General features: G+C 41.7%; 1 protein-coding gene across 1 annotated transcript; it reads left to right on the top strand.

The window, feature by feature from the left end:
• The first annotated feature begins 25,647 nt into the window (after positions 1–25,647).
• Positions 25,648–67,301, top strand: UNC93B1 (unc-93 homolog B1, TLR signaling regulator). The gene is made up of 12 exons (XM_063434904.1): positions 25,648–25,751; positions 26,002–26,120; positions 34,489–34,630; positions 36,257–36,410; positions 36,558–36,719; positions 37,235–37,364; positions 37,551–37,644; positions 37,732–37,859; positions 63,293–63,475; positions 64,511–64,784; positions 64,947–65,065; positions 65,149–67,301. The coding sequence occupies exons 2-12, from the start codon at positions 26,010–26,012 to the stop codon at positions 65,443–65,445; spliced, it is 1,794 nt and encodes a 597-aa protein (XP_063290974.1). The 5' UTR covers positions 25,648–25,751; positions 26,002–26,009; the 3' UTR covers positions 65,446–67,301.
• Positions 67,302–72,089: the final 4,788 nt, after the last annotated feature.

Genomic DNA, 72,089 nt, shown 5'->3' with positions numbered 1-72,089 from the left:
GTACTATTGAGGTGAACAGATCAGTCATGGCTTGTGGTTTCTCAGTATACGAGGAATTATGGGTCTTCCAGTTTAAAAGGTCGGTAGTGGTAAATGGGACATATACGAAGACAGGGTCAGCGTGTGCCATTTGACCTGCGGCATCGATATAAGCTGACCCGGGATTTAAGCGAAGAGGCATCTGATAGTGCTTTAATTGTTGGGCACCAGTCAACTGTCGGGTTTGGATGGGGCTACGTAGGGAAACGTCAGTCATGGGTTCCGGTCGGGGAGAGATAGGGTATAGGGATGTGGGAGGTTGGTTTTGGGAAAAGGTAGTGAATAGAACACTTCGGGCCGAGCTAGATGAAGCTTGACCGGAAGTCTGAAGTGGCGCCAAATCAGGATATTCGTTTCTAATGGGGGTGGGTTCTGGTTCCGGAAGGGGAGATTTAGTACGAGGGGGGGTGGATCCTGTACTGGAGGAGGAAGCGGAAGTGGATGAGGGTAATGAGGGGAGGGGTGCAGGACTTCCTGCGTTTGCGTCACTTCTTCTTAACGGAAAGTAAGGGGGCGGCAAAGGGATCTCGGACTCAGGGGGCGTGTCCAAAATGGGCCTAACACCAGTCCTAGTGGACGAACAAGTCCTAGCTACCATGAGGCGACACTGCTCCTCGTGGCATGTCTGGAGCCATTTTGGCGAGTCATTTACGGCCTGTCTCCAACAGTCAATATAAGGAAACTGGCCGTAAAGTTCAGGCCTACCTGATACAGCCACGTGTAAGCGCTGTACCAGAGTTGGATCCAAACTGCCACGTGGCGGCCATGCCGCAACCAAAGTAGGCCACTCCCTAGTACACAAAGTGACCAAACGTACAGGAGACATCTTTACCCCAAAATCACAAACTTTAAATCCCTTTTTAAAATTCTTAACCATACATCCTAAGGGATCCGGAATCGTTGACTGCGACGCACCCATACTTAACAATGGAACGTCGTCGACAACGAATACTATACACGCGTACTATTCAACAGTCACACCCGTTTCCTCTGGCAACAGCACCACGTGGTACGGTTACCAAGTGAAACGTACACAATAACACAATAAACACTCAGGGAATTCCCGTACACACACAGCTGTTACACCAATCACTATATAATCAATATTATGCCCTTTGGCGTAACTGTACAGTCACCCACGCTATAATTCTCTATATATGAATTACCCGTCTATAACACACCCCAGTAACATCGTCTTTTACAAATAGCGGTTACAGTACGGTTAGCATAGGTCAAAGCACAAGTTAAGGTCACAATACAATTATTAGTGGTTATGGTGTTAAACATGCAATGGACGACAATGATTAGTACTTATTATACAATGTCAGTAAATATACAGGGTTATGGTACCGTGCACTATAATACAGCAACACACTATTAACACTCTCGCTAGACGGCTGAGCTCGCGCTATCTAACAAGATATACACTTTACTAAAACAATCGTTAACACATTTACAATTCCCAACTAAACTATTGGCCAGTACCTTGAATGGACTACCTAAAAACAATCTACATACGTTTTGGTTAGCCACACTGCCCAATCACCACATATATAGCGAGCTAGAGAACCGAATTTACACAGACGCCTCTTAGTCGCACTATACAACGAGCTAGAGGACCGAATTTACACAGACGCCTCTTAGTCGTACTATCAAAAGTCTAGTGGGTTCCAAATTTACACGCCTTCCCACTTAGCCCAGATAGGATGAGAACTAGCGAACCGGATTTACACAGACGCCGCTTAGTCTCCCGGTCCCTCCGACCTAGCGAACAAAATATACACCCTAGAACGCTAGTCTAGACAAGACACCGGTGTCCGGCTAGGGCTTATTTTACACCAGAGCGCCCTGCCTGACTAACCAAATCAAACGGTCTGACTAAAGAGCGTTCGATCGAGCGGTGCGCCTTCGCTCCTTCCCTCCGACAGAGGGGGCAGATACAGATTCAAAAACCCCTTTGGGCCTACCGCACAATCGGTATACCCCTAGCGGGTCCTGCCGTCTAAAACAGCAGTTGTCTTACCTCCTCGTTCCTGAACCTGAGTTCACACTCATCGACGGGGACACCCCAGCACTTCTCACGTAGAGGCCGATGATCTCCTGGACAACAGACCAGTGGCGCCGAGACGAAGGGAGGTCCACGCAGAAGTTCAGGGGTGCAGCCGTAGAGAACGTGGGCAAAGATAGACCGTCTCACGCCTCTGCCTCTCAGCTACCGTTGAACGATGAGCTTCCCGGCCAATGCACCAAATGATACCGGAGAAACTGACGGAAGCCAAGCACAGAGAGATGGACACAGGTTTCTTCAGGAAGGAAGAGATTCTTTATTGGATCACCGATCGGGACTCAGAGGGACTAGCGTCACCAAAATACAGCAAAGTCTGAGCCCCGGACAATAGTGCAGGCTCCTTATATAGGCATATAACTCCTCCCATATTAAGCTCCACCCGCACATTCCCTTGACCAATCAACACAAATAAGAATTAACTTCCTGTTTGACCGCATGGCTTGTCCAGCACAATGGAGGAGGGGGAATACTATATCCTGTATTCTTGCACATGCTCCGTACACTACTGATCGTATCTTGCCTCGTGCAACCAACTGATCGATACGTCAGCATATGCACGTACACATGCCACGTGGTAATCTCGGCCTACTAAATTTATTTTTACCGAGATTCCACCACAGTATGGAATGGCCACACATTCTAGTGTTTTGTTGCCTCTATTGTAAATCTCTTTAGAAAAAAAAACAACAAAACTTTTTACTGCAAAAAATAATATTTTTTTTGCCCCTTATTCATGTCTACCAATTGCCACATTTTTTACTCTCCAAACACCCCTCTCTTTCCATTTCACTCCTCCTGCTCTGTCACCCCACTGAGCTCTCTCACTCTATATCCCACTTGTTTTGTCTTCCTCAGTGTATAGCTTTGCATTATACCCGTGCTGTGCATGGAAACTCAAAACGCACTAACCTAGCTTAACAAAATCATTGCAGCATTTGAGCAAAGCTTGTCATTGGTTTATAAACTTGAACAGTAACATGGATAAAGTGAAAGTTCTGCATGCTGTTGCGAGCTGCATATAGGCTGAGCTTTATAACGCAGGGAGTGTTCTGTATTTTGACAAATTATTTGAATCCCCTGAGAAATAAAATGGAGACTGCTCTTACAGTGCACCATCAACACTTCAGTAAATTGTAACGAATTGGAGCATGGATGGTCTTATGTACTGTACAATAATAATACATAGCATAATATCCGGTATATGTTTTTTTTATTTTTTTTATTTTAATAGAAAATGATACTTTGATAAAATATGTGAGTAATTTTTACAAGTACCGTATTTATCGGCGTATAACACGCACCGGCGTATAACACGCACCTCATTTTCAGAAGGAAATTCCAGGAAATTTCCACCCCTCCCATAGTATTCCCCCCCCCTCATCCCATAGTGTTCCCCCCCTTTCCATAGTATTATCCACCCCCTCCCATAGTATTCTCCCCCCCTCCCATAGTATTCTCCCCCCCTCCCATAGTGTTCCCCCCTCATCCCATAGTGTTCCCCCCCTTTCCATAGTATTCTCCCCCCCCCTCCCATAGTGTCCCCCCAATTTCCATAGTATTATTCCCCCCCATAGTATTCTTCCTCCCCTCCCATAGTGTTCCCCCCCATTTCCATAGTATTCTCCCCCCCCCCCCCTCCCATGGTGCCCCCCCCCCCTCCCATAGTGTCCCCTAGTGCACTTTCCCTCTTGTCCCATAATTACTTACCTGTCTTGAAGCGTGGGCCGGCTTCACAGCGCGCACCGCGGTACTGGAACTTAAATTTCAGGTTCCGGTTTCCGGCGGGACTGAAAGGAAGTGTGCACACAATAGTGTGCACACTTCCTTTCAGTCCCGCCGGAAACCGGAACCTGAAATTTAAGTTACAGTACCGGCGGGACTGAAAGGAAGTGTGCACACAATAGTGTGCACACTTCCTTTCAGTCCCACCGGAAACCGGAACCTGAAATTTAAGTTCCAGTACCGCGGTGCGCGCTGAACACCGGCCCACGCTTCAAGATAGGTAAGTAAATATGGGATATCGGCGTATAACACGCACCCATGATTTTCCCCCTATTTTCAGGGAGAAAAAGTGCGTGTTATACGCCGATAAATACGGTAATACAATGTTAATATACATCATTTTCTCCTGTAACGTATCTTGTTTTGCCGCTGTTGCATGATGTAACTGTGCACATGGGATAGATCCTAAAAGAAACAAGAAATCAATAAATTAAATGAGAATAAAAACACAATATGTTAACAGGGTACTCCAACCAAAAAACACTGTTTAAGAACTAACGGCTAAACTATCCTTTCTACCTGCTGCAGAGAACAAGTTCTCTCTCGATGACGTCAATCCCCCTTATTGTAGGAGGAGGAATGTCTGTGAGAAGAGGCAGCAGGGAGGACTTAGGTGGCACAGTTGTGTCAGACATATTACGATAGAAAATATTAATATTATTGTATTACACACACACACATTTTGTAGCTGTCTGAAATCAAATAGTAGACAATGTTTTTTTGACATTGAGAAATGTTGAGAAAGCAATTTGTTTTGTTAACACCTGAATGTCTTATTAGAGAATTTTGGTAAAGTTTGGTAAATGTTAATTAATCAATGACAGATTCTTAATTGACATATGCTAGTAGAAATGCGTTCTAGTCTGAGACTTTAGTTATTAAAGGACCACTGTAGTCACCCAGACCACTTCAGCTCAATGAAGTGGTCTTCGTGCCATGTCCCCCAGGTTTTAACCCTGCAGCAGAAAACATAGCAATTTCAGAGAAACTGCTGTGTTTACATTGCAGGGTTAATCCAGCCTCTACTGACTGTCTTCCTAAAAAAACGCTAGAGGTGCTTCTGCGGCGCTTAATGAGAAAATCGCATTGAGTACGCAGAACGTCCATAGGAAAGCATTGAGAAATGGTTTCCTATGGAAGGTTTGAATGCGTGCATTCGGCTACACTCGGGTGCTGACGTCATAGGGGGAGGAGAGGTCACCAGCGACGAGGTAACCCGGCGCTGGAAGAAGGTAAGTGGCTGAAGGGTGGGGGAGACCTAAGGGTTATATAGTGTAAGGAAAACGAGTTTCTTTTCCTGACACTATAGTGGCCCTTTTATTCTGAAATTATATCTCTCTCCCACCCACGCCCCTGTCTCTCCTTTAGGATATAGTATAATTCTAGAGGTACATACCTTTATTGCAGCTTGAGATCCATAATTATTCCAGCTCTGCGGTTGGGATAGATGGAACTCTCCTGCAGCCATGAGAATAAAATCTAATGGAATATTTAATTAAATTATTATTTGAATAAACTAAACTTACTGGACAGACATTATAGCTTTCTAATTCAACCTGAATTATTATATACAAGTGACATTTTCTGATTGCTTTGTGTATGGGGGAATTTATGTGCTTATCGGTTGTGGGAATAACTCGTCCTAGTCCGAGAATATAGTTACCAGTTATAAAATTATATCTCTCTCCCACCTACGCCCGTCTCTCCTTTAGGGTATAGTATAATTCTAGAGGTACATACCTTTATTGCAGCTTGAAATCCAGAATTATTTCAGCTCTGGAGTTGGGATAGATGGAACTCTCCTGCAGCCACAAGAATAAAATGGAATGAAATATTTAATTAAATTATTATTTGAATAAACTAATCTGAGTGGACAGACATTATAGCTTTCTAATTTAACCTGAATCATATTTTTATATAAAAGTAACATTTTATTATTGCTTTGTGTATGGGGGAATTTATGTTCTTATCAGTTTTGAGAATAACGCGTCCTAGTCCGAGACTCTAGTTATTAATTATGAAATTATATCTCTCCCACCCCCCCGTCTCTCCTTTAGGATATAGTATAATTCTAGAGGTACATAGCTTTATTGCAGCTTGAGATCCATAATTATTCCAGCTCTGCGGTTGGGATTTATGGAACTCTCCTGCAGCCACGAGAATGAAATGGAATGCAATATTTATTTAAATGATTATTTGAATAAACTAAACTGAGTGGACAGACATTATGGCTTTCTAATTTAATCTGAATCCTATAATTATATAAAAGTTAAATTTTCTGATTGCTTTGAGATGGGGAAATTAATGTTCTTTTCGGTTTTAGTAATAATGCGTTCTAGTCTGAGACTTTAGTTATTAAAGGACCACTATAGTCACCCAGACCACTTCAACTCAATGAAGTGGTCTGGGTGCCAGGTTCCCCAGGTTTTAACCCCTTAAGACCGCAGGACGTACTATGCCGTCCTTATTTTGGTGGCTCTAAAAGCCGCAGGACGGCATAGTACGTCCTGCGATCTTATGTACTTACCCGGTTGCCGGCGAGCCCACGCCGGCGATCGCGGTATGGGGGACTTACCTGGGAGCCCAGGGAGTCCCCCTGTGTCCTCTTCAGCCGTCCAGGGCCATGTGATCGCGAGGTCCTTGCGAGGACCCCGCGATCACATGGACGGCATAGCCGTCCAAGGCATTGCCAGCAGGGGGAGTGCCTGTAATGACAGGTACTCCCCCTGCTGTCTGAAAAAAAAAAAAAAAAATGTTAAAGCAGTGTAAAAATAAATTATATATACTTAGATCATATATATATTTATTATATATATGATCTAAGTATATATATACACACATATACACACATACACATAAATATGCATACACTGTCTACGTGTATTTTAATATTAATATATACATAATTATATATATATTAATATCAAAATACACGTACAATGATATTGATTAAATATATATATAATTTTCATTATATATATATTTATATATAATAAAAAATAAATATATAAATATGTTAAAAAAATAAATAAAAAAATAATAAAAAAATAATAAAAAAAAAATAGATAAAAAATATATAAACATGCGTAATTTCGTTCTAACTGTATTTTAAAATTAATATATATATATTGATATCAAAATACATGTAGAACGAAATAATATATATATCTATATACATAAGTATATACGTATATATCACTATGTATATACCTATATATAAATAAAAATAATTAAAAAAAATTATGTACATATATATATACACACATATATATATATATATATATATACACATATATATATAATAATTCTACGCATATATTTATGTAATAATTTTACATAATTAGGTCATTTTATTAATTACAATTTGCAGGACCTGCCTGCCAACCCAGGCCAAAAGTTCAGGGAATTACATTGTCTAGCACTATATTTAACTCTGTAACTTTCCAAGACACCATGAAACCTGTACATGGGGGGTACTGTTTTACTCGGAAGACTTCGCTGAACACAAATATTAGTGTTTCAAAACAGTAAAATATATTACAACGACGATATCGTCAGTGACAGTGACATTTTTTGCATTTTTCACACACAAATGGCACTTACACTGACGATATAATTGTTGTGATACGTTTTACTGTTTTGAAACACTAATATTTGTGTTCAGCGAAGTCTCCTGAGTATAACAGTACCCCTCATGTACAGGTTTTATGGTGTTTTCAAAAGTTACAGAGTCAAATATAAGGCTTGCGTTTCAGTTTTTTCACATTAAAATTCGCCAGGTTGCCTTTGAGACCGTATGGTAGCCCAGGAATGAAAATTATCCACATGATGGCATACCATTTGCAACAGTAGACAACCCAGGGTATTGCAAATAGGGTATGTTCAGTTTTTTTAGTAGCCACTTAGTCACAAACACTGGCCAAAATTTGCGTTCAAATTAGTTTTTTGCATTTTCAAATATTAACACTAACTTTGGCCAGTGTTTGTGACCAAGTGGCTACTAAAAAAGACTGGACATACTCAATTTGCAATACCTTAGGTTGTCTACTTTTGCAAATGGTATGCCATCATGGGGGTAATTCTTATTTCTGGGCTACCATATGGTCTCAAAGGCAACGTAACCAATCTGGCGAATTTCAATGTAAAAAAACTGAAATATGTAACACGCTATATTTGACCCTGTAACTTCCCAAAACACCATAAAACCTGTACATAGGGGGTACTGTTTTACACGCGAGACATCGCTGAATACAAATGTGTATTGTATTGCAGTAAAAGCAAACAGTATTATGACATTCACAGTTAGAATGTCACGTAGAACTAAAAAAATGTAAAAAATTCTTATTTTCTCCCATTTTTTAAATATTTTTTTCATATTAAATTATGTTCCATACCTAAATATTTGATGTTAAACGAAAGCCCCGTTTCCCCTGAATAAAATGATATATAATAATGGGGGGTGCATTTAATATGAAAGAGGTGAATTATGGTTGGACAGACATATAGCGCAAATGCCAGGTTTTGTTTATGTTTTTTTGGATCACAACTTGTACATTTGGCTGCGGTCTTAAGGGGTTAACCCTGCAGCTGTAAACATAGCAGTTTCAGAGAAACTGCTATGTTTACATTGCAGGGTTAATCCAGCCTCTAGTGACTGTCTTCCTGACAGCTGCTAAGGCGCTTCTGCAACGCTTAATGCTAAAATCGCATTGAGCACGCAGAACGTCCAAAGGAAAGCATTGAGAAATGCTTTCCTATGGGTGGTTTGAATGCGTGCGCGGCTCAGCCCGCGCATGCGCATTCGGCTCCACTCGGGAGCTGACGTCGTAGGCAGGGACGTATTAGCCGCGAGGCAAACAAGGCATTTTCCTTGGGTGGCAAATTCAAGGGGGCGGCAAAAAACTCCACCCCCAAATGCCCAGGCAAATACCTTGTTAGCCTGACGGCTAACAAACAATCCAGGCAGGCGGGTGGCTAACTCAGAATCCTTGCGGGCGCGATGGCGATGGAGCACTGATTAGTGAGCTCTCTGCTCAGTTCCCTCGCGCGCCGCAGAGTGATGCCGGGAGCTGCAATATGATGTCATATGTGTGTCTGGCTGTCTGTGTATCTGAGTGATGTATGTCTGTCAGTGTGTATCTGAGTGTGTATGTATGTCTGTCAGTGTGTATCTGAGTGATTGTGTGTGTCTGGCTGTCAGTGTGTATCTGAGTGATTGTGTTTGTCTGGCTGTCAGTGTGTGTATGTAAGTGTGTATGTCTGTCAGTGTGTATGTGAGTGATTGTGTATGTATGTCTGTCAGTGTGTATCTGAGTGATTGTGTTTGTCTGGCTGTCAGTGTGTGTATGTCTGTCAGTGTGTATCTGAGTGATTGTGTGTCTGGCTGTCAGTGTGTGTATGTCAGTGTGTATGTCTGGCTGTCAGTGTGTGTCTGTGAGTGAATGTGTTTGTGTGGGTCAGTGAGTGAGTATGTGTCAGTCAGTGAGTGCGTGCGTCTGTCAGTGTGTGTCCAAGTAATAGTGTGTGTGTGTATATCATTCTATGTCAGTTTATATGAGAGCGTGTGTCTGTCAATGAGTGTATGTGTCTGTCAGTGAGTGTGCATCTTTCAGTGAGTGAGCGTCTGTCAAAGTGCGGCCTTGACAGGAAGGGGTGGGGAAATTTAAATTGGGGGGGGGGGTGCCCAAGCACCGTCCTGCCTAGGGCAGCCCAAATCCTAAATACACCATTGGTCGAAGGGGGAGGAGAGGTCACCAGCGCCGAGGGAGCCCGGCGCTGGATAAAGGTAAGTGGCTGAATGGATTTTAACCCCTTCAGCCCAGCGGGAGGGGGGCCCTGAGACTGACACTATAGTGGTGCTTTAATTATGAAATTATATCTCTCTCCAACCCATGCCCCTGTCTCTCCTTTAGGGTATAGTATAATTCTAGAGGTACATACCTTTATTGCAACTTGAAATCCATACTAATTTCCACTCTGCAGTTGAAATAGGTGAAAATCTCCTCCAGCCATATCGGTATGAACTGCGAATGGAACACAATCTGATATTTAATGGTTAGGATTATTTGAATAAACTAAACTAAGTGGACAAACACTATACCTTTTAACCTGTAATATAGTAACCTATATAAAATCATGATGTATTTATTTATTTCAATAACTCTCTCTATTTCTTCTCTAAGGTAAATAGTGTATAGGAATAATTCTAGAAGGTCCATACCTTTTTTGCTGGTTGACGTCAGATCCAGCAGCCATTTTGCTGAACTTCATTTACATTATAACTACTGCCCTGCACATGGGACAGGTGCAATGTCCCTGCAGCCACATCTGGATGCACTCAATATGAAATTTGTGACCACAGTGCAACAGCATGATTTCCTCTCCAGGGTCAAACGCACTCAAGCAAATGCTGCATTCATCCTGGTCATCATCTCCCTGGGCTTCCTGTGGAATATGTTGAGGAGGTTCCTCATTTTGTGGAATACGTTGGGGAGGGTCCTCATTTTGTGCAAGAGGAGGCTCATTGTTATCCACATCTTGAGCATTAGCAGGTTGAGAAGGTTCTTGAACAGGCACTGGCTGGCGATTTCCTTCATTATTCTCAGCCGGCTGGTTTCCTACATTGTCCTGTACACCAGCAATATAAGCGATAGGAGGAGGTGGCACATCATCACGATTTAAGGGAGATCTGCTTCTCCCTGGTCTTTGCCTATCTTCTCCTCCTTCACTTTCCGATCTGTCTCTGCGCCTGCGAGTCCTTAAATTCCATCTTCTTGCTCTGTCTGTTACTCTTTCAGTTCCCCGTGTTGGGGAATTTTCTTGCCTTTCTCTGCGTTCCCGTCCTATTCCCTGACTTTGTCTGTTATTTCTGGTGGGGCGTCTTTCCGGGACATGAGGACTCCGGCTTCTCCGACCCCTCCTTGTTTCTTGCCTTGCCAATGGCGTTCGAGATCTGTTTGTTCTGTGATTAGCATGCCTTCTCCGAGACCCTAATGAAAAAAGTATAATCAAAGAGTTACTGCCAAACCATGCCCCCCCCCCCCCCACCACCACCAAGTGTTTTGAAGTGTTCATGGTGCAAGGAGTATGTATGTGCAGTGTTTCAGTGTGAAATGTCGCTCATATTGAGATACTTGATAACATTTACAGAGGTATAAGTCCACCTGCACCAGCAACATTAGCCAGCAAGAACAGGTGGTTGCTAATATTAAAACTGTGCTTAAATAATGTTTGTTGCCAGCATGCTGGAGAAGGATGTCCAAGGGATACACGGTTTGTGTAAGAATAGTGCAAATGTGTAGATATCACTTACTTGATCGGGAAGATGCTTCTTCCTGTCTATTACGGACTCTTTGGCTTCTCCTCCTTTGCCCACCGTCCATAATCAGTCAATAAATCAATAAATGTTCACTTCAGTTAGGTGCAGTGACAAGCACAGGTCACTATTACAAGCCTATCTGAGCTCTGTGCAGATGGTAACATGCATGGGGTTTGTATAGGTAACAATGATGATGTCACTGTCTGACATCACAGTGAGATATGTCAGGCTATTACACTGTGTGTCTGAATATGGCAGGCAGCTCTTGAAAATGGAAATAAGAAGTATAATTTTATAATATCTTCAACAGTTGGACAATATTATTAAAAAAATGATTACTTCTTTTCTCAATTATAGAGTTTTATTTCACAAAACTGTGAATTTGTGCAATATTACACATTAGACCACAATAGCCAAATTGGAGAAAATCTCAAATTCATGGTTTCATGTTGGCTAATTTGGCTTAGCATTTTTTCATGCTAAACTGTCCTTTAGTCTAGAGAATAACCCTGGATGCTTACATTTTTAGACTACTATCTGACATTACCTGTGATAATAGCAAGATACGTTTACTAAAATGTATGGACATGGTTCACTGAGTGCTTTGTGATATCCTTCGACCTGCTTTGAAATGTCTCAGATCTGGATTGAAGGGGATACATTTTAAAAGGGAAGGGATGTGTCAGCAAGGGTTACTCCAAATATTAAAATATGTTATAGGTGGTGGTAAATAATAAGACATACAAAATATAACTGAAATTCTCAATGGTTAACTTAAAATTAACCCTTAAAAGGACACTCCACTGCCCAAATGTAAAATAAAACACATGAGACGTTTTAGCAAGGTAAGTGATTTAGGGGTCTAGAGTGTCCCATAAATGCAGTGGTTTCCAAACCAGTCCTCATGGCATGTCTACCAGTCCGAGATTTAGGCGTTACCCAGTTGTGTCTAAGGTGTTTTAGAAAAAAAATAAAAACCACCTTGACACAACTGGATAATCCCTAAATCTTGGACTGGTAGGCGTGCCTTGAAGACTGTTTTGGAAACCACTGCTTTAACGCCTACTGGCCATTTTTCACTCTTTTCTGTGAGTAAAAGATTCTATGGCTCAAAACAGTCAATCCTATGGACCTACAATGTGCTGATGACTTGAAAACAGGACATGTTATGACATTTGATCTTAAAGCCTCAGATTTTGGTTATAGCACAGCACAATGTTGGATTTTTAATGAATTTAAGATTGTGCTGTGGTTAAAAGGGGACAAGATTGTTTTGGAGTTATGTCAGTTGTTTCTTTTCTTAACTTTCAAGAGAATATTCTATTTATTGGTATTTTATGACATTTTGTGAGGGGAGAAAACAAGTGTGGATGTACTTCACAGAGTTTAACATCAGTCTGAAACACATTCTCCTGAAATATTGTTCAAAGGTTTTGCATGTCTTCTTCGTAGTGCTCTTAAGAATGTTCTCTATAGGAGAGAGTTATAGCACCTGTGTTCCTTTTACATGAAATGTGTCTGGTGATTATGATACCGTGTGGTGTGTTCAAGCAAGCCTGGTATGCTTTGTTTGTAGTGTATTTGGTGTCTGTGTAAGAATAGTATGCTTTGTTTGTAGTGTATTTGGTGTCTGTGTAAGAATAGTGCAAATGTGGAGCTATCACTTACTTGATCGGGAAGCTGCTTCTTCCTGTCTATTACGGACTCTTTGGCTTCTTCTCCTTTGCCCACCGTCCATAATCAGTCAATAAATCAATAAATGGTCACTTCAGTTAGGAACAGTGCCAAGCACAGGTCACTATTACAAGCCTTTCTGAGCTCTGTGCAGATGGTAACATGCATGGGGTTTGTACAGGTAATAATGATGTCACTGGCTGACATCACAGTGAGATATGTCAGGTGATTACACTGTGTGTCTGAATATGGCAGGCAGCTCTTGAAAATGAAAAATAAGCAGTCATCATTTTATAATATTGGCCAACTGTCCTATTTCCATTATTGCATTTTTTTTCCATAAAACTGTGGATTGTGGAATATCACAAGTTATACCAAAATAGTAAAATTGGAAAAATTCTCAAATTCATGGTTTCATCTTGGTTTATTTGGCTTGGCATTTTAACTTCCTTGATGCAATAATGTATCCTTTAGACCAGAGAATAACCCTGTTTTTTTTTTATTTTTTAGGCTGACATAACCTGTATAGCCTCACTGATTAGTGGTTTTCTTAAAGCTACATAGCTGTTCAGTCCCAATCCCTTGAGTTCCCTTCGCATTGTGCGTGTGGAAATGCACTTTCACTAATAAACATGGCCCTGTAGCCCCAAGGAGCCAAAGCGCAGCTTAGCAGAGGAGGGCCTTGACAGGGGTTAGGAGGCGGGCTTAGGAGGAGCCGGCCAGGACTGGGGGGTTGTGGGAAATAGGGGCTGGTCTACTTAAATAGGCAGCCATTTTAGTCAGAGCACATTTAATTTCTTACCTAGCCGAGTTTGTCCCACCCACCCTCCCTGGGGTTTTTCAGATCACTAATGGTTTCCCGTTTTGTCACAGCAGCGGGTTAGGGAGCCGAGGAGGAGGAAATAGGCTCCCATGAGGAACGTCACGGACATGGAAATTGTGGTCACTGGTGGTTGGTAGGTTTTGAGTCCTGGAGGTGGCTCAGAACCTGGTGGGGTAGGGGTATCCGGGTATACCCCTACCGTGGTTATTTATGGTTGGCACTTAAATTGTTATGTTGGAGTAAGGTTGAAAATTGTTAAAGATATATATGTGTTAGTATGTTGGGAGTCATTGCCCATTATATTAAAAGAAGGATGCGGTTGCGAGGGCGGAGTATGGGGGCAATGACCCATATTTATATGTTAAATTATTATTATATTGTTATGATTGTTATTATTAATGATAACTTATTAAATTAATGGTTATAATGGTTAATAAAAGCTGTGGACAATTTTACCCATATACCCTAGTGTCAGCGTATTATTGGGTTAGGGATGTGGGGTTTTGTCCTAGGTTCCGACTGCCCATATGGCGACTATACACCTGTCATGAGTTCTACTGTTGTTTTTCTACGATTTGATTTCACCAAACGTTTAAGGGATTGCCGATCACAATCAATCAGGATTTTTTTTCCGACTACATTTCTTCCTCGAAGACGATGGTTCCCCACTATCCTTCCCGTTTTTAATAATGCGTTGGACAGTTCTTAACCCAATTTTAGTAGTTTCGGCAATCTCCTTAGATGTTTTCTCTGCTTGATGCATGCCAATGATTTGACTCTTCTCAAACAGACTAACATCTTTTCCATGACCACGGGATGTGACTTTCGACATGGTTGTTTAAGAAATGAGAAGCTACTCATTGAATCAGTTGGGGTTAAATAACTTGTTGCCAGCTGAACGATAATCGTCCATGCAGTAACTATCCAATAGGAGGCTCTTACCTATTTGCTTAGTTAAATCCAGGTAGCGACTTCTTTTTTGGCCAGGCAGTGTATAATCATACACCAGACCATTCGAACACTAATGATAGGTATAAAATGGTTTATCTAGTTTGTTTGGATTTTTTTACTTCCATCTATTCCTCCACCACCCCGCAACCTGCCGCCGAGACCAGCTCTAGATTCTGAGAAGTGGAGAAGAGCTTCACTGAGTTTGAGTGTGAAGTGAGGACTGAAGAACAGAGATGGAGATTGAACAGTTTTATGAAGGTATTTACAGCCAGGAGATGCATAGCAAAGAGGGAGACAGGGGGGCGGGGGGAAGACTCGTCATGTGTTGAATATGATTGGAAAATTTAGCAACCAAATTCTATCACCCAAAATATTAATAACTGTACATGAAATATTGGTCAGAAACATTAAATTATACAATGGAGATTGAACAGTTATATGAAGGTATTTACAGCTAGGAGAAGCATAGCAAAGAGGGAGACTTTGCTATGCTCCTCCTAGCTGTAGACTAGCCATGTGTTGAATACAGTGGCGTCGCTAGGGGTGGCCAGAGGGGGCCATGGCCCCCCATACATCATGTTGTGCCCCCCCTTGGGCCCCTTCAAATGCTAGCAACCTGCTGGCCATGTGTTTAGATTATATTCCCTCGGGCTGTAACAGTGTGTGACAGCCTGAGGGAATGCAGGACAGTGCAGCTCAGCACATAAGCACATAAGCCCCACCCCCACCGTTAAGCAGCAGCCCATGCTGCTGCTGCTGCAAAGGCCAGAAGATGGCTGACCCCCAGCAACAGGTAGGATTGATGTGTGTGTGTGGACTCAGCAGTCTGTGTGTGTGTGTGTGTGTGTCTGGACTCAGCAGTCTGTGTGTGTGTGTGTCGGGACTCAGCTGTGTGTGTGTGTGTCTGGACGTCTGGACTCAGCAGTCTGCATGTGTGTGTGTGTGTATGGACTCAGCAGTCTGTGTGTGTGTGTGTATGGACTCAGCAGTCTGTGTGTGTGTGTCTGGACTCAGCAGTCTGTGTGTGTGTGTCTGGACTCAGCAGTCTATGTGTGTGTGTATAGACTCAGCAGCAGGGCCGCCATCAGGGCATGACAACCATAACAGTTGTCATGGGCCCGGCGGTCCTGGGGGGCCCCGAGCCTCTAGCGATTTTCGCTATATATATGTGCACAGAGGGCCCCCTGCTACCTGTACAATGAAGAGGGGACCCAGCAGCACACTCTGTCCTGCTTTCCAGCTGCTCTCTGTCTAACTTTCCTGCACCCTGCGGCCGCCAGAGCGTTGCCACGGGTTACTATGGCAACACTCCGCACAGCACACAGGCCTGTCTCGTGAGAGTTAGTCAGAGAGGAGCTGGAAAGGAAGACAATGGCTCCCTCCACCATGCCACTGGATCAACCGGAAATGCGATCTCCCCCCTCCCTGGCATGGTAAGAACCAGGGAGGGGGGAATAAAATTGAAATATACACAAATAAATAAAAAAGAATACTCCCCTCCCTCCTATTTTACACACACACTGAATCCTTACAAGCACACTCTGCACTACACACACACACTACATTCACTAAACATACTCTGCACTACACACACACTACATTCACTAAACACACTCTGCACTACATTCACTAAACACACTCTGCACTACACACACACTACATTCACTACACACACGCTGCACTACACACACACACTACATTCACTAAACACACTCTGCACTACATTCACTAAACACACTGCACTACACATACACTACATTCACTAAACACACTCTGCACTCACTATAAACACTACATTTAATAAACACACTCTGCACTACACACACACACACTACATTCACTAAACACACTTTACTCTACACACACACTACATTCACTATACACAATTTGCTCTACACACACACACTACATTCACTATACACATTTTGCACTACACACACACACACACACTACATTCACTGAATACACTCTGCACTACACATACAATACATTCACTATACACTCACTGCACTCACTACAAACACTACATTCACTAAACACACTTTGCACTACACACACACCCACACACACTACCTTCACTATACACACGTTTCACTCACTACACACTACATTTACTAAACATGCACGGCACTACATACACACACACTACATTCACTAAACACACTTTGCACTCACTACAAACACACTACATTCACTACAAACACACTACAATCACTATACACACTACAAAAACACACACTCTGCATTCACTATACACACACCTACATTCACTACACACACTCTGCATCTAATGCATGCATACAAACATAACATACATTACACAAAACGTACCATCTGCATCCACTATACACACTGCATCCATGACACACATACCGCATCCACTATACACACTGCATCCATGACACACATACCGCATCCACTATACACATTCTACATCCACTATACACACTGCATCCATGACACACATTCTACATCCACTATACACACACACACACACTTCATCCTTGTGGGCGGACTCGGGGCTGGCCCCGGGGGCCCAGATCTTGAGCTGTGTCAGGGGCCCTAAAATTTCTGATGGCAGCCCTGCTCAGCAGTCTGTGTGTGTGTAAGGACTCAGCAGTCTGTGTGTGTGTATGTGTGTGTGTATGGACTCAGCAGTCTGTGTGTGTGTGTGTATGGACTCAGCAGCCTGTGTGTGTGTATGGACTCAGCAGTCTGTGGGTGTATGGACTCAGCAGTCTGTGTATGTGTGTGTGTGTGTGTGGGTGTGGGTGTATGGACTCAGCAGTGTGTATGTGTGTGTGGACTCAGCAGTCTATGTGTGTGTGTGTGGACTCAGCAGTATGTGTGTGTGTGTGTATGGACTCAGCAGTCTGTGTGTGTGTATGGATTCAGCAGTCTGTGTGTGTGTATGGATTCAGCAGTCTGCGTGTGTATATGGACTCAGCAGTCTGTGTGTGTGTGTGTGTGTGTGGACTCAGCAGTCTGTGTGTGTGTGTGGACTCAGCAGTCTGTATGTTTGTGTGTGTGTGTGTGTGTGTGTGTATGGACTCAGCAGTCTGTGTGTACGTGTATAAATCAGCCTGTGTGCATTCAGTAGTCTGTGTGCATTCAGAAATCTGTGTGTGTGTGTGTATGTATTCAGTGTACTGTGTGTATGTACTCAGCAGTCTATCAATAATTAGAATTTGTATTCCTGTGAGTTGTTGTGTAGGAAGGGCCCCAGTGCACTGCTTTTCCCGGGGGCCCTTAACGCTGTTAAGATGGTACTGCTTGTGTGTGTCAGTAAGCTTCTATTTAGTGAGCATGTGTGTGTCAGTGAGCTTGTCTTTAGTGAGCTTGTGTGTGTCCCTGAACTTCTTTGTAGTGAGCCTTGTGTTTATACAAGTGAGTTTGTCTGTAGTAAGCTTGTGTGTAAGTCAGAGAGTTTTGTCTGTCAGTAAGCCTATTTGCGCATGTCAGTGAGCTTGTGTGCTTACTGTACAATATATATATATTGACTTGTAGAAATGGCATACATTTTTTTCCAGGGCTGCTTTGGATTCTCAGTTTGGCTCTGCCAGCGAGTGTGCTTTACAGCTGAATAATCTGTGTGAGCTGCCGCACACTTTAGCCCTGTTACACACGTCTGGGAGCTGCTGTTGACAGGTACTAGTAGTCTAGAGATTGGGACATGGGGTATATGCTCAGCTATCTGTATAATACTATAGTGCTGTTCTCTGTATAATACAGATCTGTGTATGTATAATATCCCGGGATAGTCAGTGTTCCTGTATAGTGCTGCTCTCTGTCTTGGGATATTATACACAAATAGACCTGTATTATACAGAGAGCAGCACTATACAGGGAGCACTGACTGTCCTGGGATATTATACACACAGCCATGTATTATACAGAGAGCAGCACTATACAGGGAGCACTGACTGTCCCAATTTATTATACACAAAACCCTGTATTATACAGAGAGCAGCACTATACAGGGAGCACTGACTGTCCCAATTTATTATACACACAACCCTGTATTATACAGAGAGCACTGACTGTCCAGGGATGTTATACACAGACAGTAATTGATAGCTGTGCTGCAAAATGATCTTGGAATTTTTTTTCAAATGTTGGAAACTATGGCACTGAATCAAAGGAAATGTGTTTGTTTTTTTAATAATCCCTGCTGGAAAATAATGAATCCTCCACCAGGGATTATAAAAAAAAAAAACAACACAACACATTTTGTCAGGGGCGGGGCTTAACATGCAGCAGGGGCGGGGTCAAACTGCGGTGAGGGCGGGGTTGAATGTGCCCCGCTACTTTTGTCCCTGGCCCACCATGTGCCCCCCCTAAAAATGAATCCTAGAGACGCCACTGTTTATAAACATTGTTAATACAGCTAACACAGCTAACAAAACTAACAAAAAAAACAAATTTTTTTTGGTTTTTATTCCCTAATTCCCACTAAATTCCACCCACCAAAATAACTAAATCACAAATTAATAAAATCAAATAATAAAATTTAACCCCTTAGGGTTACAAAAAAATTAAAAAATTAACCCTTGAAAGTAAAAAAAAAAAAAAAAAAAAAGATCACAGTAAAGTACTGTGGCCTGTATATTGATAACTGCTAGCAGTGATCAAGCAGCAGGGAAAGTGTTCTTTTTTTTTAAATAAAGGGGAAAGGGATTAGGGACTTTTTATCAACTTAGCTATTCTTCTGGGACACAATGTAGCACCGATCCGTCTCTCTCCACTTCACAAACCCACACGAGGTGGAGGGAGGCGGATCAGATATCCCAGCAGCATTGTGACCGCTGTGACTGGTCACAGCGATCACCTGGGCTGGGATGTCGGGATTTGCTGTTGCTCGTCTGCCCCTGACTCGGAGGCACCCAGCAACAGCGTTAACCCCGTGATCGCCGGTATTGCGGCGATCGGGGGTTAATATTAACGCGTGACGGACGAGGTCCATCACTCGTCATTAACGCTTTCCCCTGAGTGACGGACCTTGTCCGTCACTCGTCGTTAAGGGGTTAAGCTGTAGTTGTTCGGTTGACTATAGTGTCCCTTTACTAGGGAACACATGGAGTGGACTGCAGCACTGTTACATGGCTGTGTAAAACAAACTCAAATACGAACATAAGCTCAAATTCCCACTACTCCTGGGCGGCAAAAATTACTATAGTACACATCAGCCTCAATACATAGAATAGAAACAAAAAAAAAGTTGTCCGCGCACCATCACTAAATACCGAAGCACATTTAAATAACTGGAAGTATTCAGTATCACTACAATGTCCATTAAGGTCCGTTCGCAGGGCTGATGTGTACTATAATTATTGCTGCCACCCAGGAGTAGTGGGAGTTTGAGTGCAGGGCTTACATTTGGATATTTATATTTGTTGTTGTATTACACAGCCATGTTACAGTGCTGCCACCTACCCTATATATGCCCTGTTACGGGTTAATAAGTGTACAGGTTAATAAGTGTTACACCAAACCACCGGGGAAGCTTTAATGGAACACTAAAGGTATTCTGACACTATATCCCCAGTACCCGTGGTTAAAAAGGTGATTCTACTACCCTTTTTCCAGCAGCACGCGAGTCTCCTAGCGACTGTCTCCACTCATTAAACTCCCATAGAAAAGCATTGGGAGGCTATCGCTCATGCGTGGAAAACGCTGTACTGTGCCAATCAGCATCTCCTCATAGATTACCTCTAGTGGCTGTCTCTGGGATTTCCACTAGAGGTGTCCCTAGGGACATTAAAAAGCCTGCAGGGCAGGCTATAGACACCAGAACTACATAAAGTTGGTGACTATAGTGTCCCTTTAATTTTAGTGTAGCTACCAGCCTACCAACAATAAGGATTTTCCCCGCTGTAGCCCAGGGTAAGCCACAGGGAGAATTCTAAATTAACCCCTTAAGACCGCAGGACGTTCTATGCCGTCCTTATTTTGGTGGCTCTAAACGCCGCAGGACGGCATAGAACGTCCTGCGATCTTTTGTACTTACCCGGTCGCCGGCGATCGCGGTATGGGGGACTTACCTGGGAGCCCAAGGAGTCCCCCTCTGTCCTCTTCAGCCCCCCAGGGCCATGTGATCGCGAGGTCCTTGCCAATGCCAGCAGGGGGAGGTCCATGTCAATGCCAGCAGGGGGAGTGCCTGTAATGACAGGTACTCCCCCTGCTGTCTGAAAAATAAAAATAAAATGTTAAAACAGTGTAAAAATAAGATTATATATACTTAGATCATATATATATTTATTATATATATGATCTAAGTATATATATATATACACATATACACATAAATACACACTGTCTACGTGTATTTTAATATTAATATATACATAATTATATATATATTAATATCAAAATACACGTACAATAATAATGATTAAATATATATATAATTTTCATTATATATTTATATATAATAAAAAAATAAATAAATATATAAATACGTTAAAAAATAAAATAAAAAAAATAATAAAAAATAAATAGATAAAAAATTTATAAACACGCGTAATTTCATTCTAACTGTATTTTAAAATTAATATATATATATTGATATCAAAATACATGTAGAACGAAATAATATATATATCTATATACATAAGTATATACGTATATATCACTATATATATATATACCTATATATAAATACAAATAATAAAAAAAGTATATACATATATATATATATACACACATATATATATATATATATATATATATATATATACACACACATATATATATAATAATTCTACGTATATATTTATGTAATAATTTTACATAATTAGGTCATTTTATTAATTACAATTTGCAGGACCTGCCTGACAACCCAGGCTGAAAGTTCAGGGAATTACATTTTCTAGCACTATATTTAACCGTGTAACTTTCCAATACACCATAAAACCTGTACATGGGGGGTACTGTTTTACTCGGAAGACTTCGCTGAACACAAATATTAGTGTTTCAAAACAGTAAAATATATTACAACGACGATATCGGCAGTGACAGTGACATTTTTTGCATTTTTCACACACAAATGGCACTTACAATGACGATATAATTGTTGTGATACGTTTTACTGTTTTGAAACACTAATGTTCAGTTTTTTCTAGTAGCCACTTAGTCACAAAAACTGGCCAAAATTTGCGTTCAAATTAGTTTTTGCATTTTCAAATATTAACACTAACTTTGGCCAGTGTTTGTGACCAAGTGGCTACTAAAAAAGACTGGACATACTCCATTTGCAATACCTTGGGTTGTCTACTTTTGCAAATGGTATGCCATCATGGGGGTAATTCTTATTCCTGGGCTACCATATGGTCTCAAAGGCAACGTAACCAATCTGGCGAATTTCAATGTGAAAAAACTGAAATATGTAACACGCTATATTTGACCCTGTACCTTCCCAAAACACCATAAAACCTGTACATAGGGTACTGTTTTACATGTGAGACATCGCTGAATACAAATATGTGTATTGTATTGCAGTAAAAGCAAACAGTATTTTGACATTCACAGTTAAAATGTCACGTAGAACTAAAACAATTAAAAAAATTCTTATTTTCTCCCATTCTTTTATATTTTTTTCATATTAAATTATGTTCCATACCTAAATATTTGATGTTAAACGAAAGCCCTGTGTCCCCTGAATAAAATGATATATAATAAGTGTGGGTGCATTTAATATGAAAGAGGTGAATTACGGTTGGACAGACATATAGCGCAAATGCCAGGTTTTGTTTACGTTTTTTTTGGATCACAACTTGTACATTTGGCTGCGGTCTTAAGGGGTTAACCCCTTAAGACCGCAGGACGTACTATGACGTCCTTATTTTGGTGGCTCTAAAAGCCGCAGGACGTCATAGTACGTCCTGCGATCTTATGTACTTACCCGGTCGCCGGCGATCCCACGCCGGCGATCGCGGTATGGGGGACTTACCTGGGAGCCCAGGGAGTCCCCCTGCATCCTCTTCAGCCGCCCAGGGCCATGTGATCGCGAGGTCCTTGCGAGGACCCCGCGATCACATGGACGGCATAGCCGTCCAAGGCATTGCCAGCAGGGGGAGTGCCTGTAATGACAGGTACTCCCCCTGCTGTCTGAAAAAAAAAAAAAAATGTTAAAACAGTGTAAAAATAAATTATATATACTTAGATCATATATATATTTATTATATATATGATCTAAGTATATATATATACACACATATACACACATACACATAAATATGCATACACTGTCTACGTGTATTTTAATATTAATATATACATAATTATATATATATATTAATATCAAAATACACGTACAATGATATTGATTAAATATATATATAATTTTCATTATATATATATTTATATATAATAAAAAATAAATAAATATATAAATACGTTAAAAAAATAAATAAAAAAATAATAAAAAAATAATAAAAAAAAAATAGATAAAAAATATATAAACATGCGTAATTTCGTTCTAACTGTATTTTAAAATTAATATATATATATTGATATCAAAATACATGTAGAACGAAATAATATATATATCTATATACATAAGTATATACGTATATATCACTATGTATATACCTATATATAAATAAAAATAATTAAAAAAAATTATATACATATATATATACACACATATATATGTACACACATATATATATAATAATTCTACGCATATATTTATGTAATAATTTTACATAATTAGGTCATTTTATTAATTACAATTTGCAGGACCTGCCTGCCAACCCAGGCCAAAAGTTCAGGGAATTACATTGTCTAGCACTATATTTAACTCTGTAACTTTCCAAGACACCATGAAACCTGTACATGGGGGGTACTGTTTTACTCGGAAGACTTCGCTGAACACAAATATTAGTGTTTCAAAACAGTAAAATATATTACAACGACGATATCGTCAGTGACAGTGACATTTTTTGCATTTTTCACACACAAATGGCACTTACACTGACGATATAATTGTACGTGATACGTTTTACTGTTTTGAAACACTAATATTTGTGTTCAGCGAAGTCTCCTGAGTATAACAGTACCCCTCATGTACAGGTTTTATGGTGTTTTCAAAAGTTACAGAGTCAAATATAAGGTTTGCGTTTCAGTTTTTTCACATTAAAATTCGCCAGGTTGCCTTTGAGACCGTATGGTAGCCCAGGAATGAAAATTATCCCCATGATGGCATACCATTTGCAATAGTAGACAACCCAGGGTATTGCAAATAGGGTATGTTCAGTTTTTTTAGTAGCCACTTAGTCACAAACACTGGCCAAAATTTGCGTTCAAATTAGTTTTTTGCATTTTCAAATATTAACACTAACTTTGGCCAGTGTTTGTGACCAAGTGGCTACTAAAAAAGACTGGACATACTCAATTTGCAATACCTTAGGTTGTCTACTTTTGCAAATGGTATGCCATCATGGAGGTAATTCTTATTTCTGGGCTACCATATGGTCTCAAAGGCAACGTAACCAATCTGGCGAATTTCAATGTAAAAAAACTGAAATATGTAACACGCTATATTTGACCCTGTAACTTCCCAAAACACCATAAAACCTGAACATAGGGGGTACTGTTTTACACGCGAGACATCGCTGAATACAAATGTGTGTATTGTATTGCAGTAAAAGCAAACAGTATTATGACATTCACAGTTAGAATGTCACGTAGAACTAAGAAAATTAAAAAAATTCTTATTTTCTCCCATTTTTTAATATTTTTTTCATATTAAATTATGTTCCATACCTAAATATTTGATGTTAAACGAAAGCCCCGTTTCCCCTGAATAAAATGATATATAATAATGGGGGGTGCATTTAATATGAAAGAGGTGAATTATGGTTGGACAGACATATAGCGCAAATGCCAGGTTTTGTTTACGTTTTTTTGGATCACAACTTGTACATTTGGCTGCGGTCTTAAGGGGTTAAACATCTATTTGTTTTGTTTTTTTATACTTTTCCTCCGTTTTTTTTTAAACTGTTGGATGCCTTTCAATAACTCAATGCTTTCCTATGGGGATTCCGGCAACGCTGGAGGTCCTCATGCATTATTATTGCCATTTATATAGCACCAACAGATTCCATAGCGCACAGCGGGAGAACGTCCAGCGTCGTTTAAAACACTTATAAAAACTGCAATAATTACACTTAAGGGTTAAGGATTGTGGGAGTTGGCACCCAGACCACTCCAATGGGCAGAAGTGGTCTGGGTGCCTGGAGTGTCCCTTTAACCCCCCAATTAAAGTCTCTCATTACAGTCCCTAATTCACAACTCCAGTTCCTTCCTCCCCACTACAGCCTCTAGCCCCCATTACAGGCCATAACCCATAACCCCCATCTACAGATCTTGTCTTCCCACTACAACCACTAACTTCACTATTCCAGCCCCTAACCTACCATTATAGCTCCTACCTCTCCCATTACAGCCCCTAATCCCCCAATACAGCCAGTTTTACCTTTACAGACAGCCCCTAACTCCCCCACCACAGCCCCAATCCATGTTAAAGCCTCTATTCCCTCACTACAGCTCCTGCTTCCTCACATCCCCCCATTAAAGCCTCTACCTGCTCCACTACAATCCCTGTCTCACCATTACAGACTGCTTCTATTCCCCTACTAGAACCACGTCAGCAGAATCTTACCTAGGTCCAATGTAATATTAATGACGGCCCTGAATTCACCATTTATTTAAAAAACAAAAACAAAACTCACAATGGGTTTACTCACCAAACAGTGATTTGGAAACTAAATTACAACATATAGCCAACATGTTTCAATTCACTACAATTAACTGGTTAGTAAATAAACCCTCATTGAGCAAACGTTGTTCCAACAAAAAAAAAAAAAAAAGAGGAACTATCTCTGGTAACATTTTAAGGAAGTGAAAATAAACCTCATGTCACCAAAAAAAACTCATGTCCTTCCTCCTTACAAACCCCTCCTTAACCCCCATCCTACTGTGCTCCCATTTCCGTGTTTGCGCTATTAAAGTTTTTTTTTTCTGTCTGTGAGAAATTGGTAGTAAACTGAGACATTCTAAAGTGGGAAAACTACAGGCAGCCGTGAATTACGGTGGTGAGTAAATGTGATTACAATAATAATAGATACAAATCGCTATGTCTGTGTATACATGCAAATATATACTCATGGGTAGGGGCAGGGGGAAGGATCTGAGAAAGGATTATAGAGTCAATGTGTGCAGATTAACAGTGGGAGTCAAGTGCCTGATTTGTACTACGCTTCTGAATGGGTTTTGGTTAAACCGTATACCTGTATGTATAAACTGAAAATTGATGTGTTCTCATACTTTACGTTTTTATTGTAGGGCACGCAATGTCCCACTTGGGTTCTATCAATGGAGTGATAGCAGACGGAGTGATAGCAGACGGAGTGTTCCAGCTGCCAGATGATGCTCCAGTGCTGGAGCATGGAGCCAACGCACAGGTGTGTGAATTATAACACCATTTATTTTATCCCATTACTATATGTTCAGTACAAGGACACATATATCTTCTCAGTGAATGAGTGAATGTGTTAGATGCTGTGATATTATAAAATAAGTTTACAGCTGAGAAACGATTATTTTAATTAAGTCTGTCATTTTAAAAAAAACATAGCAAAACTACCTAAGAATGTATATGTTTCCTCAGCTGGTAGGCCTGGCATATTATATGTGATTGCTTCTATCTGAATATGGCAGCAGGTAAAAGGACAGCTCATGTTAGAAGTAAACTCCTTGTTTTTATGCTTTTGACCCAACAAAGAAAATAAGAAAGGATGTAGCAGCAACCCATTTTTTCTTGCAATTTGCTGCAAACAGGATCGTATTTACCCACCTTGTGCCCTAAGACTAGTTTATTCAATGCATCCACCATTGGGCAATGCAACTAGTTTAGAGTATAAGGGTGGGTATGAGTAGTGGTTGAATGATAGGTGAGACAGGGCTGGGAGACCGTGTATGTGTGTAGGCTGCTTGTTGTGTTGTATGTTTCTGGGGACACTGCTTGTGGGTTTGCGTGCATAGGGGTAGCTGCTTGTGGTGTTGCATGGTTCTGTGGATGCTGCTTGTGGTGTTTGTGTGTGGATGTAAGTGCGACTTATGTCGTTATGTGTATGGATGGAGCTGTATACAGTGTCATAGATTGTAAGCTCGTTTGAGAAAGGGTTTCTTCATCACTTGTCACTGTTATATTCCGTATGTAAATGACTTGTCATATATCCCCATTTTATAATTTTATGTAGTGTCAGCATATTCCGCAGCACTTTACAATGATAAAATAACAGTATGTGTGTGCATGTAGATAGGGGTTGTATTTGTTAAGGGGGATAGGGGCTGTATTCTTTGTGTGTGTTCTTTAATGGCACAGTTGCTGTAGCAGTTGCAGGGCATGTTTGGAAGGCATAGGGGCTGTAGTATCTGTGGGCGGTGGGAATTGGGGCCGTAATGTGGGATCAGTGTAATTGAGGGGGGTGGGGGGTATTCCGACAGTAGTGCATGCTCCAGGTCGATAGGGACTGCTGTGTGTCTTGGTGGATATAGGGGGGGACTGCACTTACCTGAACATGCATAAATGGGGTGCTGCTGGGGGCCAAATTATACAATATACAAAATCCAGCGCACTCACCTATCCACTAAACAGCAACTTCAATGTTGACGGATTTTATTCGGGTTTTTTTTAAAAACACCTAATCTAAGCAAAAATAATGGGAGTTTAGCTACATTATATGATCATACATTGCATAAGCCTATATATGTGTATATATATATTAGTCAGAATTACACATAAGATGGGAAACTTTTTCCTGGTGCGTGGGTGTACAAAATGTTCTACACTGATCACACTGTTACAGTGCGAGCACTCCAGACATGCGAATGTCCCTTTTTAGGTTCTGAGAAATATCTTCTCTTATTGGTACCTACATCCGATTTCACAAGGAAATCCCTCAGAGGGCCCATGTTTTAATAGGATTTTTTCATATCTGCACTTAATGGAGTTGTGGCAAACACAGCCACTGTATATTGTCATTCGTGTATGTATTATGTTATTGCATAGGTGTGTACCACTTTAAAGAACCAAGCGTATGTATGTTATGTGTAATATGGTTCAGGTGAACTATAGCGTTCGTATGCAGGCGGCGTGAAAACCGCCAGCATTCATGCAATTGGTTCACGAACAGTGAATTTCAACACTGTTCGTGAAAAGAACAAACTACCGAATGGAGACCACACACAGGAGGTCGTGTGGCTCCCATTAAGGATTGCAACATTGTTGCAATCGGTAATTAAGAGGATTCAGGGTGGCCGTCGTTCGGCTACCGACCACGCGGCGGTTGGCCATCTTGGATCCTTTGTTAGCCCAGCAGTATTTGGTCGTCGAGCGCCTGGAACTAAAAACGGCTACTCGACGGCACGAATGCCGCTGGACTTCCAAGCCGTTCGGGAGCCCCGGTCCTTCAGTAATGTGTTTCTCTAAGGTCAATCGGCAGTTTGAATGTAACTTAGAAATAATGTGTGTTTCGTGCGGTGTTCGGCTATTTAAGCTGGGATCTGAGCGGTACTTTCACGAAATGTGCGCTCAGACCCCAGCTATCTACCGAACGTCCATTCGTTCAAATCTAACGAATATTGTAAAAGTTATGTATTTTCATATAGAATATTGGTTCTGCTGCACGAGGGGATAATCCACTTAACTGTATATTCTAGTGGGAGTATCCCTCTCGTGCAGCCGTCCCAGCACGCCCGGGGGTAAGCAATAATACCTACACCCCCAGGTATCAGGCTCGCCCCCGATACAATGCCACACCTGCAACCAGCAGGGACACATACAGCGGGACTGCCCCCGCAACCGACCTCGACCCAGCTGGAATACCCCGGCACCCAACAACCGGGCAGCGGTTCATTGTGACCAAGCGGAAACCTACAGAGTACCCGAGGTCCCAGCCTCCACCGAGGAACCTCTGGGTACGCTGCATGAAGTAAACCCTATTCAAGCAGCCTCTGACAACCGCCAAAGGCACCGACAAGAGGTACAGATGGAGGGGAGAAAGGTACAGGGGTTGCGAGACTCTGGAGCTACTATAACACTGGTCCGCAACCACCTAGTACCCAAGGGCAACCTCACGGGGGGAGTGTATAGCAGTACGTGTAGCAGGGGGAGCGATCTACAAGATCCCCACTGCCAAAATACACCTGAATTGGGGAGCGGGGAATGGGAATGTGGAGGTGGGCCTGATGCAGGATTTACCCGCAGACGTTATTTTGGGCAACGACCTGGGGGAGCTGACTTCAGCTTTTGTTCCCCAACCTACCATCCACGAAGCTTATCCGGTTGTGACCTGGCAGCAGGCTCGCACCACAGAACCACTTAACCACTCTGAGGCTCAGGTAAGCAATGTGCCCCCCATGCCTAATGTCACTCCCTGGGCGTCCCCCCTAGAATTTGGGTCGGAAGTGGCCCTAGACCCTTCTTTACAGCTGTATAAAGACCGTGTAGATAAAGATCAGGCAGGGTTAGAGGGGGAAAGGTACACCTGGGAAAAGGGACTCCTATACCGCCAAGCCGAGAAGGTAATAGCCGGAGCGATCCCTATACCCATTAAGCAATTAATTGTTCCCCGGAAATATAGATTGGAATTGCTACGCATAGCACACGACATACCCCTGTCCGGACACTTAGGGATCAGTCGTACTAAACACAGGCTGACCCAAAATTTCTTTTGGCCAGGTATCTCCCAGGATGTACGGCGATATTGCCAGACCTGTGATACCTGCCAAAGAGTAGGGAAGAGGGGTGACCGATACAAGGCCCGGCTACGATCTCTCCCCATAATTGAGGAACCCTTTAGCCGTGTCGCAGTAGATATAATAGGACTAAACCTAGCCCCTCCGGCAAGAAATACGTTCTAACGGTGGTAGACTACGCCACCAGATACCCTGAGGCAGTGGCCCTGACCAATATGCACGCAGAAACGGTAGCAGATGCCCTGATGCGAATATTCTCCCGCGTGGGATTTCCCCGGGAGATTATTTCGGATAGGGGCACTCAGTTCACCGCCGAAGTAACGCACTAGCTCTGGAAGATATGTGGGGTACAACAGATCTTGAACTCCGCATATCACCCCCAGTCCAACGGGCTCTGTCATGCCAGGGCCAATCATAGTTAACCACCTCAGACATAGATAGCCTCACCCTGGTTCTCAGTATGTAGATTTATATACTCACGCACTGCTTAATATAACGTATTCACTATGACGTAAGCTTAAGCCTGTTTAAATTCAAAGATGTTCTTAAATTATCTAAATGTAGATATATATACTCACGCACTGCTTAATATATAGTATTCACTATGACGTAAGCTTAAGCATGTTCTTAAATTGTCTAAGCCTGTCTAAACACTACCAAGTTGTTAAATTTGACTGACAAACCTCATAATAATTTAACATATAAAATGTGCACGTATTAACATATACCCTATTGTTACAATTGTTACTTGAAAAGCATGAGGAATGCCGTTGGGGTACTACATGCTTATTTGTTATACCTCCATGCACTACAAAAATAAAGAATAAAAAATAAAAAAAAATGTATGCAGCTTCCGAATGAATCTAAAATGGATGCTGTCCAGGAGGTGGGAGGATCTGGGAGGGAGGGTCTGCTGCTGATTGGCTGGAATGTGTCTGCTGACTGTGAGGTACAGGGTCAAAGTTTACTCAATGATGACGAATAGGGGGCGGACCGAACATCTCATATGTTCGCCGTCCGTGGCGAACGCGAACACGCTATGTTCGTCAGGAACTATTCGCCGGCGAACTATTCGGAACATCTCTACTGAACAACAAAACGTCAGAAGTGTCTTAACTGGGCTAAAGAAAAACAGGGAGACCAAAAAACAGGGCGCAAGAGAATACTGAGAACAAGCAGCAGCTGAAATAGCCTGCCCTTCGGTGGGTCCCCACCCAGTTCTCAAGCTGGTTTTAGCTCATCTTGTGCCATTACAGAGAGAACATCTCTGAAACATATCAGACTGGTTCCACCCATACGGGCAGTCCAGATACGAAATGCCAGCAAGTTCTCTCTGCACGAGAGATAAAGCATCCCCAGACGATCGTTTCAGCCTTGTTAGGCATCATCAGTGAGGCATAGCTGATATCTCTCTAGGCACCGTGAGCAAGGGGTCCACGTCTGGATTACTCTTTAAACTTACGGAGAGCAAAAAACAGGGTGCAAGAGAATACTGAGAACAGGCAGCAGCTGAATCAGCCTGATGATGCCTAACAAGGTTTAAACGATCGTCTGGGGTTGCTGTATGTCTCGTGCAGAGAGAGCTTACTGGCGTTTTGATCTGGACTGCCACCAGTCAGGGGGGTGCCTCCAGGGCTTACCAGCCTTGTGACCTGTGTGGCTGCACAGGGCGCCAGGAGCCACACAGCTCACACACGCAGGGGCTGGGAATTCAGCAGTACAGAAGTACTGCACAGATAATTGGGGGCGGAGCCAACTCGACCGTGGAGGCGGAGACAAACCGGAGGTGGGGACGGAGCTACAGCCAGACTCCATTTGCTGCCTTTCACTGCAGCACACTAAAGGGGAAGCAGGAAGGAGTCCCTGCTTCCCCAACTCCAACACACCAGGGACTCACTGACTCCCCTCCTCCACCAGTAAGTAAGAGAGAGAGACTGTGAGTGTGTGTGTGTGACTGCTTGTGACTGTCTGCCTGTGTGTGTGTGTGTGTGAATGTCTGCCTGTGAATGTCTGCCTGTGACTATCTGTGCCTGTGTGTGTAAATATCTACCTTTGACTGTGTCTGTGACTCTCTGCCTGTGACTGTGTGTTTGTCTGCCTGTGACTGCATCTATGACTGTCTCCCTGTAAATGTCTGTGACTGTGTGTGAATGTCTGCCTGTGGCTGTCTACCTGGGACTGCATCTGTGACTGTCTTACTGTGACTGTCTATGCCTGTGACAGTTTACCAGGGACTGAGTGTGACTGTCTTCCTGTGACTGTGCATGAGACTGACTTTTGGTGACTGTGTGTGTGACTGTCTGCCTGTGCCTGTATGTATGAATGTCTGCCTGTGATTGTCTACCTGGGACTGTGTATGACTGTCTGCCTGTGACTGTGTGTGACTGTCTGCATGTCACTGAGTGTGTGTGACTGTGTGCTGCCTGTGACTGTGTGTGACTGTCTGCATGTCACTGAGTGTGTGTGACTGTGTGCTGCCTGTAACTTTGTGTGTTACTGTCTACCTGCAGCTGTGCGTTTGACAGTGTGCAAGTGACGGTGTGCATGTGGCTGTATTTGACAGTATATGCGTATAACTGTGTACATCTGACTGTATCTGACTGTCTTCGCCCTGCAGTGAGTTGGCACATAACATCATCCATGCATCGGCGTCATATTACAGGATGTGCAAGGGACGTGTGCATGAAGAGCACAGAGATCCCAGCAGCAACCATTGACTACCAAGGACTGAGGATCCACTCTAGCCCTCCCAGAGCAAGGTAGGGAGGCTGGGTGGACCTCTTAATTATTAAATGTGTGTATGTATGTGATGTTTGCGTGTGTATATCTAATTATGTGTGTTTGTAATTGTATGCGTGTGGGTCTCTGATTGTGTATGTGTTTATGTGTGTGATTGTGTGCGTATCTCTGTAGTTAAGTGTGTGTGTGTGTGTATGTATATATATATATATATATATATATATATACACACACACTTAACTACAGAGATACACACACATAAACACAGACATACACAATCACAGACCCACACACATACAATTACAAACAGACATAATTAGATACACACACGCAAACATCACATACATGCACACGTGTGTGTGTATATATATATATATATATATATATATATACACACACATATATACACATATACACACACACACACACAATCACAGATATACACATATTGTGTTATTGTGTGTGTATATAAATGTGTATGTGTTTGGTACATAGCTCCCTTATTTGGTGTCCTTAAATATTACAATCCCACATAAGGATAACAAATAAGGGCGTTATCTACTAAACAACTGAAATTAAGAAAAGGTTTTTTTTTTAAATTGATCTTTTAGCTGTTTAGTTGATAATTCTCTAAATTTGTGTCCTTATGTGAGATTTCCATATTTAAAGATACTAAATTAGGGTGCTGTTTAGGAGATAGCTCCCTTATCCTTATCGACGTTAAGAGGTGTCAGCTAGCCCACGAACAAGAAATCAGGGTGGCTAATGTGAATTATATGCAAATTTGTTGACTGATGTCAATGTGCACTGCATAATGGCATCAGGCAGCCAATGGCAGCACATTACCCCATCCCCTAGTAAAAAGTATTAGTGCCCCCCCAGTTTGGATTGTGGTATCTTATGTGCCCACCACCTATATATTGTTCCTAGAGTCGCCACTGTGTCTCCATGTGTGTCTGTGTATCTGTGTGTGACTATGTGTCTATGTATCTGCATGTGTGTCAGTGTGTATTTAGGTGTGTGTATGTGTATATGTGCATACATCTCAGAATCTTGCCAACACTACACACATATGCACCCCTGCATTTCAAAATCAACACTACATACAAACTCCACCATTATATATAACCACACCACTGCCTTCAAAAACCACACTACATAAAAATGCCAAACCCACATACAGACACACATCCTACATTCACTCAAACATACTCCATACAAAAACATGCTTACATTTAAAAGCATAAACACTGCTTAGTGCTAAATACATTTAAAAAAAAATAAAAAAAATTGTGGTTGTTTTTTACATTTTAAAGTTGGGGTGGAGGGGTGCCAAATGCTCTAGGTATGCACCTGTATATTAGTTTCCCCTTTTACGTTCCATTACTGAAATAAATTGACTTTTGCATGATATTCAAATTTTTCGAGTATCACCTGTGTGTGTGTGGGTATATATATTTATTTATTTATTTATGTATTTATTTTTTTGTGGCTAAATTCTGTATTATACTTGTAATTTGAATTTAGCCTCAAAATAATCAACTTATTTAACTCATTAGTAAGAATATGTCTATATAGTTTATTCCCTGTATATGGGACCAGACAGAATAGAGTCATTCATACAGACATATTCATAATTCATGATTAAAACCGGTTAGCGGCAGAGTCAAATCCATCTGTCCAGTCTGGCGACCCACCCACTTGAAATTTCACCAGCCATAAACAAGGACAATGAGGGCATAAGGAACAACTTCACATAATGTCATAAATGTAATTTATGACTTTCTTACAACAATCAAAAATAGGTTTATTTGTGTGTACTGCAGTCATTTGAATGCAATGGTGTATTTGTGTGTAATGTTGGCATTTGAATGCAGAAGTGTGTTTGTGTGGTGTTGACATTGCAATGCAGGGGTGTATCTGAGCATAGTATTGGTGAATGTAGTTGTGTATTTTGTGCGTTTGAATGCAGGGGTTTGTTTCCATGTAGTGTTTGAATGCAGGGATGTTTTTGTGTGCATTATTGGTGTTTTAATGCAGATATACAGATACACACAGACAAACACATATAAGTAACAAAATAGTTTTAGCCACCATCCTGTTTTCTTACCTTGTATGTGCAAGAGGGTGGTTTTTATGGGGTTCAGTGGACTGCTTGGCAAAGGCTGATGGAAGTCTGAGGTTCCAGTCTTCCCTTTCCTCCCATGTGTATGTGTGCCTTCTCCTGTCTCCCTGCTTGTCTATCAACAAATTGAGCCCCCAGCCAATCTTAGGGGGGACATGTTTGGGTTTGGCAACCTTGCCATAAACAACTTTCGCATTATGCTGCAGGTAGAAGAATTCTTGGGTGAAAAGGTGGATTATGATGAGGAAGCGGAGGAGAAAAGATATTATCGGCGCAAGAGACTCCTTACGGTGAAAAGTGTGGTTTTTGCAAGTCTAGGAGCAGCAATCACATATGGAGTATATTTGGGTATGTAACTAATGTATATGTCTCTCAGGTTGCCATCTTGGGATCCAAGCCTCCTTTCCCTCATTCCTACCCTGGTGTCATTTTCCCCTAATATTTAGAAATGTTAAATGGATACTCTAGGTTTTTATACGCTCCACGTTTAACCCTCTTAGTGATTAAAGGCTTTTATGAAATACTATGAAATTACTATGCGTTTGCTCCACTGTACTTTCCCACTTTCACATTGAGAACACCCATAGATAGATAGATAGATAGATAGATAGAGATATAAATATATATATAAAAAAAAAATTTGTGTGTGTAACAGACAAATGGGGCTTTTCCTGATGATACCCTACATACATGCATAATACAATATTAAGTATGGATAAAATATTTAAAAACATTTGAAAAACACTCTTTTCCCCATGGTTTTTATAATAATTTCTACACAACTACTGTAGTTTAGGAAAATTACTCAACATAGATTCACTTATCAGACCTGAAAGTTAAAATATCCAATATGTCTAGAAAATGCCAGTGAAAAATGTTTGAGAACTCCTGGTTCTTCACCATTAGTAGTGGAAGCAGGGAACAGTGCTTGGCAGACGAAAAGTAGCAAGTCAAACCGCTGAAAAATAGTTACACTGCTTATAATGTGGAGGGCTCTAGAGCACTCCTGGCAAATTTACCACTAATGGTACAGTGGTTATGGTGCTTGGGATTGGAGTTTTCCAAGGAGAGATCCTTTTTTGAGACTTGGAGAGTTTTGATTGAGTTGGCTTACTAGCCAGAGAGCTCTTGGCCATATTGCAAAGTGTGGAAATTTTCCCACGCTTTGAGATTGCTGACATAGTGTGCAAACTTCTATGTAAGGGCTTTCTCTGATATCAGCACTCACACTGTGAAAAGCTCTTCATGGGTGAAGATGGAATATTTTTTATTGTGGCACAGTTTTTATTATTTATTTATTTTAAATTGGTGGCAACAATTATGTTGGATTTTACATTTTTAATTTAGGCCTTTTTGAGCTCTGAAGAATAGAAGAATTATTTAAAAAAAAAAAAACAACTTTAGATGGTATTATTTATTTTATTTTTTCCATATTTTAGATTTACTGCCCCGCTCCCAACTATTATTAGGGTGTGAATTGGTACTTTGATTATTTTTAGGGGGATGACAAGATTGTTTTATTTAAAGGGGTGGACAATGGCATGTCCACACCCTCATCTCACAGGGTTTTATAATTAATTAGGGCCCTCACCCATTGCCTATGTGTGGGAACCAGGGGGATATTGGGTCCCCTTCCCCTCCCCACATCTCCCATGGGACATGCAAACTAAACACTTTGATTTCTCCACTCACAAAATTCAGCTACCACACACACAACACTCAACCAGCACACACAGGCACATTCAGTGTCCCCGCCCTACATATACATCTCAGCCTGCTTCATAAACAGCCTCCCTAAACCACCCCACACACACATAGAATAGATGATGAAAGAAAGGGAAATAGCTGAAGATAAAGTAGTCCTTCTTATTGAATTGCAATAAAAGTCCTTTATAATCAAAATGAGTCCTTTTTGCTCTTTATGAAAATTCTAAAGTGACAGTGCCTGACAATACATAACCATATCTGCTTCAGGACTTTTGCAGATGCAACTGATCTTGCATTATGATGAGACATACCGTGATGTGAAATATGGAAACATGGGACTGCAGGATATTGACAATAAGATGCTGATGGGCATTAATGTGACACCAATTGCCGCATTACTCTATACTCCAGTTCTAATAAGGTAATTTGCATTAAATTGTCGGTTTGGTTGTGTATTAATGCGTTTATTGTGTTGTCTCTCTTTTAGCTGTTATGACTTATCTTACTTTTGTCATGAATTCTAGTACTGATGTATGTCCATTAGTAATGTTTTATTCTGTATTTTTAGGTTTTTTGGCACAAAGTGGATGATGTTCCTCTCCACTGGTATTTATGCTCTTTTTGTATCCACAAATTACTGGGAGAGATACTATACACTTGTCCCTTCAGCCACTGTAATTGGCGTCATGATTGTTCCATTCTGGGCATCAATTGGCAATTATATTACTAGGTAAATTATACAAAAATTGTCTTAAATTGATTTTAAAAAATGTGGTGTTTTTATTTTATTTTTTTATTAAATCATATGATTAATGTATGGCTTGAAAACTATCCAGTTATGTACGTTTACCAGTGACAGAACTATTAATTATGATCTACTACATTTTAAATGGGTATTCTAAGCAACGTGGCTGAAAGTTCTAAAGGGGGGGGAGGGGGTTAGCCCATCACTCTCAGTCAATCAATGCAGTCCAGCTTGAATAAAATTAAGATTTGAAATAATTTCTTAACTGTTTGGACAGCACCAGGGCACCCTTGGAAATATTTCCACTGCAGCGAATTGGTTTTGTTCCTAAGAGTGTCCCTTAGGTGAGACCAGAGTCGACAATAAATCATCTTGGAGGGGTTGGAGTAGTAAGTGACCCATTCGTTTTTAACCAGACACAAATTTGTGTGTATAGGTTAAAGTGACAAATGTTACTCTGTTAAAAAAAATATGTGACAATTAATACTCTATACTTACAGAATGGCTCAGAAATACTATGAGTTTGTCAACTATAAGGAGGAGAATCTACAAGAGCATAACCGGGTACCACGAGGTGCTAGCCACAAATATATCATTATCTTTCAAAGCATATTTTATGCTATCTTCCATGTAAGTGTTGCATACCATCGTCCCCATCATACCAATGTCCTGCTTTATTGTCTATATTGTGCTAACTGTGATAACTGGCAATGTTAACTTTATGTTTATGGCCTATTGGTGTTTTCTGCTGTTATATTATCTGACTCATATCAACCTGGTGTTCTTTCTCATAAAATGTTTGCCTTTTCCTTACAGTTAAGTTTTGTGCTGTCACAGTTCCCAGTTTATTTCTTTCTCGGTAACTTTCTGTATCCATTTGAGCACACGCTCTACAATGTCCGTGAATGCGGTAAGTAAGCCCTCTCTGATTAAATCAATCTAGACATACTATCCAAGCTGTGTCTTAATCCATTTGTTGTTAATGCTTTCCCCACAGGAGCCTCCATACAGCAAGGAATTCTCCCTAAATTTAATGTCACTGTTCTTCAGACTTTGCCTTCCAGCATAAATCTCATCTATGTGGAAAGTGTTCTAATGGGGGCTGCTCTGTTATCAATGCTACTGGTGAGTAAGGAATGAAAGATGCTTAAAAGGACTTGCAGTTAGATATCTTTGTACAGATTGATTCAGCTGGTATATGTAGATACAATCAAAATGAGTCGTTTTTCTTTACATGATTAAGACATTTAATCTTAGTCATGAGATTATATATATATATATATATATATATATATATATATATATATATATATATATATAATCTCCTTGGTTTTTAAATTCAATATTTGCATATGTGAGGTCTTGTAGAATATGTGCCCATAACCCTCACTTTTCTTTATGTGTATTTAACTGTATGATATGCATGAAGGTAAGCCCACTATTTACCCTGTCATAGTAGTAATTTACCTCTATGCTAAAGGAATGTAGGGTTATAAGTTTTAAAAACACATGCATGATGAAACGTGAACAGGAGGTGGCAGACTTGTCCCTCTACATAGTCCATCCCTTTTCCTCCATTACCAGGGTCCACCGGCAACCTATAGGAAGGTATTGATCCATCTACCTGTGCTGCTTCTTCCGTGCTTCTTCCACGTCTTGCATAGAATATGCCCCAGCAATCTCACTGCTCAATTCTCTGCCATTTAGGAGTTAAATCACTTTGTTTATGCAGCGCTAGTCTCAACTCCCTGCATGTAATGTTCACAGCCTTCCTAAACACTTCATGTAAAGAGAGATCTAATGTTTATACTTCCTTTATTACATAATCTGATTAGTTTAGAATTTCGTGTCTCCTGCTTGGTTAATAGCCTTCTAGACTGTCAGGGTACCTGAAGTCTCTACCTCGGAGGAGGTTAGACTTCCCGACGTCCGTTCTCTCAGCAGGGCTGATTCATCTAATCCTCACAGCTCTCATAGTCATTCCCACGCCGGCCGCAAGAACCCCACTTCCTTTTATGACACGACGCTCAGGAGCCGACGTCATGACGGCAATCACATCCCGACGTGTCAATCTGGTTCGGAACAACGAATCAGGGCTCGGCAAGGGCGGAGCCATGATTTAGAGAACCAGGGTATAAAAGAGGGATGTGGCTAATGGTTCATTGCCCTGTCGTGGTTCTAGCTTGTCTGGTCCCTCAGTGCTCTTATGTTTATCGTTCTATCTGGTTTTGACTCGGCTTGTACTATCGTTCCTGTTTACCTCTCGTGTCCTTTGACCTCGGCTTGTCTCTCGCTTACCTTTCCTCTCGTTCCCTCGACCCCGGCTTGTCTCTGACTATTCTCTGCTTTCTCCTTACGTTAGTCCGGCCATTCTAAGGTCCGGTATACGTACATCTCTACTGTTCGTACTCTGCGTGTTGGATCCCTGTCCCGATCCTGACATTACGACAGGGCCATGGATCCTGCAGGTACTAACGCTCAGTTTGGTTCACCTGACTCAAGGTTTGAAGCCATGGACCATAGAATGGACCAAATGGCTCTGGCGCTGCAGGCATTACTATCCCATCCGAGTAATCAAGCAGAGGAAATTCGTACTCCATCTATTTCTCTTGCCAACACAGGCCTAGAGGTAGCCACAGGGGGAATTTCTTCCCGTGTTACTTCCCCTTTACGGTATGGCGGTGCTCCAGATACTTGTCGTTGTTTCTTAAACCTGATAGGAATTCCTTTTGAATTTCAACCCCGTGCCTATCCTACTGACAGGGCGAACGTTGGATTCATAATGTCAAATCGCTACTCATTGACAAAGCTCTTAGATGGGCTAACCCTCTGTGGGAAAATGATAATCCAGTAGTCTATAACTATAATGCGTTCCTTACTACGTTTAGGAGGACTTTTGATCCTCCAGGGAGAAAGGCCAGTGCTGCTAGATTACTATTACGTCTTAGACAGCATAGGCTAACCCTTATGGATTATGCGCTAGAGTTCAGATCCTTGGAGGCAGAGGTCAAGTGGAATGAACAAGCCTATATGGACGTATTTCTGAACGGATTGTCAGATGCGATCCTAGACGAGGTTGCCACTAGGGATCTTCCTGAAAATTTAGAGGAATTAATTTAATTTATTTCTCGTATAGATGAACGCATGAGACAGAGGCAGAACACTCGTGATTTTGGTTATAGATCTTCCTTAAGTCTAACTCCCGCATTTCAGAATTCTGAATCTACTATTCTAGCTCTCCCAGAACCTATGCAGATTGGTAACACTCACCTTTCAGAGAATGAAAGACAAAATAGGAAAAGGGAGGGTCGGTGTATGTATTGTGGAGTAGGAGGTCACCTACGCCTTAATTGCCCTAACCGTCCTGGAAACGCTCGCACCTAAGTTTCTCCAGAGGACAGGCCTTGGGTGTTTCTATTTTGTCCTCTACATATGATTACAGGGATCATAGGCCACTAGTACAGGTTTCTTTAACTTGGGAAAAGGGAGCACTTAAAGCTATGGCATTAATAGATTCCGGAGCAGCTGAAAGCTTTATTGATCAAACTTTTGTCAAGAAACATGCTATCCCATCTCAGTTAAAGGAGACTCCCCTGGCCGTTGAGGCCATAGATGGTAGACCGTTGTTAGATCCAGTTATTTCTCGTGAAACTTTACCAGTTAAACTAACCATTGGTATTTTACACGAGGAGGAGATTTCTTTCATGCTTATCTCATCCCCTTCAGTTCCTATAGTTTTGGGGTATCCCTGGCTTAAAAAGCATAACCCTACTATTGATTGGGAACAAGGTGAAATAGTCTCTTGGGGTCAGGGTTGCCAGAAAGGTTGTGTACAGAAAGTCTCACCGTTGTGCCTAGTGGACACACCTAGCAACTCTAACAAGCCCACAGATTTACAGATACCTTCCCAGTATCAGGATTTAAAGGCAGTCTTTGATAAGAGGAAGGCTGATACTTTACCTCCACACAGGTCCTTTGATTGTAAGATTAATCTCCTGCCTGGTACTATGCCCCCGAGGGGTAATGTATATCCTCTATCCGCTAAGGAGAACTTAGTCTTAGAGGAGTACATTCAGGAGAATCTAGACAAAGGCTTTATTAGGAGGTCCTCTTCTCCAGCCGGAGCCGGTTTCTTTTTCGTAGATAAAAAAGACGGCACACTACGGCCTTGCATCGATTATCGGGGCTTGAACAAGATAACAATCAGAAATGCTTATCCGATTCCCCTGATTACTGAGCTATTTGATCGCCTGAAAGGTTCTAAGATTTTTACCAAGTTAGACCTGAGGGGAGCTTATAACTTGGTGAGAGTTCAGCAGGGTGATGAATGGAAAACGGCTTTCAATACCCGGTATGGCCACTATGAATACACGGTAATGCCCTTTGGGCTTTGCAATGCTCCTGCTGTATTCCAGGACTTGATTAATGAGGTTCTTAGGGAATTTCAACAGGAATGTGTTATAGTTTATTTGGATGATATACTAATACATTCTAAAGAGCCTGAAATTCATCACAAACAAGTCAGAAGGGTATTACATAAACTTCTACAGCATGGGTTATACTGCAAATTGGAGAAGTGTAGCTTTGACCAATCTCAGGTAAATTTTCTTGGTTACGTTATTTCTGGAGAGGGCTTTAAGATGGACCCTGTTAAACTCCAATCTATCTTGGATTGGCCATTGCCCAAGGGACTCAAAGCCATTCAGAGATTCATCGGTTTCTCGAATTACTATAGGCGCTTCATTAAGGGATACTCGTCTATTATCTCTCCTATTACTAACATGACTAAACAAGGTGCTGATACTAAGACATGGTCTCCAGAAGCGCTTGTTGCTTTCAGTACTCTCAAGGAACAGTTTGCCTCAGCACCGATATTAGTTCATCCAGACACATCTTTGCCTTTCTTACTCGAGGTAGACGCCTCAGAGACAGGTGTAGGCGCTATTCTGTCCCAAAGGTTAAGTTTGAATAAACCACTGCATCCATGTGTTTTTTTTTCTAGGAAATTGTCTGGGCCTGAGAGCAGGTATGATATTGGTGACAGGGAACTGTTAGCGGTAATTTTGGCTTTAAAGGAGTGGAGACACTTGTTGGAAGGGACTTTACACCCGGTTACTATTTTGACGGATCACAAGAATTTGTCATATATAGGGGAAGCCAAGCGATTATCTGCCAGGCAGGCTCGTTGGTCTTTGTTCCTTACTCATTTCAACTATGTTCTCACTTATAGACCTGGTTCTAAGAATTCTAAGGCCGATGCATTGTCTCGCCAACATGAACCTTCTACTATGGCTGAAATGGTTTTTTCTTCTATAGTTCCTAAGCGTAATATTGTTGCCAGCACTAGCATTAAGATTCACTCTCCGTTGCTGGAGGAGATCAAGAAGTTACAACATCTGGCACCCGGACCTATTCCGGGGGACCGTTACTTCGTGCCTCCTAAACTCCAACTGGAACTTATGCAGTGTTTTCATAACAGTAAATTTGCCGGACATCCTGGCATACGCAAGTCATGTTCTCTGATTTCTAAAGATTTCTGGTGGCCTTCATTACGTAAGGATCTTAAGGAATTCGTCGGGGCATGTGATGTCTGTATGAGGACCAAACAACCTCATACGCTTCCATGTGGACTTTTGCAACCCCTAGAAATTCCTGTGAAACCATGGTCCTGTCTGGCTATGGACTTCATTGTTGATTTACCGGTTTCTAAAAGACATACGGTTATCCTCACAGTAATTGACAGGTTTACCAAAATGGCTCATTTTGTACCTCTGCTCAAATTGCCCTCTTCTCCCGAATTGGCTGAAATTTTCGCGAGGGAGATTTTTCGTTTACATGGGATTCCTTCTGAAATCGTTTCTGATAGAGGTTCCCAATTTGTTTCCCGGTTTTGGAGATCCTTCTGTTCCCAGCTTGGTATCAAATAAAATTTTTCCTCTGCCTATCATCCCCAGTCCAATGGGGCTGCCGAGCGCACCAACCAAAAGGTTGAACAGTTCTTGCGTTGTTTTGTTTCGGAACACCAGGACGATTGGGTCGGTTTGATTCCTTGGGCGGAGTTTGCGCACAACAACAGTGTTTGCGATTCTACTCGTTCTAGCCCCTTTTTCATGAATTATGGCTTCCATCCTTCCGTTCTTCCGTCGGCCTCCCCCTCCCAGGGGATACCGTCGGTTGATATTCATGTTGCCAATCTGAGAAAGTTGTGGGATCAGACTCGACAAATCCTTGTTCATAGTTCCATGTTGTCCAAACAACACGCTGACAAACGCAGAAGGGCGGCTCCTGTATTCTCTCCGGGCGATAGGGTATGGTTGAGTACCAGAAACATCCGCTTGAAAGTTCCTTCCATGAAATTTGCTCCTCGTTTCATAGGCCCTTACAGGGTTCAGTCTCGGATAAATCCTGTTGCATATCGTCTGGCTCTTCCGCCTGCTTTGCGCATCCCGAACTCCTTTCATGTTTCTTTATTGAAGCCTTTGGTGTGTAACAGATTTTCCTCCACTGTGCCGTCCCCTCGTCCTGTCCAGGTTGAGGGTCAGGAGGAGTATGAGATCAATTCCATCCTCAATTCTCGGATTTCTCGAGGGAAGGTGCAATATCTTGTGGACTGGAAAGGATATGGTCCTGAAGAGAGGTCTTGGGTGGCCCAGGAGGATGTGCATGCTCCTCGCCTTCTCAGGGCTTTTCATGCTCGCTTTCCGTCTCGCCCCGGTTCCTTCCGCCCGGTGGGCGTTTCTGAAGGGGGGGGTACTGTCAGGGTACCTGAAGTCTCTACCTCGGAGGAGGTTAGACTTCCCGACGTCCGTTCTCTCAGCAGGGCTGATTCATCTAATCCTCACAGCTCTCATAGTCATTCCCACGCCGGCCGCGAGAACCCCACTTCCTTTTATGACACGACGCTCAGGAGCCGACGTCATGACGGCAATCACATCCCGACCTGTCAATCTGGTTCGGAACAACGAATCAGGGCTCGGCAATGGTGGAGCCATGATTTAGAGAACCAGGGTATAAAAGAGGGATGTGGCTAATGGTTCATTGCCCTGTCGTGGTTCTAGCTTGTCTGGTCCCTCAGTGCTCTTATGTTTATCGTTCTATCTGGTTTTGACTCGGCTTGTACTATCGTTCCTGTTTACCTCTCGTGTCCTTTGACCTCGGCTTGTCTCTCGCTTACCTGTCCTCTCGTTCCCTCGACCCCGGCTTGTCTCTGACTATTCTCTGCTTTCTCCTTACGTTAGTCCGGCCATTCTAAGGTCCGGTATACGTACATCTCTACTGTTCGATGCTATGTAACAATGACTTGATTTTGCAGAAAAGGCTCCAAATGAGCCTGAATATGGATCAAACTTTGCCAGATGGCTGAAATCTGGGCAAGGTTTTTTTAAAATCCAAACTATTTGCCTGCTGTTTGCTAGGAAATTAGAAAAAACACACAGAATATTAGTCACCATGCCATAAGGCAAACTGTGGCTATCTGTGTAAACCTGGACATATATAAGTAGTCTAGAAAGAAGTCATGAAAGATACTTGATACAAAATAAGGAGGTATCCCTATAGGATGTGAATATAAAAAAGTAGATACAGGTCACTGAAAAGCCGCCTGTGCTGCCTTATGGACGAGCCGGCCCTGCTTATAGGGGAAAAAGGGGCTCCACAACTTTTCTTATAAAAATGTGAACATATTGGCCCCTATAGGCTTTTTTATTTTTCACTTACATTTTAATGTAGTGGCTGGTGAGCGTCCTGCGTGGATAAGGCCAGGAAAAATATATAAATACATTCAAAATGAAAAATGAAAAAATTATAAATAATAAATAATTTTAAAAAATATATCTATATACTGATATCAAAATACACTTAGAACGAAATAATATATATATCTATATACATAAATATATATGTATATATGACTATCTTTACCTATATATAAATAAAAATAATAAAAAATATTTATGTGTGTGTGTGTGTATATGTATGTATGTATGTATGTATGTATGTATATATATATATATATATATATATATATATATATATGTATACTCGTGCTGAAATAAACCCCACTTGGCTTATACTCTAGTCAAGGTCTGTATTATGGCAACTTACATTGCCATAATACAGACCAGGACTGCTGGGCTCATTACAACCCCGGCAGTCCTATGGGGGCCGGGAGCAAGCTGTAACTTACCTGTGCAGCAGCTCCGGTTAGCTCCCTTCTCCTCCGTGGACTCCTCCACTATCTATATCTTGCGAGACCTGCGGCCGTCAGAGCCCGTGGCAACGCTCCTCGCAGGATGCAGACGCGAGATTTAGACAGTGAGCTGATTGGAGCGGAGGAGAAGGGAGCTAACCGGAGCTGCTGCACAGGTAAGTTACAGCTTGCTCCCGGCCCCCCCTGCACAGCCCATACACTGGACCACCAGGGATTGAGATAGCCCCCCTCCCTGGCCAGGCAACAAGCAGGGAGGGGTGACGAAATAAAACCCTAATAAAATAAAACATTAACAATACTAAAATAATGAAAATAATAAAATAAAATATTAATTCTAAAATAATTAAATTAAATAAAATAATAACCATATTAAAATAAAAATGCCCTCCCCCCACCCAGTTTACACACACTACACAAACACACACTGCATTCATACAAACACACACTTTGCATCATATACACACACTGCATTATATACACACACACTGCATCAGGCCCGGACTGGCCATCAGGCACATGCCAGGTGGGCCGCGGTGGCCGTGGGCCGAGGCCGGCAGGGGAGGTCCCAGGATCTCCCCTGCCGGTCTATGCAGGGCCGGCACTATCTGAGCGCCGGCCCCGCTGTTTTCAATGAGGGGCCGGTGAGGAGATCAAAGATCTCACTCACCGGCCCCCTTGGAGAGACATGCGGCTGGGGAGGGAGAGGACCCGGCGGAGCTCTATCTTGCAGCTCCGCCGGGTTCCTCTCGCGAGATCCGGCCATGGCAACGGCCTGGATCTCGCGAGAGTGAACTCTAGCCTCGCAGGCTAGAGTTCACTCACCGCTGGACCACCAGGGATAGTGCCTGAACCTCCCTATCAGATACCACCGTGCCGGATCTCCTCCTCCCAGGCTAAAGGTAAGAGGGGGGGGGACATAATGCCTACTTTTTTTTTTTATTTTACCCCCCAAACACTCAACCCCTTCTAACATTCACACACAGCACTCTCACCCTCAGCACTCTCACACACATCATCCACATCACTATCACCCTCAGCACTCTCACACACATCATCCACAGCACTCTCACACACATCATCCACAGCACTATCACCCTCAGCACACTGACACACATCATCCACAGCACTATCACCCTCAGCACTCTCACACACACACACATCATCCAGAGCACTATCACACACATCACCCTCAGCACTCTCACACATCACCCACAGCACTATCACCCTCAGCACTCTCACACATGATGCACAGCACTATCACCCTCAGCACTCTCACACATGATGCACAGCACTCTCACACATCACCCACAGCACTATCACCCTCAGCACTCTCACACACATCACACTCAGCACTATCACAAAACACAGCATACACAGCACTCACACACAGCACTCTTACACATCATCCACAGCACTATCACCCTCAGCACTCTCACACACATCATCCACAGCACTCTCACACACATCATCCACAGCACTATCACCCTCAGCACTCTCACACACATCATCCACAGCACTATCACCATCATAACTCTCACACACACATCATCCACAGCACTATCACACACATCACCCTCAGCACTCTCACACATCATCCACAGCACTATCACCCTCAGCACTCTCACACACATCACACTCAGCACTATCACAAAACACAGCATACACAGCACTGTCACACACATCACACACAGCACTCTTACACATCATCCACAGCACTATCACCCTCAGCACTCTCACACACATCATCCACAGCACTCTCACACACATCATCCACAGCACTATCACCCTCAGCACTCTCACACACATCATTCACAGCACTATCACCATCATAACTCTCACACACACATCATCCACAGCACTATCACACACATCACCCTCAGCACTCTCACACATCATCCACAGCACTATCACCCTCAGCACTCTCACACACATCACACTCAGCACTATCACAAAACACATCATACACAGCACTGTCACACGCAGCACTCTTACACATCATCCACAGCACTATCACACTCGGCACTCTCACACACAGCACCCTCACACACATCATCCACAGCACTATCACACTCAGCACTCTCACATACATCGCACTCACACACATCACACTCACCACTATCACAAAACACATCATAAACAGCACACTCACACACATCATACACCGCACCCTCACACCGCACCCTCACACACATCACACACAGCATCCATCATACACACATACTGCACCCCTCACATACACACAGAACCTCCCCAACACACTGCACCACACACATACACAATACTTCCAAACATATATATATATATATAAGAACAGATTGGGTAAAGCTCACTCTGGTATACTGGAGGAGAAGGGGGGTAACCCCTAGTGGAATCAAAAGGAAAAGCAAATGGGTAGTATACCAATGTTAGGGTACTAGAAACACATAGGAAGTACTATGAGTTATATTACCAGTGGAGGCTAAGGATACCAATCAGGATTAATAATCAAAAATAAAAAATAATTTATTGAAAAAATATATATGTTAAAAAAGGTACTACAATGCAGGTGACCATCATATACCATTCATTTTCAAATCAAAAACCCTCTCGATTTATAATAGATTGTTGGGTTCATGATACTGATTTTTCACATATTTGGGCATCCAACATATCTAACCAGGCTTATTTTTCTTCCCTTCTGTGGTGACAAGATACATATTTACTTTTTTATACAAATTTATATCACCGTTACTCAACTTAACTTGTATGCCCATTATGGGGCACAATATACTGTACTATATTGGCGAACAGTCTCCCTTTTCATTTTTTCTTACATTGATAATCCTGCTAATTCTTTATCCTTTGAAATCAACTTTACATTGCAGCTAACATTGCCCTTGATGGTCAACAATACACTGTACACCTTTTTAATAAATTTATCACCTATGGATATACCGGTAGTTAGTCATTCCACCTTATTCTGTGATTAATTCTTAATTCCATTCAACCTTGCACTCGGTTTTTGGTGCTAATATCACACTACACCGTATATGGGAACATTCTCTCTCCTTACATCATTCATGGCTATATTTATGTTAATCCCCCTTTTTTTCTTCCTAATGGTACTAACTACATGTCCCTTCTCCCTATTGTAGATGCATCCTTTTCCCCATATATTATTAGTAATATCATCATCATCAATGATTTTATTCAAGTATGTAGCTTCTATTTATTATTCCCACAGACGTCCACAATATTATTATTAATCATTTTGTTTTCTGTTTATATGTCTAGATTTACCAGTATCATTTCTAGATCTACTCTATATTTATTAACATTGAAATATACATTTTATTTATCGTTTTATTATATTTGATTAAATTCTGGACAAACTTATAGCAGTTATTTTCTCTGCTCCAAATATTTTCGTCATTGTTCCCTCTCCGTCTGGGAGCTTAGGGGTTAACATTCTCCCCCCTCTTTCCGACGTCACGAAATGGGCAGACCCATCCCCATGACGTCAGACTCATTCACCAATCACAGGCATTCTCTGCCAACCAATCATGAGCTACCTGTTCTCTTTTAAACCGAGTGTTTCACACCAACCGGTTCCCTTCTGACGAGCCTGGTCGGGTGAAACGCGCGCGTCAAGGGAATTACTATGCGGCTTATCAGCTCAAGTTAACTATCAGTCTCTATGCTTGCACTCTATTCTCTCCGTATACTTTACTAGTGGGGTTGGATTTAGGTGCCCTTGAAGGCACGGGGAGGCTATCCACGGATAGTTTATTTAGCAATTTCGGCTCTTTTTCTTATTGCTATTAACTCATCTCTATTTCTCCCCCTGTCATTCTGTGAATGCTTAGCACACCAGTGTTTTTTTTTTTTTTTATAATCCTGTGTCTTGCCAGTAACCATTCTAGTTCTACATCTAGTTCATATTCAGTACTCTGGTTATCCATTTGAATTTTCATTCTTACAAAGAGATTATATTACTAAGGAACATTACCCGATATCATTGACACAATCTTCGTGCATTTAATCCTATCGGGTAATGTGACAGCCTTAATTGCTTTGTAGTTCACAGAGACTCATTGCCAGTTTATCCATATACTGAACGGACAGTGTACAAAATTGGCAACACGTACTGATGAACTGTTTAAACGTGGATTATCTGATCGGGTTAAGTGACAGCCTTATATTGCTCTGTGTTTCACAGAGACTCACTGTCAGTCTATACATACAGCGAACGGACAGTGCTAATAATTGGCAACACGCACTGATGAATTGTTACATCTTATCACGTATGCCAAGTTATTGAGCCTGCTGTTTGCAGACTTTGTATCAAGGCTTTTTTTCTACTCAGGCATTTTCCTTGATATTACACACACAGGTTTTATATCTTCCACACTCCTAAGGCATCCTATCCTTCCCCCTCCAATACTCCCCGCTTATCATAATTTTTGTGAAGCACAGACGTGTGCTCCATGGACAACAAATGGAGTGCAACTTTAGAACTGTTGAATCTCTAGTTATCAAGCCATTTTTCATTTAATTATTTATTTTAGTTTAGTTTTTTTCCACTATATTTAGTTAGTGTGTTACACTCTGGGTGATTGCCAATTTTTTCAGCAATTTTTAACATATATATTTTTTCAATAATTCTTTTTTTTTTTTTATTATTATTAATCCTTGTGAAGAAACTACCTTCCTATCCGGTAGTTCCTCATGTTTCCCTTCTATTGCTGTTCCTGTCCCTTTAACGGTTTTGCACAAAGGATTGGTACTTCGATACTGAACTTCGGATACAGTCGAAGTGCCGAAGCCGTCGAAGTACCGAAGTCACCGAAGTAGTCGAAGTGGCCGCCATTAGACATTCGAACATGTGGCGGTGGCCATTTTAATGCAGTCGAACGCGGTCAGCGGTGGATTGTACCTTCTCCTACCCTTCGACACCGCCGCTGGAGACTAAGTCCCGTTCGAACATTCGAACACCCGTTCAAATGGGACTTTGCCATTTTTTTCATGGGAAATAGACTGCCACTCGACTAACGACCACCGCGGAAGTTTAACCGCGTTTTACTTCGACACTTCGACAAAAGTTGAAGTGCGTTCGACTATTCGAATGCCGCCTTCGGATGGGACTTTTACGTTTTTTTAAGGCAGAAATAGACCGACCACACACCCTGAATCTGTGCAACTTGGGTATGCAAACAGGCGTGCGGTCGGTCCAAAGAGACGTTTTTCATATCTCTGGAACCACTGATCCGATTCATACAAATTTTTAATATGTGTGTCCCCAAGTTGTGTGATTCATAAAAATCTAAGTTTTATTGCGGTGTGATAAAAAAATCATAAAGTTATAAAAATTTAGAAAAATTTATAAGTTTTAGCTGGGAGATAATTGAGTAGATACAGTAAGAAACTCAATTATCTCCCAGGCAGAGGGGAGGGAAACTGTGGGTTGTACTGTTGTTTGATTGGTTGTTTTATCCCTCCTTGTGGGCGGTCCTGTATTTGAAAAGACTGTAATAAAAACAAGGCTGGGTGTGCCAAGACATTCAGTTCTTCTTGTATCCTGATCCTGGACTTTGGCTGTTATTTGGAATTCGTATGCTTTACTAAGTGAATTATCTTGTGGAGTTACTGTTATTCTGTATGGATTTAGTTCAATGCAACTACCGAACAGAGAGCTATATATTCTAGGCTCTGGCGGTTCGGGAGGAAACTACCGAAAGAGGTTTAAATACACCTGGTTTTCTTACAATTCTGATTGGTATCCTTAGCCTCCACTGGTATTATAACTCATAGTACTTCCTATGTGTTTCTAGTACCCTTACATTGGTATACTACCCATTTTCTTTTCCTTTTTATATATAAATATACATATATATATATATATATATACACACACACACACACACACACACACACACACACACACACACACTACATTCCTGACATACACACTCTGGATCCCCTATACACACACTAGATTCATTGTAAGCAAACACTTACTACACCCCTAAACACACACTCTCTACAAACACTACATCACCTATACACACACACACACACTATAGCCTGTATGCACACACTTTCTACATCCCCTATACACACATTCTCTCCAGCCCCTAGCCACATATGCATTACATTACACCACAAACACAACACGACTAAAACCGACCTTTTTACACAATACCACACCACAATCAGCTCACTCTATACACACACACACAATCCCACAAGCAGGCTCCAAACACATGCACAATACTCTTTCCTGGCATTTTTGTCTCCTGGTATCCATTTATAGAGACACCAGAGACAAGTTGCAAGGAAACACAGTGCAAGCATGTTATTAAATTTGCTTGTGCTGTGCAGAACAAATACAGGGCTTTTTTCTAATGCTAGAGCTTTTTAGCAGAGCTCTGCGCATGGTCTGCCCTGGCGTGCACTTTGAGAGGGGGCGTGTTTGTCGTTAGTGATGACAAAACACACCTTCTCTGCCCCGCCCCCTTCTTAGTGGGCCGCTGTGATAAAAAAATGCCCGGGCCGTATTTTTATCCCAGTCCGGCCCTGCACTGCATTCATTATATACGCACACACACTGCATTCATACAAACACACTGCATTACATACACACACTGCATTCATATATACACACACAAACACTGCATTCATTATATACACACACTACACACACACACACACACTGCATTAATTACTGCAAATAAATATTCAATTAATGTAATTTTTGGGGGATCTAATTTTATTTAGAAATTTACCAGTAGCTGCTGCATTTCCCACCCTAGGCTTATACTCGAGTCAATACGTTTTCCCAGTTTTTTGTGGTAAAATTAGGGGCCTCGAAAGATTTATATAACATTCCTAAATCAGTAGGGGAAAAACAAATAAAGAATTACTTGAAAGATATTAATTTACCAGGAATTCCCAAACAGCTTAATGATAAGTTAAACATCCCTCTTACGAGAAAATAATTCTATACCGCTATTGAAAGATTAGAAAAATATAAAATCCCAGGCCCAGATGGGTTGACAAACCATTTTTTATAAAATATACAGTAATTTAATATGTGAACATCTAGTTAATGTCTATAATGAGATAGTTGAGAAAGGATTTGGACCCAAAGAAATACTTTATGCAAATGTAATCCCTATCATTAAAAAAGATAAGGACCCTAATGAACTGAAAAACTATCGCCCAATATCTTTAATTAATGTAGATTCTAAACTGTTTTCGGACATTTTGGCTGAAAGAATTAAATCTATTTTGCCTATCCTTATACATGAAGATCAAATCAGCTTTGTTCCCTATAGACAGGCAAATGCTAATTCCAGGAGACTGATAGACATATTGGACTGGGGGGATAGAACGAATACGCCTCTCCTGACCCTGTCATTGGACGCAGAGAAGGCCTTTGACAGGGTCGGGTGGAGATATATGTTTAAGGTCCTGGAAGTCATGGGCTTTTGTGGATGGATGATGGCCGTAATTAAATCTATGTATCAAGACCCCATGGCCAGGGTAGTAGGTGCAGATTTATGTTCCGACTGGTTTGAGCTAAATAATGGCACCCGTCAGGGATGCCCGCTCTCACCAATATTGTACATTATCTCCATGGAACCCTTTGCAGCCAGAATTAGATCTAATCGGAACATTAAAGGGATTCCTGTAGCATCAGGGGACCTAAAGGTGTGTTTGTATGCCAATGACACAATAATTACGTTGACAGATCCCTCTACCTCTATTTTCAATCTTATGGAGGAGATAAATCATTATAGTGAAGGGACGAATTACAAGATGAACATAGACAAATCAACAGCAATGTTCTCAAAATGCGATTCTGAAGTTAAGAGACAAATATTAGAAAAGTACAGCTTTAAGGAGGCTAGGGGAAGCTTTGAGTATTTAGGAGTTATACTGTCAGACAATTTAAACATCATTGTAACGGATCGACTGGCACCCCGACTAGGTACCTCCGTTGAAGGATGCTCCTAGCGCTTCCTGAGGACTCCAAGCACTGCAGCAGACACCACAACCACCGAACCGGAGAAGCATACGAATGCTCTCAAGCATATGAATGCTGTAAACAGCTGAACAGGAAAAGCATACAATCAGCTTACACTCCTGGCAATCAGCATACAATCCAATTCCCACAATAACGAGACGACACTTCGTTTTGAGGTCAAGCAGAACTGACTGTACTGGCACATACAGCCTCTTTTATTCCCAATCCACAAACATAGTACTGCCCACAGGGTTTTACAGAACAACCAATCAATACGTACAATACACACAGACACTCCCACACAAAATCCTCCCCTCTGCCTGTGATATGATTACTGAACACAATGGGTAATATAATTATCACAGACAGAGAAATACAGTTTTATAAAACATATCACAGGGACCCCAAAACATGCAATAACTCCATATAAAGTATATCCTCAGAAACGGGGGATCTGGGTGAACCACATATCCAAGATCCGTTCAGTAGTTTGGAAGATACAGTTTAACGCAGATTCCGCAGAACATATACAGATTATATAAAAAAATAATTACTGTATAATGTGTCCCCTGTTGTATAGTTTAAAACTACTGCACAATGTCTTTGTGCACCAAATACCTGCGAGATGGCACTGTGTAGAAAAGTCACAACAGTGTCTGTGAGTTAAAATGGCCACCATCCATTATTCTCACCATGTGCTTCATCCATTGTTCTCACCATGTGCCTCTGATACATGAAATGGTGGCCACCCAGTAACTCCACAGTATGTCCCTAGATGGTTCTTAAAGGACCAGTAGCAGCATAATAAAAATCCATTATGCCCAAATACAGTTCTTAAAGGGGTAATACATCCCAGGGCCATAGTCGCAGGGCAGGAGGCTAGCAACCAGGCTTCTCCAGTGCACAGTGGCGAGGTTGGTTCCGCCACAATCATTGATGAAAAAAACGTTTTAAAATTGATTAAAGTGACAAATCTGGCACTGAAAAAATGGAATAGTACATTTTTGAGTTGGGCTGGAAGAATAAATATAATAAATGCGTATATTCTTCCAAAGTGGACATATTTTTTTTTAAATGGTCCCTTTAAAGGTACCAGATAGCTGGTTAGAATTAATTCAGAGAATTTTTAGGAATTTTGTATGGAAAGGAAAAAGACCTTGCATTAATCTAGTCCAGGTGACGAGGGCCCCTAGGCAAGGCGGTATGAATTTTCCCAATATTAGAAAGCACTACGAAGCTAGTATGGTCCATCATATACAAATCGTAATGAAAAAAGAAGCAATAAATACAGGATGGTACAAACTTGAGACTTTATCATTGACTAAGCAGCAATTAAGTAAAATGTTATGGCATGAAAAAGGAAATTTAATCTTAAAAGAAACTCAAAATAAAATAATTTGTCAAACTCTTCCAATATGGTTTAAACTGAGGAAGCAAATGAACCACAGGGGCAAGATATATGACTTCATGGAAATAGAGATTTTAGAATCCTTTATAGAAGATATAAATCTAGATCATTGGAAAGAAAAGAATATTGGAGAGATCGGAAGCATTATGACTGGAGGTTTAGTGAAATAATTTGCCACTTTAAGGCTAGAATATGAGCTACCTATCTCAGAAACATTCAATTATATAAGGGTGAAATCTTTTCTTTCTAAGAATTATGTGGAGGGGAAGAATAGAGGGTCTTTTTTGTATAAAACAAATATTTGCTCATGCAAATTCTAGAAAATTATTATCAAAATGTTATATGTTGTCTCGATTAATTCCATATAATATTAATATAAATGCTTTGAATAAGTGGGAAATTGAGTGCTATCTGTCCATAGAAATTGATGCTTGGGGAAAAGCTCTACAAAAATTAAAGAAAAATGTTCATAGCATTGTTTTGATTGAAACTTTTTATAAAGTTACCAACAGATGGTATTTAGTACCTACTAGACTAAATAAAATAGATACTAACGTCTCAAATATATGCTGGAGATGTTCAAGTGCAGTTGGGAGTTATTTACATATCTGATGCAACTGTCCAAAAATTAAACAAATTTGGGATCAAGTGTACCGTACTTTAGTTAAACTAGAAGGGATTAAGATTGATAAAAACCCAGTCACTGCAATTCTTCACTTGGGTTGGCCCGACCTAACTGCTATAAATTTCTATTTAGTTACCCGTAGTTTTCTAGCCTTGAAGATTATTATAGCAAGAGAATGGAAACAATCAAAAGAAATTGAATTTTATCACTGGGTAAACCAATTAATATTCCAACTGAAAATGGAACTGGGGATATGCTGGAGAAATAAGTCTTCGGTTAAGAAAATAAAAGCAAAAGAAAACTGCCTTCTAAGAGTTATGTCCCTGTTAGGATAATAAAGTGATTTAGTGCATTTCGGTAAAAGTAGTTATATTGTATTAGATTATTAACTCTTTATTTTCTTTCTGCTTGGGCCCTACTTCACAATATTGTATTTGTCAGGATGTTTGATTGAATGTGTCAGTTTATATTATGGATGGTCTTATATAATGTTTATGTAATGTATTGTCTGTCATTGTAACGAAAAACAAATAAAGAATATAAAAAAAAAAAAATTAGGGGCCTCGGCTTATATTCGGGTCGGCTTATACTCGAGTATATACGGTATATATATAAAAATTGGTTGAGTTCCTTGCACACAGGCCAAACTTCCAGTTTCAATGCCAGGTGCACACTGTGGCTTAAGATATCCAAATGACCGTTATAGTCAGTAGCACAGATGATCTTATTAAAATTCTTCCTTTATTATTCCGTGTTAAAAAACGACCAACGTTTCAGTCTAATCTATGGACTTTCCTCATGATCAATATAAAACACATAGAAATACAATCATATAAATACACTAATACTAATAAAAAAAAATAAACTCACCCCAGGTGCTGTGAATGTTTGGCAGCATTCTGTCGATTTCTGGACACATGGCCGTTCATGCTCCACCCCCTGCTGGTGACGCTATAGCGTAAGTCGTAATGACGTTGTGCATGTTACCGCAGCAACGTTGCACAACAATGTGTAGCCATAGATACATACTGATACTGTCAAAACAGTGTGGAACAGTGACGAGAATATAAAGTGCTGTGTGCTTTGCTCGCAATCTGTGAATGAAAAGTGACAATGTAACTGGGGAGTGCAGATGGATGAATCAATGCTAATGGATGCCCATATAGCCAATATAATTGTAACGGACTGTTTCAGCAGACAAAGGGTTAAAATCCGTTTAGGCGATATGCCCCTTTCTGAGAGACAGGCACAGCTACTGCAGAACACCAAACTCCCGAACTGGATACAAAATAGCACTCCAAACTGGAATCTCACGAATAGCTGCTAGCAGACGAACAGGAAAAGCATACATCAGCTTACACTCCTGGCAATCAGTCTCCAACAGCATACAGTGAATCCTCCCCAAGAACGAGACAATGCTCCGTGTTGAGGGTCAAGCAGTGTTCTGAGGTGCTGGCACACCCAGCCTGGTTTTTATTACAGTCTTTTCAAATACAGGACCGCCCACAGGGAGGTATAAAACAACCAATCACATATCAGTTACATCCCACATATTCCCTCCCCTTATCCTGAGAGGAAACTCAATTACACATACAGTTAAAACATACTTTCTACCCAACTTTCATAACTCTAAAACCATACATCACATTCACATAAATTACATATTCACAATCAATCCATTCAGGGGAACAACATATTAAAAAATGGCATGAATCAGATCAGGGGTTCAAAAGTTAGTAAAAGTATCTTTTGGGGCCTGGCTGGCACATGGCTATCTGGCCCAGACTGGTTTTACAGAGCCCTCTATCCTGGAGACAATGGGAAAATAATCCAATTATATCCAGGGTTAGAGGCAGACTCCATTGTGCAAATGGTTGCAAAAAGACATAAAACTACACAATGCCACAATTACTACATATACATATACATATACATGCAACATATCCCCAGATAGCTTAGGCCTGAGCGCACATTATCGAATGGTGCTCAGACCACACACATACAGTTCAATTGCCATGGAGCTAAAGTCTTTCCCATAGTCTTTCATTATATGAATGGGCTCCATGGCATTGCTATCTGGGGTATCACCGCTCACACAGGGCAAGTACCGAATGACCCAACTGTATTTAAAGGGCCAGAATGAGTGACATACACTCTGGTATGGCCGAATACTGTTTTTAAAGGGCCCAACCTCCCAGGGCCATAGTCCAAAGGCAGCAGGCGGGCAACCAGGCTTCTCCAATGCAATGTGGCGAGATTGCTCTCGTCACGATAATACCTACTGTGTATCATATACACCCTGTTCCAAATTATTATGCAAATTCTATTTAAGTGTCACAAAGATTAAATATTTTGTTTTTCAATTTAACTCATGGATGGCATTGTGTCTCGGGGCTCTTTTGATCACTGAAAACAATCTCGGACACCTGTGATAATTAGATTGCCAGGTGAGCCCAATTTAAGGAAAAACTACTAAAGGAGGGTGTTCCACATTATTAAGCAGATCACCATTTTCATGCAATACGGGGAAAAAAAAGGATCTCTCTGCTGCCGAAAAGAGTGAAATAGTTCAATGCCTTGGATGAGGTATGAAAACATTAGATATTTCACGAAAACTTAAGCGTGATCATCGCACTATTAAGAGATTTGTGGCTGATTCAGAGCACAGATGGGTTTGTGCAGGTAAAGGCACATTGAGGAAGATTTCTGCCAGATCCATGCATCGGATCTAGAGAGCAGCTGCTAAAATACCATTACATAGAAGCAAACAGATATTTGAAGCTGCTGGTGCCTCTGGAGTCCCACGGACATCAGGTGTAGAGTCCTCCAGAGTCTTGCAACTGTGCATAAACCTTCTATTCGGCCACCACTTACCAATGCTCACAAGCAGAAACTGCTGCATTGGGCAGAAAAATACATGAAGACTAATTTTCAAACAGTCCTGTTCACTGATGAGTGCCGTGCAACCTTGGATGGTCCAGATGGGTGTGGTAGTGGATGGTTGGTGGACGGCCACCCTGTTACAACAAGGCTGCAACGTCAGCAAGGCGGTGGTGGAGTCATGTTTTGGGCCGGAATCATGGGAAGAGAGCTGGTTGGCCCCTTTCGGGTCCCCAAAGGTGTAAAGATGACCTCTGCAAAGTATGTGGAGTTTCTGACTGACCACTTTCTTCCCTGGTACAGAAGGAAGAACTATGCTTTCTGTAATAAAATCATCTTCATGCATGACAATGCACCATCTCATGTTGCAAAGAATATCTCTGCCTCAATGGCTGCTATGGAGATAAAAGGAGAGAAAGTCATGGCGTGGCCTCCATCCTCCCCTGACCTCAAGCCTATTTGGAGCATCCTCAAGCAAAAGATCTATGAGGGTGGGAGGCAGTTTACATGCAAACAGCAGCTCTGGGAGGCTATTCTGACATCTTGCAAACAAATTCAAGCAGAAATTGTCCAAAAACTCACAAGTTCAATGGATGCAAAACTTGTGAAGCTGCTATCAAAAAAGGGGTCCTATGTTAAAATCTAACGTGACCTGTTAAAATGTTTAAGAAGTTAAAATGTCGTTATAAGTTTGATTGAAATAGCTTGTGATTTCAGCAAATATGCTGCAAACATAACAAATGACAATTTTCAGTTCTTTACAACCTATAAAGTGTTTTCAAACTTACTGTGCGTAATAATTTGGAACAGTGCATTGTAAGTTTTTTATGTTTAAAAAAAAATACTGTTATCATTAGGAGGTTGGTTCAATAAAATTTGAATTGTACTCTTAATAGCTGATAACATGAGAATTATGCTGACTGTTATTTACATCAATTATTTAGGTAAATTAGAAAAATATAATTTGCATAATATTTTGGAACAGGGTGTAATGTAATCCAAATTTACATTAATAAGCACTATATTTATTATTAAAGTGCTATTTAAACACGAAAGTGCTTGAGTGGTTGGAAGTGCTAAAATATTAAAGTGCAAAAACTTAATAAAGTGCGAGTTAGTGTTAAAGTAACTTTCCAAGAAAAGTGCTTAAAATTGTAAAGTGTTGTGCAACCACTATCACATACTAAATACTATATATACATAAATTAAAAACAGTTTAAGGCAGGGAGATTGATCATAAATCCAAAATACATTCTTTGTAACTCATAAATAAGCTCATTTATAAACACAAGTAGGCATTACAAAAAAGAATAATAAGGAATTGTGTCTTTGAGGCCCTTACGAATCATAGTATCTAATTCATAGATCCAGAATGCCTCTCTATTAAGGAGCATTTTACCTCGATCATCCCCTCTCGTCGACTCTGGGACATGGTCAATTGCTACAAAGTTCAGCATTGTGAAGGAGTAATTTTGGAGAAGAAAGTGCTTCGCTACTGGTTTGTCTGTGACACGTCCCTAAATGCCAATCTGATGCTGGATCGATGCCCCCCTGATTCGTTCAAAGTGCCTTTTCAGTTTTTTCTATGATAAACCACATGGACATGTGAGTTTATAGACCACATGGGATGTTTTACACGTTATTGTATAACGGATTTGATACTTCTTATTCCTGTGGGGATGATTAAAGAAATGGGCTGGCACTATATGTCCAAACGTGACACAACCAAGACATCGTACAGAGCCACGTATTTGTGCACTTGATCTTTTGGTGTAGCTGTCGGGTCTGTACATACGAGTAGATATTTTAAGTTCTTATTTCTGTTATAGCAAATGAGGGGTGGTTCCTTAAAGACTTTCGGTAGCGTGTCATCACTTGAGACCATTCCCCAATTTTTTTCTGAAAACTGTTGAGATTTGGGGAGTTGTTTTATGGTAAATCATGGGAAAAAAACATTGTTTCTGAGCTTTTACAGTGTGAAAATATATTTACTTAACTCAGGATCGATGAATTCCTTATGCAGGTGGGAGCGTATGCTGATCATGCAGAAACTCATCAGTTTACACAAAAGGAGCAGGGGATTTTATAAGAAAAGTCAGGTGTGGAATTGCCTCATAACATTACATCTAAGGATTTACTACGTCTTCACAAAAAATATGTCAACCTCCATTGTTTTTGTCAGACTACTACAAGGCAAATAGAATCCCTAGACGATTCAGGATCCTTAATGAACCTACCATAGGACGGCAGAGGCAACTGTATGCAGAGATTGGATTGGGGTCCTGAAAAGGGCATCGTTCGATATGTTGTTAATCATTATTAAGGACGTGAAAACGGATATTATTGAAATTAAACAAAAAATAACTGACCTTGAAACGGAGCATGCCATCCTGTTAAAAAAAGCCCGATAGCCTCAAACTACAACAGAGGCTTAAAGAGGATCTATTGAAATACAAGAACGAACTCATTAGATTCAAGAAACAAAAATATGAGAGAGTCCAACAAGATTTTCTAAACCACAGGGTGTACAGGTGGCTTACGGTTAACAACAGGCCAGAGCAAAGGAGACAGCATAGAAGAATTGTTTCAACAAGGCTTTATTTGTGCAAAAAAAGGGGTGATAGGTGCTCACTACAATATTAAACCCAGGATAATAGTGGGCAGCAGTAACCTATACAAGGATTCCCAGCCTTGTAAGTTAGAGAATGTCAAAGAAAAACGAGAAGAAAAGAGACCGCGCCCCAAATGTTGATTGTAAGGTTATATACGTACACAAATCTCTTTACAAGTTATATACACAATCGACCTCAAAGATAAAAACAAAGAGAGAATACAATAGTGCAGTATGGTATATACAGTGAGTGAAATGATGGAATAATTATATATATTTGCACTCAGATTTAGTAGAGCTAACTAGGAGCTCTACCGTGATTCGCCTGGACGGAACAATCCCCGTCTAAGGATATTTGTAGAAGCAGGTATCTCCGGTATTCCAAGATGTAATGCGATATGCAATGAGTATATAAAAAACAGAGAACAAAGCTCCAATGGTGAAGTATGTACCAATCAATTAAAAAGGTGAAAAAATAAAAGTATAGTACTCACATTTCCTAGAGCAGATTTCTGGTCTCCTTTCTTCTCGTTTTTTTAAGGCTTTATTTGTATTGGCTATACATGTCTAGCAATATGAAAATATAAATTAGCAATACATGAGACTCGCAGGTTCCTCCTTGAAACATTCAACAGTGCACAAAGCCAAAAAAATCAAATTATATTGTTAAGAGAGTTATTAGAAAGCAACCATTAGTTCATACGAACATTCCAGCTATGTAACCCTTCTAATGTTGGTGTGGGCCACAGCGGACTCGAGGTTCCCCGCTTATATTATAACTGATAACGCACTGATGATAAGATGCCCCCTTCGTTAATTTTATTAAATAGCCTCACCCATTGGCCTGGTGGTTAAGACCTGTCCACCCTCCTCCCCATTACATATTTTAAAGTCCTCCACTCAATGCCTACTATGTCATCTCCAGATATTTTGGGATGGGGCTTTTTTTATTAAATGGGCAGCAATGGCAAGTAGTACTTAAAACTAATGTTCGCTTGCATAACAATGTTTCTTTTTGGATTCTATATTGGCTTGCTGCGGAGCCAGAGTCTAGTTTTGCACCTTTAAAAACAAATAGTATAACTGTGATAATGTTTTACCAGTCTTTGGAATAGAGAAGCATCATGAAATCTGCAGTTCTATTTCATGTGGAGATTAGATTTGTGCATTAATGCTTTTCAGATGCTATCAGTTTTTTAATCTGCACCCGAAATGGATCGATCCATCGTGGATTACCTGTGGAATCTTATCCAATGATTAAGACCCACAGGTAAATACTAGACGGATTGATTCATTTACGTACAGATTAAAATGCATTTGATTAGTTGGTAGCAGCTGAAAAGCATTAATACAAGTGGGAATATATTAGTTGCCCGACCCAGGCTTACACCTTTTATGTCAGCAGCTCGCTTCTCATTCTTTATCTCTACTCTGCCAAAAAAAGGAAATCCAGAAAACTTAATAATTTAGGATTGCAATTGTAACGGATCACCTTCCGTTGACGGATGCTCCTAGCGCTTCCTGAGGACTCCCAGCACTGCAGACGACACCACAACCACCGCAGACTCCACAACCGCCGTAGCTTAACTGGAGCCGCGCCGTCTTCCTTCCACCCTGAATGAACCTCCAGCATTCAGGACCGTGTGGGAAAGACCTCTCCTCCAGAGGGAGAGGGTATCAGGAACAAGAACTAAGTGATTAAAGCTCAAGGGAGTATGCAGAGCATAGCAATCCCCAGTGTGATATAGCAGTTCCCTCCAATAACGAGACAAGGCTACGTATTGAGGGTCAAGAAGAACTCTGGTTTAATGACAGGGACTCTGCTTTTATGCAGTGCTCCCCTGCAAGGGAGGCGCCCACAGGCAATTAGGTATTAACCAATCACATATCGGTTACATTCCACATATTCCCTCCCCTCTGCTTGGGAGATAATTGAGTTTCCTACTGTATCTACTCAATTATCTCCAAGCTAAAACTTATAAATGTTTATACATTTCTATAACTTCTAAAATATACATGTCACAAACATAAAACATACATTTTCATATTCAATCCATTGAGGGGAACAACATATTAAAAAATGGCACGAATCAGACCAGGGGTTCAAAAGTTAGCAAAAGTATTTTTAAAACCCACTGCCAGCATGGCTTTCCGGCCCAAACCAGTTTCAGAGTCTTCTATCCTGGAGATAATTGAGAAGTAATCCAATTATCTCCAAGGACAGAGGCAAAACTCCATTAGCCACATGGCAGACAAAGGACAATAAAAGACATAAAAATACATACTGTTACATTTATCACATAGAACATACACATTCTACCTATCCCCAGATAGCTTAGATCAGAGCGCACATTATTACCGGATGGCGCTCAGATCACATACATACAGTTCAAACGCCATGGAGCCAAAGTCTTTCATACAGTCTTTCAGTATACGGCTGGGCTCCATGGCATAGCTATCTGGGGTAGCATGGCTTTAACAGTTCGCAGAAAGGCACACATAAACCTTTCGGCAGGGAAAATAACAGGTTTGAACTGCAGGGCCATAGTCGCAGGGCAGGAGGCTAGCAATAAGTCCTCTCCAATGCCCAGTGGCAAATGGCAGTTTGTCACAGCAATTATTAGCACTATTGTTATTTTTTTCTTGACTTAATAGACTATGAATAATTACTAAATAAATGGACTATTAAATTACTTAAGTTACAGAGGTAATTTATCAGAAACCTGCCGCCCTACACATAGCACCAGCTTTATATCCTATGCCATGATTTCACTAACTTTGTTTAGTTGTTTTTTTGCTTTCAACTTCCTTACACAGATCCTGGTACTTTGTGGCTCTGCATATCGTCCTACTGAGGAAATTGACCTACGCAGTATTGGGTGGGGTAATATCTTCCAACTGCCTTTCAAACATGCCAGAGACTATCGTTTGCGGTTTATGGCACCTTACTTCCTATACAGTGGCTTTGAAGTACTCTTTGCCTGTACAGGTTTCACATTGGTAAGTATTATGTGCCTCTTAGTCACCATGGTAACCCGAGTGTTTATTGACCCATATTAAAGTACTACTAGTGATCTAGTTAATAAAAAGGAGAGTTACCATGGTGGCCGTCACTTATGTTTGTTTACACATATGACATCATGGGTTAGCTGTCCATGCCTACCTTTTATCAATTCATCCCCTTTCCTTTCTCCGGGTCTGTTTAAATGATGTTGGATTGCATACATGTGACTTGATACCAGATAGCCACTAGAAACACTTCTTGCAGTTTTACGAAGTTTAATGATGCTGGACGTTCTCCCGTTTTGCATGAGGATGTTCAGCATGTTGAAAAACACCATTTAAAAGGCGTATGGGCAAGGACTAATGTGTTTCCAGATTGCGCTCATGTCTGCAGAGACGAAGCCTGATCCAGCACGAGGGACATTAGTGTTTAAAGAGTTTTTTTTACCGCTTTACATGGCCGAGGTAGCGCAGGAACAGAGGGACACTATAGTGTTTAGAATACAGCTTTGTAGCTCCTTTATGCATGTGACCTCAGATTCTTTACTTCTCAACAGCTCCTCTGCTCAACCCAGACTGCCTTATAAATATTTTGTTGGCCTTTGTTAATTAGCTGTCTTGAAAATTATGCTAACAGCTAATACTTTTTAAAGAGACACTCTAAGAATGCTTTTGTCTGGCAATAAAAGGCATTGCTGTTTCTGAGAAACTAAAATATTGACACTGTCTTTCATTCAACTCTCCCTAAATAATCTTTAATTATATAGGCTTCCCTCCTGTTCCATCCCCCATTAGTTAGCTTAGTAAATGTATCATTGTTACATTTATTCATCTCCGTTTTCTTTTTTAAAAATGTGTATCTTCCTGATCACATTTGATTTTATTGCGTTAACAGTGAAACTAGGCCAATATAAGAGTTGGGAGAAATTATTTACAATTCTGTTTCAAGCTTCCCTGTCCTTATCTAATTCACATTTCAAGCTTCTAAAACCAGAATACCGTATATGCTTTGTGTTTGTTTTTCTTTTATAGTGTTACGGAGTATGTTCACTTGGATTGGAGAAGCTTCCATTTCTTCTGACTGCCTATGGTCTATCAGCTTCTGTCTCCTCCATCCTTGGCCTCTGCATGCTCCGCCTGCCAAGACAGGTTCCTTTGGTGGCTGGTGCATTGCTTCATATTTTTATTCTGATTGGTCTCTTTTTCTGGAGCCCAACACCCCGCCTGCAGTCACAAGGTCCTTTACTGTACACAGTGGCTGTACTGTGGGGCATTGGGAGTGCTTTGAACAAGACTGGCCTAAGTAGTGAGTATGGACTAATTGGACTGTAATGTTATGCAAAGGGAACATGAAAATAATACAGTGGACAGTGGACTATAGCATTGTTTTGAAATATTTTGAGTGCAGATGATGCGGTAATACTGTGTTTGGCATGTGTTACACCTTTCCCATTTTTAATTTATCTAGTTATAATCGGAATGTTCTATGAAGATAAAGAACGGCAGGACTTTGTGTTTACCATTTATCACTGGCTTCAAGCACTTGCCATATTTATTGTGTACCTGTGGTCTTGGCTTCCAATGATGGTGAGCAATCCAAACAGGATCTCAACTGCAAGTCTAATTAAAATATAATTTTTTTAGAAATAACAATTTTTTCTCTCCTCTAGGCCAAGCTGGGAATTATGTTAGCATCCGCAATAATCTCTGTACTTTCGTACTTATGGATGGAGCGCAAACTTCGCTACGGAGTCCGTTTTCGCGTTCCAAAAATACCTGCTCCACGCCACAAAGTGAAAGGTTACCGGTATCTGGAGGAGGAAAACTCTGACGAGTCTGGTTCAGATGGAGAAGAAATTGAAAGTGGGGAGAGTGAAACAGAGGAAAATAGGGGTGAACATCGAGATCATAGACGCAGAAAGCGGAATAATAAGCAATGCTATGAGCAAGAAGTGCAGGAGGAATAATTATACCTCCCTAGGCAGGATACATATCATAAAACTAGCTTAGACGGGTAATGGCAGGACCAAGTTTGCCAAGTCAGTTATGCTTTCAATTTGGCTACTCTGGCCTTCAATTTGAATTCTCACTTATATGAATTCACTGCATGTACTTGTTTGTTATGATTTACAGAGTACATTATATATCTTAGATTTGAAGCCATCTGAGGCAGTTAAAGGTCACAGATTAGAACTATTAGAATTTGATTAAGAGAGAGAAAGAGAGGAAGAGCAGGAGTCTATTGTGATAACTCCATCTCCAAATAATTAATGCTTTGGATAAAATTATGATGCAAAAGCACATCCAATACAACATAGTTAAATGGCACCACCAGTAAATAAGTAGCAATAACACAGTTAGGAACCTGCAGTGTAGCACAGAACACCACAAAGCACCGGCTGTAATAAATTACAAACATGTTCCAATTTGAGAAACCACAGTAAATAGTAGTGCGCCTATAAGACGCTAGTGCCTGAGTAACCACAGTGATTCAATGGCCACAACAGCGCCAAATATAAAGTACTGATGCAAGTATTAAAGTACTTCAAATGCATATAAATTATAGGACATCCATTGCTGGACATAATAATTAGCTGCACAACCTAATGTTGGAGGTGTGCTTCCAGGTAGATGTAGTGACGTATACCACAGTTACATGAATGTCTGCTCATTTCATCACTTTTTGGACTTTGCCAAGACAATGTGATAATGACTGAATGAGACTGCACTACTAAATAGCCTGCACAGAACACTGCCACAAACAAGGAAGGCACAAAACCAGTAACACACGATTAATTAAATTAGCCTATAACTCAGCCACTATAAAACTCCCTTCTTTTTTTAAAGAGGGAAAAGGAACATAAAAGTATGTACCGGTATATTGTATTTAATGGAATAAATAATCCCTATATAAACAGTGGGTTTAAAATGCCCGTATGATATAAAAATCCTAATTGCTACCAAGCGACCAGCCTCAGTCCATCCTAAAACTATCAAAATAAAGGTGATCTCACCTAAATCACAATGTGTATATACAATAATCAAAAATATTATGTTTGAAAAAAAGCAAACATTCTTTCCTTTTCGAACTGATGGGAAAAAATCACAAAAATACCAAAATCATGTGTGTATTAACTATTAAACATACAATGAATTGCATAAATATATACATTACAAAATCCCTAGATTTATATCCTCATTGTCATTTGGGGTTGATGGTCTCTAAGTTAAAAATACACTTATACTTATTTTATCTGCTTTACCCAACTTTAATCTGTTCCGTGTCCATCACCATTTAATCTCCTAAAGTGCGGTGCCATGAATGTCTTTGAATTCTTAATAACAACGCAGTGCTTCCTAAATCTCTCTTTTAAATATCCAGAGCAGGGGTCCCAAGGGTAGATTCCCAGATGTTTTAAAACTACAGCTCCCACGATGCTTTGTCATTCTAAGTGCATGCAAAGTATCATGGGAGTTGTAGTTTTACAACATCTGTGGAATCTAGGTTTTGGGCACCCCTGATCTAGAGTTTTGGCCCACAGATTGTAGGCTACAACTACACTGGAAAAGACAGACCAAAAACTACTGTGAATCAACGTGTCAGGGTATATTTTAAACCAGGTAAAAGGAAGCACTATCTCCTAACCCCTGCTTTAAATTTTGGCAGATGACACATTTTTACTCCTACACTTAAAATTACCTGAGATTGTATTTATATCTAAGATCTCCTCTATGTTATCCTCCACACAAATGCAAACTGATTCCGGGCACATGACCCAACTGGAGCAATCTTATCTACAATAAACACTTTTTTGTTTTTTAACGCCATCTTCACTTCTCTGTCTCTGACCGAGGGATCCTCATGATTTCTTGATTCTTCTCAACCTCTTTGTCTATTTTATACTGTATACTCACAGTCTTCTATTTTCTCCACATTCAATGAATAATTACTGCAGAACATTTCTTCTTAATTCCATCTTCAGTATGCATGGTATTATGATTGTTTAAAAGTACAACTTATACTGGCACAATCATGGATACATTTTCTCCCCTCAACATTTTGTCTCAATGTACAATTCCCCTCTAGATGGCAAGCTCACAGGCAGGGTTCTCTTCTCCTTTTGTTCCAGTGTGTCTAAATATTTATCCCCTGTTTGTATAAATACCATTGTTATTTTTGCAAAGACTGTAAGATTGAAAGTGTTTTGGATAGGATTGCTAAATAATAACTGTTAAAATAAATATTTTACCAATTTATCTAACATGGAATCTACTTTTTTTTTTTTTTAAGTTCATTGCTCTGGTGTAGGTTATCATTAATGCCACTGGTAAAATAACCTTTAACCATGCATCCTGTCTCAATAAACAACATTTCTTTAAAATGGCAGCAGTATCCTCATATTTACAATTGAATCTGATCACAAAGGTCAGTCCATCTTTACTACTAATTCAGTGGTACCTCACATCTTTCATATTCTGTTTCATCATATCACAGAAGGTATTATTAAAACATAATAGTCATCAGAAGCTGTACTTACCGAATCAAGTTACATTTTGTTTAATTTCTTATCACTCTTTATGAATAACCTCCAGGAGCTGTCCTCTTCTGAAACCTCAAAGCCACAGCAAACTCATTCAATGCAAAGGGTCTTTATTATGCAAATTGGTTCCCAAATGGGAGGAGTAACAAACAGCAAGCTTTAAGTCTTCCTAATGTTTGTTCCCCATAGCAAACATTACATTTATTATAATCGGAAGGTATGTTCCCTTTACCTTGTTCTCCCAGGACCTGTTTAATTCCTCCGATCGTCATTTTGTGACATAACTTTCATATCTCTGGCACTCACCCCTTTATTTCAGTAAGACTCTTGACTTACGGCAAGCATATATAATTGTAATAATAATATATATTTTTTTATATATATATATACATGGTAGTGAAAGCAGACAGTTTCACACCTAGTAAGCAGACTTTTCGGTCTAAACCTATTTACAGTACTTACCCTTGCCTCTCCTGCAATCATTGTAGTGGGATCATCAAGGAGAAATACTGTATACACCGCAGGACAAGTAAAGCGATAAAACTTTAAGGTTTTTCTTTACCTGCCAGACTGACTTCATGGTCTACTTTCTCAAGTGCCCATGGGGTTTAGTCTATGTGAGCAAAACCATACATGCATTAAAAGACTGCATCTCACAACATAAAACCACCATTTGGAGTCCCACAGCAGATACTTCTGTCGCTCGACACTTCAGGGAGATGAGACATAACGTGTCTCAACTCAGATACCAGGTCCTTGAAAGGGTAGCCCCTTTAGTGAGAGGAGGCAAAAGGGAAAATATTTTTTTTTACAAAAGGAAGCCCGTTGGACATACCTGCTGGATACAGTGGCCTCTCATGGTCTTAATGAGAAGCTTGAGTAGCACTGGTTCCTGTAGGTATGCCTCTTTACACCCACCGGATGGCAAGTCTTGTAAGTATGCTTCTACATTATTTTATCTTTTTTGCCTTTGACAGTGCTCCTGTCTCTTTAAAAATCGGGTGTCTACATCAGTCCTTTCCTTACTATTAGATGAGCTTCATCTATTCCCAAATATTTTGTGGGTGTGTTTTTTGTCTTTGCCCTAACTTTCTTTCACTCTTGTCTCTTTTCTCTGAAAAGACAGTGTTTACAGCAAAAAGCCTGAAGGTAATGATTCTACTTACCTTCTACTTACTAGCGTTACACTCTAGTGATGTCGCGAACATACACATTTTCGGTTTGCGAACACGAACTTCCGCAAATGTTCGCGAACCGCCATAGACTTCAATAGGCAGGCGAATTTTAAAACCCACAGGGACTCTTTCTGGCCACAATAGTGATGGAAAAGTTGTTTCAAGGGGACTAACACCTGGACTGTGGCATGCCGGAGGGGGATCCATGGCAAAACTCCCATGGAAAATTACATAGTTGATGCACGTCCTCCCCCCCGGCCCCCACCCCTGAGCGGTGGGTGGGGGTCCTAGATAAGAATGGTGGGGGGGGGGCCTACCGTCCTCCCCCCCGGCCCCCACCCCTGAGCGGTGGGTGGGGGCCCTAAAAAAACAATAAGGGGGGACCTACTGTCCTCCCCCCCCGCCCCCACCCCTGAGCGGTGGGTGGGGGCCCTAGATAAGAATGGTGGGGGGGACCTAGCGTCCTCCCCCCCGGCCCCCACCCCTAAGCGGTGGGTGGGGGCCCTAAAAAAACAATAAGGGGGTCCTACTGGCCTCCCTTGCCCCCACCCCTGAGCGGTGGGTGGGGGCCCTAAAAAAACAATAAGAGGGGGGACCTTCTGGCCCCCACCCCTGAGCGGTGGGTGGGGGCCATGAATAAAGAGAGGGGGGACCTACTGTCCTCCCTAGGCCCCCACCCCTGAGCAGTGGGTGGGGGCCCTAGATAAGAATGGTGGGGGGACCTACCGTCCTCTCCTCCGGCCCCCACCCCTCAGCAGTGGGTGGGGGCCCTAAAAAAACAATAAGGGGGGACCTACTGTCCTCCCCCCTGGCCCCCACCCCTGAGCGGTGGGTGGGGGTCCTAAATAAAGAGAGGGGGGACCTAATGTCCTCCCCCCGGCCCCCACCCCTGAGCGGTGGTTGGGGGCCCTAGATAAGAATGGTGGGGGGACCTACCGTCCGGCCCCCACCCCTGAGCGGTGGGTGGGGGCCCTAAAAAAACAATAAGTGGGGACCTACTGTCCTCCCTCCCAGCCCCCACCCCTGAGCGGTGGGTGGGGGCCCTAGATAAGAATGGTGGGGGGGACCTACCGTCCTCCCCCCCGGCCCCCACCCCTAAGCGGTGGGTGGGGGCCCTAAAAAAACAATAAGGGGGGTCCTACTGGCCTCCCTTGCCCCCACCCCTGAGCGGTGGGTGGGGGCCCTAAAAAAACAATAAGAGGGGGGGACCTACTGGCCCCCACCCCTGAGCCATGGGTGGGGGCCATAAATAAAGAGAGGGGGGACCTACTGTCCTCCCCCCGGCCCCCACCCCTGAGCAGTGGGTGGGGGCCCTAGATAAGAATGGTGGGGGGGACCTACCGTCCTCTCCCCCGGCCCCCACCCCTGAGCGGTGGGTGGGGGCCCTAAAAAACAATAAGGGGGGGACCTACTGTCCTCCCCCCTGGCCCCCACCCCTGAGCGGTGGGTGGGGGTCCTAAATAAAGAGAGGGGGGACCTAATGTCCTCCCCCCGGCCCCCACCCCTGAGCAGTGGGTGGGGGCCCTAAAAAAACAATAAGGGGGGACCTACTGTCCTCCCCCCCTGGCCCCCACCCCTGAGCGGTGGGTGGGGGCCCTAAATAAAGATAGGGGGGGATGACCTACTGTCTTCCCCCCGGCCCCCACCCCTGAGCAGTGGGTGGGGGCCCTAGATAAGAATGGTGGGGGGGGACCTACCGTCCTCTCCCCCGGCCCCCACCCCTAAGCAGTGGGTGGGGGCCCTAAAAAACAATAAGGGGGGTCCTACTGTCCCCCCTGGCCCCCACCCCTGAGCGGTGGGTGGGGGCCCTAAAAAAACAATAAGAGGGGGGACCTACTGTCCTCCCCCGGCCCTCACCCCTGAGCAGTGGGTGGGGGCCCTAGATAAGAATGGTGGGGGGGGACCTACTGTCCTCCTCCCTGGCCCCCACCCCTGAGCGGTGAGTGGGGGCCCTAAATAAAAAGAGGGGGGACCTAATGTCCTCCCCCCGGCCCCTACCCCTGAGCAGTGGGTGGGGGCCCTAGATAAGAATGGTGGGGGGACCTACCGTCCTCCCCCCTGCCCCCACCCCTGAGCAGTGGGTGGGGGTCCTAAAAAAACAATAAGGAGGGGACCTACTGCCCCCCCCCCCGGCCCCCACCCCTGAGCGGCGGGTGGGGGCCCTAAATGAAAATCCCCCCCCAATCAAGGTGACTAGGGGTCCCAAGCCCCTAGTCACCCCCCCACCCAAATCAAACTATCCCCTACCTACCCCCCTCACCCTAAAAATAGTGAGGGGGGAATAAAATAACTAACCTGTAAAAAAAATGTAACTTACCATTTGACGTCTTCTTTTTTCTAAAATCTTCATTTTCACCCCCTAAAAAAGGCCAAATAAAAAGCCATCATACCCAACGAACTTAAAATAAAATTAAAAACCCGAGTGGTAAGTTTAATTTTTTTTACAGGTTAGTTATTTTATTCCCCCCTCACTATTTTTAGGGTGAGGGGGATAGGTAGGGGATAGTTTGATTGGGGGGGGGGGTGACTAGGGGCTTGGGACCCCTAGTCACCTTGATTGGGGGGGATTTTCATTTAGGGCCCCCACCCGCCGCTCAGGTGTGGGGGCCGGGGGGGGGGACAGTAGGTCCCCCCCTTATTGTTTCTTTAGGTCCCCCACCCAACGCTGAGGGGTGGGGGCCTGGGGGGAGGACGGTAGGTCCCCCCTCACCATTCTTATCTAGGGCCCCCACCCACTGCTCAGGGGTTGGGGCCGGGGGGAGGACAGTAGATCCCCCCTCTCTTTATTTAGGGCCCCCACCCACCGCTCAGGGGTGGGGGCCAGGGGAGAGGACAGTTTTTTTAGGGCCCCCACCCACCGCTCAGGGGTGGGGGGCGAGGACAGTTTTTTTAGGG

This window comes from Pelobates fuscus, chromosome 10, assembly GCF_036172605.1.
Source record: "Pelobates fuscus isolate aPelFus1 chromosome 10, aPelFus1.pri, whole genome shotgun sequence".
Lineage (NCBI taxonomy): Eukaryota > Metazoa > Chordata > Amphibia > Anura > Pelobatidae > Pelobates > Pelobates fuscus.
Note: the sequence above shows the minus strand (reverse complement) of the source record. Positions and strands in the feature narration are given on the sequence as shown.

Coding starts and splice junctions, on each gene's coding strand:
- UNC93B1 (XM_063434904.1), top strand. CDS start 26,010: ATGTCCCACTTGGGTTCTATCAATGGAGTGATAGCAGACGGAGTGATA. Junction 37,860..63,292: donor CTCTGTTATCAATGCTACTG/GTGAGTAAGGAA, acceptor TTCCTTACACAG/ATCCTGGTACTTTGTGGCTC. Junction 63,476..64,510: donor CCTGTACAGGTTTCACATTG/GTAAGTATTATG, acceptor TTTCTTTTATAG/TGTTACGGAGTATGTTCACT.